Source organism: Triticum urartu, chromosome 5 (assembly GCF_003073215.2).
Source record: "Triticum urartu cultivar G1812 chromosome 5, Tu2.1, whole genome shotgun sequence".
Lineage (NCBI taxonomy): Eukaryota > Viridiplantae > Streptophyta > Magnoliopsida > Poales > Poaceae > Triticum > Triticum urartu.
In genome coordinates, this window is record NC_053026.1 from 583738843 (window position 1) to 583810931 (window position 72089).

At 44.5% G+C, this 72089-nt stretch overlaps 1 protein-coding gene across 1 annotated transcript; it reads right to left on the reverse strand.

Annotated features, from left to right (window-relative positions):
• Positions 1-15172: 15172 nt before the first annotated feature.
• Positions 15173-55486, reverse strand: LOC125507465 (disease resistance protein Pik-2-like). Its single transcript, XM_048672038.1, has 7 exons — positions 55219-55486; positions 55038-55103; positions 54798-54943; positions 54506-54702; positions 53064-53316; positions 16476-16603; positions 15173-15386 (listed from the first exon to the last, which is right to left on the reverse strand). The coding sequence occupies exons 4-7, from the start codon at positions 54682-54684 to the stop codon at positions 15173-15175; spliced, it is 774 nt and encodes a 257-aa protein (XP_048527995.1). The 5' UTR covers positions 54685-54702; positions 54798-54943; positions 55038-55103; positions 55219-55486.
• Between the last annotated feature and the right edge of the window lie 16603 nt (positions 55487-72089).

Sequence of the window (72089 nt, forward strand, 5' to 3'; positions counted from 1 at the left end):
AATCCTTTTGATGCAAAGGATAGGCCAAAATGGTCTCTTTTGATAGGCAAACCGTTCTTGAGGGTACACGAGATTTTCATCTAGTCACTTTCATCATGTTGGTTTGATTTGTGTTCGCTACTTTGATAATTTGATATGTGGGTGGACCGGTGCTTAGGTGTTGTTCTTACTTGAACAAACCTCATACTTATGATTAACCCTCACGCAAGCATCCGCAACTACGAGAAAAGTATTAAGAATAAATTTTAACCATATCATTAAACTTTTGGATCCAATCGGTCCCTTACAGAATAGCGCATAAACTGGGGTTTAAGCTTCTGTCACTCTCGCAACCCATCATCTAATTGCTACTCCACAATGCATTACCTTAGGCCCAAATATGGTGAAGTGTCATGTAGTTAGCGTTCACGTGACACCACTAGGGGAATCACAACATACATACTATCAAAATATCGAACACATATCAAGTTCACATGATTACTTGCAAAACGATTTCTCTCGTGACCTCAAGAGCAAAAGTAACTACTCACAAATGATAATCATGTTCAAGATCAGAGGGGTATTAAACAGCATATTGGATCTGAACATATAATCTTCCACCAAATAAACCATATAGTAATCAACTACAAGATGTAATCAACACTACTAGTCACCCACAAGCACCAATCTATAGTTCCGATAACAAGATTGAACACAAGAGATGAACTAGGGTTGGAGATGAGATGGCGCTGTTGAAGATGTTGATGGAGATTGCCCTCCCCAATATGGGAAGTTGTTGGTGATGATGAGGTCGATGATTTCCCCCTCCGGGAGGGAAGTTCCCCCGGCGGAATCGCTTCGCCGAAGGGCAAAAGTGCTCCTGCCCAAGTTCCGCCTCAAGACGGTGGCGCTCCATCCCGAAAGTCCTCTCCTTATTTTTTTATAGGTCAAAATGACTTATATACTAGAAGATGGGCACCGGAGGCGGGCCTGGGTGAGCACAACCCACCAGGGCACGCCTGGGCTCCCTGGCGCGCGCGGGTGGGTTGTGCCCACCTGGTGGGCCCCCTCAAGTACTTATTTGCTCCAATATTCATCATATATTCCATAAAAATTCTCTTTGAAGTTTCAGTTTGTTTGGAGTTGTGCATAATAGGTGGCCTGACGTAGCTTTTGCAGGTCCAGATTTCCAGCTGCCGGAATTCTCCCTCTTTGTGTATACCTTGCATATTATGAGAGAAAAGGCATTAGAATTACTACAAAAAGCATTATTATGGATAAAAACATCATAAATAACAGTAGGAAAACATGATGCAAAATGGACGTATCAACTCTCCCAAGCTTAGACCTCGCTTGTCCTCAAGCGAAAACCGAAATCGAAAAACATGTCCACATGCTTAGAGAGAGAGAAAGGTGTCGATAAAAACAAAATACAGACATAGAAGCATCATGTTAATTGTTATAACAGCAACGAACTTAAACATAAGACTCTTATCATAGAACTTTTATCATAGACTTCTCATGAATAAGTAACAGTTCATCATACAATCGAAGCATAAAGCAAAAAATCTATTTAAAACCAACAAACTATGTTCTCAGTCAACTTTGCAACTACAATTCACCATCTTTTCAGGAAGGGTCACGTATCGGAGCCTCTAGGAAAGTCTACATACTCAACCATCATATAGTCTTCTATGATTGCTAACACTCACCGCATACACATGAGCAAAACGTTTCAACTTGACACATAAGAAAATAGGGGCTTATAGTTTCGCCTCCCAACGTATTCACATCAAGGGTGATGTCAACAATAATAACTCATGCTACCCATATTCAACTGGACATATGTGCCTAGATCTTTCCTCACCACATGATGCTTGCCAAAGGAGAAAATAAAAAGGAATAAAGAGAAAACTTTGACTGTTTGCATAAAAGTAGATACATAAAAGTAAAAGACAGGCCCTTCGTAGAGGGAAGCAGAGGTTGCCATGCACTTATTTGTTTGTGTGCTCAACCCCTTAGTGCAAAAGAACGTCACGTTGCATTGCCCTTTGTGATGGCGACCTTTATTATGCAGTCTGTCGCTTTTATTCTTCACCATCACAAGTTTGTGCAACGCTCAATTTTCTCTTACACTAAATGATCTCACACATTTAGAAGCAATTTTTATTGCCTTTTTGCACTGATGACAACTTACTTGAGGGATCTTGATCAATCCCTAGGTAGGTATGGTGGACACTTGAAAATAAGATTTGGGTTTAAGGGTTTTTGGATGCACAAGTAGTATCTCTACTTAGTGCGGAATTTTTGGCTAGCAAAGATAGGGGGCAAGCACCACATGTTAAAGGATCTATGACAATATGAATTCTATGTGAATATGAACAAACATAAATCATTACGTTGTCTTCCTTGTCCAATGTCAACAATTTTGGCATATAATAATTTGATGGGGGCTCACAATCACAAAAGATTTGTAGGATAGTGTATTTATATGTGAATATTCTCTTCCCTTATTAATTCTTTCATGAGTCGCATCATTGAGGACGCGGCTTGCCTGCGGCTGTCGGTGTCAAAACCGGCGGATCTCGGGTAGGGGGTCCCGAACTGTGTGTCTAGGCAGATGGTAACAGGAGGCAGGGGACACGAAGTTTTACCCAGGTTCGGGCCCTCTTGATGGAGGTAAAACCCTACATCCTGCTTGATTAATATTGATGATATGGGTAGTACAAGAGTAGATCTACCACGAGATCAGAGAGGCTAAACCCTAGAAGCTACCCTATGGTATGATTGTATGTTGTCCTACGGACTAAAACCCTCCAGTTTATATAGACAATGGAGAGGGTTAGGGTTACACAAGTTCGGTTACAAAAGAGGATATATACATATCCGTATTGCCTAGCTTGCCTTCCACGCCAAGTAGAGTCCCATCTGGACACGAACGAAGTCTTCAATCTTGTATCTTCATAGTCTAACAGTCCGGCCAAAGAATATAGTCCGGCTGTCCGGAGACCCCCTAATCCAGGACTCCCTCAGTAGCCCCAGAACCAGGCTTCAATGACGATGAGTCTGGCGCGCAGTATTGTCTTCGGCATTGCAAGGCGGGTTCCTCCTCCGAATACATCACGGAAGAATTTGAATACAAGGATAGTGCCCAAACCTACAAAATAAGTTTCCACATACCATTGTAGAGAGAATAAAATTTCCACAAATCTAATCTGCTGACACATTTTGGCAACACGACATTATGCCATGGCCCGGTAATTATTCGAACCGTTTTTCTTTAACCAGCTCCACACATAATGCGAGGCAGTTTTTTGACACGTCTTGTCAAAGCAGAGATCGTGTTCACCTAATTACGGGATTCTCATCAATACGGTCATGGGTAACCCAACCGTATCTAGGACTCCTAGATTATAGGCAAGTCCCAAACGGATACGGAGAGGACGCTTGATATTCACCCTCTTTATAAAGGGACAAGGCTTTTACTCTTTCCCTTCCGTGCTCAATCGAATCCTTCCCCCGCCTCGAGTTCTAACACCCAAAGCCCAGGTCAGGTGCTTCTGTCCTTCAATCATGTCCGGATCTAGCCTTCAAGGCCGGTGGATGCCCTCCTCTGTTGCAGAAGAAGATATCAAGAAGTTGAGGGAGGCCTGATACCCGACCATCGAGGTTTCGCATCGGCTGCCTGCCAGAGGGCAGGTCGTCCCTACTCCTGAACCCAACGAAGACGTCGTGTTCATATCCCACTTCCTCCGAGGTCTAGGCCTCACTATGAATCCCTTCGTTAGGGGGCTGATGTTTTATTACGGGCTAGATTTCCACGATCTAGCCCCGGACTCCTTTCTCCACATGTCATCATTTATTGTTGTATGTGAGGCTTTCCTCTGCATTACCCCTCACTTCGGCCTATGGCTCAAGACTTTTGACGTGAAGCCGAAGATGGTCGAGGGGTAGCATGTAGCGTGCGGAGGCGAATTAATAAGCAGGATCGCCGAAGCTCCATGGCCAAAGGGTTCTATTCCAGAGGTGTCCGGATTATGGCAACGGGAGTGGTTTTACATCACAGCTCCCAGAAGTGCCAAGTGGGCGGCTGCCCCTGCTTTCCGCTCTGGCCCTCCACCACAACCGACGTCATGGATTAGTAGAGGGCTGAGCTGGGGTCCCGCCAAGGACGTGCATGTACTGCAAAGCCGCATTCAGAACCTCTTCGAAGGAGATTTCAGTTTGATTATGGTAATGCAAGTCATGCTGGTTCGACGAATACAGCCATGCAAACGCCGACCTCTTCGCATGTGGGAGTTCAACCCAGAAGGACCGCGCGCTATTCAGAATTTCCTTGGCCTGATGCACGAGAAGATGTATAGATCATTCTTCGGACCCCAGATAGAGTATCCGGATACTACCGAGGACGTGGGCCTGAGCAGCAACCGCACCACTGACCAAGTAAGTTATCCTCTAGCCGAACACACCGTCTTTCATTTATCATGACGTTATTCTGAGAAATCGCTCTTTGACCAGGACTGGATAACATAGGCAAAGATGATTCGGTGTTCGGCCCCCCTTCCTGAGGGTTTGGAAAATCCGGTACTGGAGAAGATGCTCGAGCTAGCACCTTGCCCGGAGCCCTCAAAGGAAGACAAAGGGGGGAATAATAAGGGCGAAAGCGGGCCTCCACCGCTACCTACTCCGACCGAGGGAACGAGTGCCTCCGTGAGGGAGGATAACCGAGGGGAGGAATCTGACATTCCCTCACCCCGGGGAAGGAAGAGGACTACCTCTGAAGATCCGGAAACCAAGGTTTACAAGCGGGAGAAGAAATCTCCACCAGAGGGTCCTGCCTTGGAGGGTGCTCTTTCCGCACAAAGTCCGCGCGGGGATCAGCCCTCTAACGAACTATAAGTAATTAAAAAGTACTTTAATAGTGAAGATATATTACCTTACCTCTGAGGAAAATAACCGAAGTATTTATCTTGCAGTTCGGATCTAAGCCCTTCTCAGCAGAGCTCGTCTTCGGGGGATCTTCTTCCGAAGATGATGGAGAGCGAAACGCCTCCCTCGGACTCCTCCGCTCAAGAAGCGGGCGACCTTGAAGTGTCGTCACGGAGGGCCTCTCCGGATCCGGTGAGGCCAGAAGATAATCCTATAGTCACCCAAAGTCCCCAACGTCCGGCTCTCGAAGAGAGCAAACAAAAGAGTTCGGCACCGTCTGGTATGCGGTCGGACGTACTGAGAGAGCTGTTGGAGCGAGCGGCCATCTCAGAAGAACACCGTACATTGATGGGTACGGTGATGGAAAGGATTTCACCCGTCGAAAGCGGGTTGCATGATGCCTTTATGAGTCTACTGACGGGCTTTGAGGTACGTAAAATGATGTACATTTGTGATGGTACCGCATATTTTTAGGTGTGCCCTGTGTAGATAGTAGCCCCTGAGACTCTGGTTGTCGCCGAGAATGGCGGCAAACAGAGGATCGTAGTCCCATGCAATAACCATACCGCTTTAATGTGCAGGCAGTGGGAGCTCCGGTGGCTAGCCGGACTCATGAGTTTGCCAAACTGAAGCGGCAACTGGATGTGGCGGATGCCGACATCGAGCTTGTTAACAAGAGGCTTGACGAGGCACAGGGTAAGTGGTATTTTCTGGTGAATGCCACATAGTAAGAGCAGCATGATGCCAGTATCTTTAATATGTTGTGACTGCAGATGGAGCTACCACCGTGGAAACCCTGCGGGCGGAACTTGCCTGAGCCAAAGAACAAGCAAGGATTAGTAATGCGGCTGCTTTGAAGGCAGCCGAAGAGTTGAAAGCCGAGAAGGCCGCGCATTGCGAGAGCAAAGAGAAGATGGCCAAGATGGCCGTAAAGTTAAAAGACACTGCCGACCGTTGCCAGTTCCTTGAAAAAGCAAACTGAGCGAAGGTAATGGACCTTGAAAAGGCCACGATGGCGAACAAAGACACCCGCTCTGCTACGAGAGTGAAGAAGGAGGAGTTGCGTGAAGCCGGGGATATTGCGGCTGGGAAGCCCTTTATGCTGTGGAGGAAGTTCGGAGATCCGCGGTATGCCCCTCTTGATCGGCTGTGGAGTTCGGCAGACGCATATATGGACTTGGCGGCGAGCGCTGTCGATGCGGCCAAATACTTCCGAGATCAAACAGATCATGAAGTGGACAAGCTGTTCTGGTCGCAATTTAACGTTCCAGAGCGTCCGCTTCCGTTGACTGATCAGCTAGCCGAATGGTCCGAACTCAATATGTTGTCCGGACTCGCCATGAGGTCTGTCGTGGATCAGCTGTGGCTGGAAAAGCCGAAGCCGGACAGCTATTTCAGCTTAGTGCAGCAGTTCCTTGGTGCGGTGCCGCGCATCAATGCGATGAAGAGGTCGGCGTGCATAGAAGGCTCGCGGATGGCACTTGCCTGTGTTAAAGCATACTGGGCGGAGATGGATGCTACCACTGTTGCGGCGCAGGGTTCGGCCATAGGCCGAGTGGCTGCCGAGCACTATTTCGAAGAGGTTCTCGAGGGTGCTCGTTTGATAGAGGCCCAGTGCTCGAAGAATATTATGTTTGAGTGACATGTATTCCCATTGTAAACACAATGTTTTTATGAAAATTATTGAGGTTGTGTTTATACTTTTGCCTGAAAGTAATATGATGCCTCCTGTGGGCCGTTTATGTATACATGTGTATAACCTGAAAGATTGCAGTCGTCGGCTTCAGCCCCCACGCATATAATGCGGAGGTGTTCGCAGAAGACGCATGTTCACACTTAACCCAATGTCTTGGTCCTATTAAGGAGGTGATAGCGCAGCGAACGAGGCAACCTGACTATAATGCTTTAACACTTTCACTTAGCCATAGGATTTTGACGGTGGGGCTACTATATAGCCCCTGGTGGCTCCGCACTCTCCCGAATTCGGGGTGCGTACATGCCTGGTCGGAAAACGGCCCTTCGTTAAGGCGGAGGAAATCTAACATTCCGATAGGTCATCGAGTGGTTGACCAGTCTCACGCTATATCATGACAGTCAGTTTTTGGCTTTCTCTACTGAGGTGCTCGTCCGGATGACCCGGGGCACAATCGCAGTAGTTCTCCTAGTGCTACCTTAGCTGATAGAGCGGAATGTAAGGTACCAAAACATAGGAGCCGGGCAAACCCAACATTTGACCAAAGACATGATTCGAAGCTGATGCATATAGGGCCAAACTCGCGACGCCGAACACTCCCTAAGGTATTCACTCTTTATGGTATGAACCGGGCCTAATCAGTGCCCTTTGTAAGAAGCCCCTGGTGTTCAGGTACGTGCATTATTCTGACGTGGCCACATGCCAAGACGCCAGCATCCTTCTCAATTGTACTGAGAATCCGAAGGATGTGTATCAACAAGAGACAGTAAAAAAGGTTGAAGCAGGGTCTTAATCTAAAAAGAATCCTTGGAACGGGTCCCTGCTGCACGTCTACGCCTGTGTCTCCGGTGTGCCGTATCCTGGACGGGTGTAGCACGGTGGTCATCTGTAAAAGAGAGGAACTTAGGTGAAAAGTTGTCGTGCAAAAAGGTAGGTTTTTTGAAAAAACCATGTATAATTCAAGATGACTAAAAATTGCCACTTGTCTGCGCGCATTGAACCCCTTGTATTTGTGATAGGGGTGTGGCCATCAAACCTGTACGAGTTACATACAACTGTGCCGGACTCGTCTAACCATGTCCGTGGTCTTGACGACCTATCGAATACTTTAGTTGGTGAGGCCGTCTTAGTGTGCGGCCCCAGACAGCCGCATTCTCTTCGGCGCGCAGGGATCGCTCCATATTTCTATTTACTGTAATGATGCCATGTGGACCGGGCATCTTAAGCATGAGGGAAGCGTAGTGCGGTATTGCGTTAAAGCGAGCGAAAGCTTCGCATCCAAGTAGTGCTTGATAGCCACTTTGGAACGGAGCAATGTGGAAGGTTAAATTTTCGCTACGGAAGTTATCGGGGAAGCCGAATATAACTTCTACTAGCAGGGAGCCTATGCAGTGAGCCCCTGGGCCTGGCGTTACTCCATTAAAGGTAGTATTGTTGTGGCAAATTTTCGTTGGGTCTATCCCCATTTTGCGGATTGTGTCCTGATATATCAGGTTTAGACTGCTGCCACCGTCCATCAGGACTCGTGTGAAATGGTATCCGTCAATTATTGGGTCTAATACCAAGGCAGCCCATCCTGCATGCCGGATATTTGCTGAGTAATCCCGATGGTCGAAAGTGATCGGTTGAGCGACCAGTGGCAGGACTCCGCGGTGATAGGCCCTTGGGCATATTTCTCTGGGAGTGCCGCTTTATTTCTCCCCTTGATCACGTGTAAAACGTTTACTGTTTTGACTTCTGGTGGAAATTTCTTTTGTTCCCCAGTGTCTTTCTTGAGAGGCTCATCCTCGTCTTCGCTTGGTGTATCCTCCCCCTTGTGTGCGGCGTTCAGCTTGCCGGACTGCTTGAAGACCCAACATTCTCTGTGGGTATGATTAGCAGGTTTACCAGGGGTGCTATGGATCTGACATATTTGGTCCAGAATCCGGCATTTACTGCCGTGCTCTTCGGGCTGTCTTCTTAATTTTGGCGCTTATTATTTTTGCTGCATCATGATTTCTCGTTTTCATCTCTAACTTCGGTGTACTTGGGTCGCTGGTGCTGCATCTGGCTAGCCAGCTGTCCTCACCCGCGCAAAAGCGGGTCACGAGGCTTGTTAATGCTGCCATTGTTCTCAGTTTTTCTTGGCCGAGGTGTCTGGCAAGCCATTCGTCGCAGACGCTATGCTTAAAAGCTGCCAAGGCTTTGGTGTCCGGACAGTCGACTATTTGGTTCTTTTTAGTAAGAAACCTGTTCCAAAGCTTTCGGGCTGACTCTCCGGGCTGTTGAGTTATATGACTCAAATCATCCGCATCCAGAGGTCGGACATAAGTCCCTTGAAAATTTGCCCGAAAAGCATCTTCGAGCTCTTCCCAGCTTCCAATGGAGTTTTCGGGGAGGCTTTTAAGCCAGTGCCAAGCTGGCCCTTTGAGCTTGAGGGGTAAGTACTTGATGGCGTGGAGATCATCTCCTCGAGCCATATGGATATGGAGGACATAGTCCTCAATCCAGACCCCAGGGTCTGTTGTTCCGTCGTATGCCTCTATGTTTACGGGCTTGAATCCCTCTGGAAATTCATGGTCCAACACCTCATCGGTGAAACATAGGGGGTGTGCGGCACCCCTGTATCTGGGTTTACCGTGTTGTTCGGATGTTTGTTGTGTTGCATCGTATGCTGGAGGGCGCTTGCGTGGTCCATAGATGGATCTGGTTGCGCCGTCCTTTTGATGCGAGCCCTCGCGTGGATCGCGTATTAGCTTATGCGCGACGTTGTTTGCCGCTCTATGTTGGCCGTGAGGTCGTCTATCCGGCCAGGTGACCATTTTAATTTTTGGTTGCGGGGGATCTAAGGCCTCCTCATCGAATTCAGGTAGCAACTTCCGCTTCGGGTAGCTCTTGGTGGGGCAATTACCGCCGTACTTCGCTGCTATATTGAGTACTTTACTCCATCTGATTTTAAGTGTGTCTTGCGCAGCCTTGAGCCTTTTCTTCTACTTTTTTAGACTCCTCGCGGTGGCAACGAGCCTTTGACGGGCATTCTGTTGCTCCGGGTGCCTGTCCGGTGTGATGTCATCCGGACTGTTATCTTCAACAGAATCGGGTTGTTCGGTTTGATTCTCCATGTTGCCGTGGTCCGACGATGGTTCACCCTGCTCTAACGCTGGGTCTGTATGATCGTTGTTTCCGCCGAGGCGGGATTTGGAGCGGCGCTTACGCCGCCGCTTTGACTTCTTCTCAAGGGGACAACCCTTCATTGCGTCCTTCTGTTCCTCGTGGTCGTTTTCTTTTGGTGTGTCCACCATGTATACGTCATGCGATGAAGTGGGCGTCCAGTGCCCTATGGGCAGTGGTTCCTGTTCGTCTCCTACATCGTTGTCCATACTGTCGATGTCTTCGGAGTCGAAGTCGAGCATGTCGGTTAGGTCATCGACAGTGGCTACTAAGTGGGTGGTGGGTGGGCGGTGAATTTTGACGCCATCCGCATCCCAATCCTGCCGGATATAGTTCGGCCAGGATTCTCCTGACAAGGAGAGAGACCTTAATGAGTTCAGTATGTCACCAAGGGGCGAGTGCTGAAAAATATCCGCGGAGGTAAACTCCATGATCGGCGCCCAATTGGATTTGCTAGGAACGGGCGCAGGCGGTTCGGAGTTCGTGGCCGGAGAGAGATCCGGCAGTTTGTCAACACGGCTCTCATGCAGAGTAAGGTCGATATTCGGCGCGATCGCCGATGGGGGTAAGGCCTCCGTGGCGGGGTCCATCCACCCGTCCATGGACGGCGCAACTGGCTCCGAATTGAGGGTCGGAGCGGCTGCCGGTGTGATCTCCTGAACACCGTCGGATGGTAGAGCTAAATCGTACTCATCATGACCGCGTGACGCACAAGGCAGAGGCTCGAATCCGTCGAAGATCAAGTCTCTGCGGATATCGGCCGTGTAGCTTAAGCTTCCAAACCTGACCTGATGGCCAGGGGCGTAGCTTTCAATCTGCTCCAGATGGCCAAGTGAATTGGCCTGTAGTGCAAAGCCGCCGAATACAAAAATCTTTCCAGGGAGAAAAGTCTCACCCTGGACTGCATCGCTAATGATGATAGAAGGAGCCATCAAGCCTAACGGCGACGACACAGAGGAACTCTCAATAAAAGCACCAATGTCGGTGTCAAAACCGGCGGATCTCGGGTAGGGGGTCCCGAACTGTGCGTCTAGGCGGATGGTAACAGGAGGCATGGGACACGAAGTTTTACCCAGGTTCGGGCCCTCTTGATGGAGGTAAAACCCTATGTCCTGCTTGATTAATATTGATGATATGGGTAGTACAAGAGTAGATCTACCACGAGATCAGAGAGGCTAAACCCTAGAAGCTAGCCTATGGTATGATTGTATGTTGTCCTACGGACTAAAACCCTCCAGTTTATATAGACACCGGAGAGGGTTAGGGTTACACAAGGTCGGTTACAAAAGAGGAGATATACATATCCGTATTGCCTAGCTTGCCTTCCACGCCAAGTAGACTCCCATCCGGACACGAATGAAGTCTTCAAACTTGTATCTTCATAGTCTAACAGTCCGGCGAGAGAGACCTACAACCTCAGTAGAACAATCAATGGCGGCTTGACCAGGGAAGCACAGGTAAATTCTCCTCTTAAATTGGGCAGCCAAGGAATCCCGTCCCTGATGTCTTCTTCGAGTCACACGTCCCCGGTGGCTTCTCCAAGAAGTGGTCCAAGGAACCAGGATGCTTCGGATGATACTCAGTCGCCAAAAGTAAGAAATCGCACTCTGTTCTTCACGATGAATCACCGGCAAATTCTCCTGTTGTACCGTTTTAGAACTTGTACAGGAAACCATGACTAGTGACCACAATCTGCAGATGCGAAACAACGACAAGAAGTTAGTTCTGTTGCATTTGGAAAAACAAAGTAGGAGCATGTACAGTACCCCGATTTCACATTTAATTGGATGAGAAGACATTCTTGCACATACCGTATAAAATAGAACAAGGATTGTAGAGTCCATCTTGATTTCTCCTCTAAACCTTAAGACTACTACAATATTGATCCCTCAATGCACTGCATGTTTCCCAAGACAAATATGATTGCAAGACAGATAAATATGATTCATGAATCGGTTGATCAAAACTTGGGGTAGGAAAATATGATTGCCATTTGCCATGTCTGTGGATTAACTAAATTGAATCCTAATTGATACAGGATTCGCAACAAACCACGACAGATCATAGTGATGAAAGGGTACCAAAGCTTGGCATGACATTTTTGTCTGAAGAGGAAGCTTATTTATTTTATAACAAGTATGCTGAAACTATCGGTCTCAGCATCAGAAGAAGTAGTGGCCATAAAGTGAAGAACTCTTCTGTATTCCAACAACACACATTTACATGCTCTCGTCAAGGTACATGTTACTTCTAATTTGTTTTGATTCTAACCACTTATTTATGCTCTAAGACAATTACTACAACTCATAGGCCACCGGCAAGAAGATAAAAGAGAAGACACATTCAGTTACAGTAGGCCTGAAACACGATGTGGTTGTACTGCTCGTATGAAGATAAGCCTTAAAAATGGTTTTTATTATGTGTATGAATTTGAGGAATCACATAACCACACTCTTGCTCATGGAATCATGGCCCAGTACTTGAGATCCTAGAGAAAAGTAACAGAAGCACATATAGCAAATGCTGAGGTTGCAAAGTCAGTAGGCATTTCAAATAAAGCAACATTCGATGTGATGGCCAAGGAAGCATGTGGAAGTGAAAACCTTGGCTTTATACGTGAAGATTCGAAAAATTGTTTGTACTCAGAGAGAATAATAAAAACCAAAGGATGGTGACACAGGGGGAGTATTAGAGTACATGCATGGGTAAGAAGGTCTCAGAAGATGTCAACTTCTTCTATTCAATTGAAGTTGATGAAGATGAGTTGATAACTTATATTTTTTAGACTGACTCGAAAATGGTATCAGACTATGCATTATTCGGAGATGTTATATGCTTTGACACCACATACGGGAAACTAGATGATGGACGCCCATTTGGTTTGATTGTTGGGGTGAATAATCATCAAAAGACCGTTGTCTTTGACTTGAAAAGATGGACAATTGATGCCAAAGTTCTAGATATAACAAGCAAATGCAACCCGCATGAGAACCTAAAAGCAAGAATGTCCAATCGCTACAAGGAACTGTGCAGAATGTTCTTGAAATAGCTGCTCGTGCCGCTCAGTCAGAAGACACGTACAATAAGGCTGCTAAATTTGCAGAGCAATTAGCACAAGATGTGGAGAAATGCTTGAAGATTAGAGCTGATCCAGTTTTGGGAGACTCGTGTACTAAAGAAGGTGCATATTATACTAATAATAATTTCCTAGACTATTGACAAACAAAGACTGATATTTACCATTACAGTGGCAGCAGGAGTGAACATCCCCTGTAGCAGTATTTCAAAACACAATGACAGGCTTGCAAATCCAAAAGGTATGAAAGTCAAGGAGAAGACTGCCAAAGGATCAAAAAGGCCCGTTGGTGGATTTGAGAAAGCAACTTCAAAGAAGAAAAGGAACACAGATGATATTGTACAACTAGAGCCTCATGGCACCTCAAAGGTATTATAATTTGTCGCTTTGTGTCTTATAAAACCTTCAACATTATTAACCTTTCATATCATTTTTGATAGGCCCCTTCGGAGAAACCAACTTCAAAGAAGAAAAAGAACAAAAAAGATATTGTACAACTACAACCTCATGGCCTCTCAACGGTATAACGCTGTTGCTTGTTTCTTATAAAACACTCAATTGTATTGACCTTTGTCTATCATTTTCAACAGGGTCCTTTGGAATTTTTCGGTAACCAAATAGGTGCATATCAATTACACTACAACACTATCCTAAATGCTTCAATGTAACCATCAATTAATAATACCATCCCGATGCCACCGCATACCCAACAACTGTTGGTGGGATTCCAACCATACAACACAACAGTGGTAGAAGCAGTCCACTCTTTCAAGTTTATGTTTTTTTAAACTTCATTGAAACTGAACTTTGCTACTTTGTGCACATGGTCATCCGACAGACCACATGTCCACCTATTTACAGCAGCAGAACTCTACTCAGCCAACACCTATCCTAAATGCTACAATGTAGCCATCAACTGGTCTGAGCTTCCCGATGCAACCACAAACCCAAGCACCACACAACACTCCAGTGGTACAACATTCCACCCTTTCGAGTTTTCCAGTTTTAAAACTTCACTGAAACTGATAGTTGCTACTTTGTGCACAGGGTCATCCGACAAACCACATGTCCACCTATATACAACAACATAACTCTCCTCAACCAACACCTATCCTAAATGCTACAATGCAACCATCAACTGGTCCAAGATTTCCGATGCAACCACAAACCCAAGCAACACACAATACTCCAGTGGTATAACATTCCACCCTTTCGAGTTTTACAACTTTTTAAACTTCATTTAAACTGAAAGTTCCTACGTTGTGCACAGGGTCATCCGACAAACCACAAGTACACCTGTTTACAACAGCAGAACTCTACTCTGAATCCCTGCCTGATAGAAGCCATTGGAGCCTCTAACTATAGTTTGATGACAGGAGAAAATCAAGGCTTCCTTCTTCAACCGAAGGCGACATCTTTTGTAAATGCTACAATGCAGCCATCAGTTGGTCACACCATCCTGATGCCACCACAGACCCAAGACCCACACTATACTCTAGTGGTATAACATTCCATACTTCCAAGTTTTCCAATTTCTCAACTTCAATGGAACTGAAATTGCTACCTTTCTGCCCAGGGTCATCCGACAAATCACATGTCTACCTATTTACAGTAGCAACACTCGGCGCAGAATCCCTCAGTGCAAAGGACCATTGGAACCTCTACCTCTAGTATGACGATTGGACAAAACCAAGCCTTCCTCAATCAACCGAAGCCAACATAATCTATTTTGTTGTCGCGAGTTTTATCTCATGTGTGTTTTGACTTCAAAGTTGCAAATAATTTTCCACAAGCATCGTACGCATATGAGCCTCTAAGCTAGCCTTCTCTCATTTTAAGTTACGATGACCGGGATCCCAATGATCCATTTCAATTATGCATAATATATGTACACTGAACCATCTATCTGAATGTCATGCTTAGAGGCATAGAGCGAGCAGAGAATAGATTGACAATTAGTCCGAATTTAGCATGCAAGGAATCTTAATTTAACTGAATGAAAGCAGAGTACTGGAATTGCTATTAGCTCTCCCTTCTTTGAATTTAACATGCATCTTAACTGAATGAAAGCAAAGTAATGGAATTGCTAGTAGCTCTCCTTATCTGAATTTAATACGCATGAGATGGGACTGGCACAAGAAGAAAAGGAAATTACCTATGTTAAGCGGAGGTAATACTGCATGTATGACTTGCAGTCCCTTTCTTCTTCCTCTCTGAGTACCAAATTGATGGCACTAATGCTGATTCTCGACGTCCTTCCCCTCCATACTCGGCCTCTCCTCCACAATCCCGGGCACCCGCCAAGGACACGCCAACCTCTTGCATGGCCGTCCCACTTGCTCCCGCTAGGCTCCGCATCTTAGACCAGTGAGGACGACGCCGCGGAGGATCCCGTCCCCACCGAACTGCTGTGCGACTAGGTCGAGCAGGCGGACCACAGCGGCAGCCAGCCGAGCCGGGGATGCTGATTCAGCAGGCGGACCACGACGGCGGCCAGCAAAGCCGGGATGCTGATTCAGCAGGCGCATGCGGGCGGCGGTTAGCCGGGACGCGGCTTGCCTGCGGATTCAGCAGGCACACACGTGCGATGGCTAGCTGGGAGCCGGGATGGGGTGAGATGCGTGAGTGCGCATGCCCGACTCGAAGTTGCACGGCAACGCGACTAGATTCAGTCGATGGGCAGGAAGTGCTTGGAGGCTCGAGGAGCAGGAGCAGCAGAGGACATGGAAAGCTTTAGCTGAGCTTGAGTTCCAACCAAGGAGAGGGATGTGGATAAGGGATGTATCCATACAGACGGCAATCAGTATTAGGATCTGTATTCTATTTTTTTGAGGGAAAATCCGCAGCGGGAGGGGACTCACACACAGCCGTGCGATGGCTGCGTCGCACCGATGGTCGCACGCCAAGGCCGCAGGCAAGCCGCGTCCCATCATTAACTAATGCTATGTTTGTCAATCTCTAATAAAATTTTCTACTTATACTTTTCCTTATGTGGTGTCGTCACCTACCATAGGATTAGTATATGATCTTCTTGATTTATTTCCTTTCTTTTTATTTATATCCTTCCTTTTTATTGCAACAAGAAAGTAAAGAAAGCAAAAACTCAAACTAAGCTTTATTATATATCTTGCACACGATTACAAGGATAGATCACTAATCAAACTCTTGAGAAGAAAGGACTGAACTAAACTTTTATTCGTCTAAGCAAAAGATCAAACTATGATAAGTAAAGGCAAAAAAGATAGTGGGGGTGATACAATACCGGGGCACCTCCCCCCAAGCTTGGTGAAAGCCAAGGGGAGTGCCCATACCCGATACTCAATTTTTCTTTGGCGATGAAGAAGAAGGTGGTGGTGGTGATGAAGATATCTTGTCCTCGGGTTTCCATGGCAGAGGCTCACCATTATAAGAGGAGGAGTGAGTCTCACGGGTCCTGCAATTGGCAGCCATACTCATACCTCTAAACCTTGCCTCATATTCAAAGACTTGGTTTTGAAGATCGTAGATCTGGCTTTGGAGGAAGTTGATTTGCTCGTTGAGGGTGAATACGATGTCCTTCATAGACTTGCCATCCACCTTGAGATCACGGGTGTAGTCCGCGATCATGAGGTGATTGCATTGAGTTCACGTTCCACCATCCCCTTGCACCAAAAGACCTCCTTCTCCATAGCCTCAAGTATGGCCTCCACGGTTCCTGTCCCCTTGGGACCTTGCACATCGCGGATGTGAAGCATCCCCTCATGCATCTGGATAGCCTGAGGGTGTTGCATCACCTCCTGCAGATATGGGTTGATGATGTTCTCGAAGAACTTGTCCTTGGAGGAGCGTGGAGCAGCCATGGTAGGTTGGATCTGTCAGAAAAGAGCAAGGAAAAGAAAACAGAAGATTTCTCCGTGAAACGGTGGTCAATAAGTTCGAGGGGTATATAAAGATTTTTTTTATCTTGGGAAACAAGCAAATTGTAGAAAAACGGAGTCCGGAAGGTGTCCCAGGTGGGCACAAGACACGCTGGGGTGCCCAGCGTGTCTTGTGCTCACCAGGGTACGCTTCCTGAAAATTTCTTATTTTCCTAATATTCTAAATATTCCAAAATTGAAAAAAATGTTTTTGTGGATTTTTCGGAGTCCGTTTACTTATCGTATCACGTACCTCCTTATTTTCACGATTCTGGAGTGTTCCGGAAGGACTCTTTTATGTGCTCTTCCGGTGTCAAAGTTTGGATAATATTACTTTCAACATTAATGGGCGTACCTGAGACATAATGTTTTGTTCGTTGCCCATTGACAACCTTTGGGTTAGTACCTTCGGCATTATTTATTTTGATAGCTCCAAACTGATAAACCTCCTCGATGACATAGGGGCCTTCCCATTTTGGGAGGAGTTTTCCTGCAAAGAATCTGAAACGAGAGTTGTACAAAAGAACATGTTCTCCGACTCTGAACTCACGCTTTTGAATTCTTTTATCATGCCATCTTTTAACCTTTTCTTTGAATAATTTGGCATTTTCATAAGCTTGGGTTCTCCATTCATCTAATGAGCTAATATTAACCTTTTTTCACCGGCAAGTTTGAAATGATAATTGGGTTCTTTGATTGCCCAATATGCTTTATATTCTAACTCAAGAGGTAGATGACAAGCTTTCCCATAAACCATTTTATAAGGAGACATACCCATAGGATTTTATATGATGTTCTATAAGCCCAAAGTGCATCACCTAACTTCTTAGACCAGTTCTTCCTGGACCTATTGTCAGTCTTTTGCAAAATTAATTTTATTTCTCTATTACTAAGTTTAACTTGACCACTAGACTGAGGATGATAAGGTGATGCAATTCTATGGTTAACATCATACTTGGCAAGCATTTTTTATCTTTTAGCATAATGAGTAACATTCAGTTTCTTATCAACTGTTTGTCTTAGAGCAGCACCAACAACATAATCACTAGCACCACACATAATTTCAAAAGGCAAGTTCTAATCAGGTGATTGAACAATAGGTGCAGAAATTAAGGCTTTCTTGAGTGTTTCAAAGGCTTCTAAATAATCATTATCAAAAACAGAAGGAATATCCTTTTGCAAAATATTCATAAGAGGTCTAGAAATTTTAGAGAAGTCTTTGATAAATCTCCTATAGAAACTAGTATGACCTAGGAAACTACGAATACCTTTGATATCTTTAGGACATGGCATTTCCTCAATTGCATTAACCTTAGCTTTTTCCACTTCAATACCTCTTTCAGAAATTTTATGACCCAAGACAATGTCTTCATTAACCATAAAGTGGAACTTCTCCCAATTCAAGACAAGATTTGTTTGTTCACATCTCTGCAAAACTCGATCAAGATTGCTTAAACAATCATCAAAAGACTTCCCATAAATAGAGAAGTCATCCATGAAAACCTCAACAATATTTTCACAAAAGTCAGAGAATATAGCAATCATACATCTTTGAAAGGTAGCAGGTGCATTGTATAAACCGAAAGGCATACGTCTGTAAGCATAAGTTCCAAAGGGACAAGTAAAAGTGGTATTTTCTTGATCAGGTTGAGAAACAAGTATTTGTGAAAAACCAGAATATCCATCAAGGAAGCAAAAATGTGTGTGCTTAAATAATCTTTCTAGCATTTGATCAATAGAAGGCAGAGGGTAATGATCTTTTCTAGTTGCTTTGTTTAATTTTCTAAAATCAATTACCATTCGATAGCCCGTAACAATTCTTTGTAGAATAAGTCCATTCTTATCATTAGGAACAATAGTAATACCTCCTTTATTAGGAACACAATGAACAGGACTTACCCATATACTATCAGCTATGGGATAGATTATACCTACTTCCGAAAGTTTTAATATTTCCGTTCTTACCACTTCTTTCATCTTCGGATTTAACTGACGTTGGTGACAACAACAGGTTTAGCATTAGGTTCCATATTAATTTTGTGCTAACATAGAGTGGGAGTAATGCCCTTTAAATCATCAAGAGTATATCCAATAGCAGCTCGATGCTTCCTTAGAACTTTCAATAATCTTTCTTCTTCATGTTCTGAAAGGTTAGCACTAATAATAACAGGATATATCTTCTTTTCATCAAGATAAGCATATTTCAAAGTGTCTGGCAATTGTTTCAATTCAAACACAGGATCACCTTTAGGTGGAGGAGGACCTCCTAGGGTTTCAATAGGAAAATTGTGTTTAAGCAGAGGAAGTTCTTCAAAGAAAATCTTATCTATTTCATTTCTTTCATGCATATGCAAATCATTTTCATGATCTAGCAAATATATTGTTTTAGTGGATTAGTAAGAGGCACAACAATAGAAGCAAGACCAATTATTTCATCCTTACTAGGAAAATCTTTTTCATGAAGCTTTCTACTAAACTTGGAAAAATTAAACTCATGAGACTCTCCAAAACTAGCACCGATAGTTTGTTTCTCAGAGTCTATTCTAGCATTAATGGTGTTCAAGAAAGGTCTACCAAAGATAATGGAAAAAAGTCATCTTCTGTTGAACCAAGAACAAGAAAATCAGTAGGGTATTTTATTTTCCCACACAAGACTTCAACATCTCTAACAACCCCAATTGGTGATATAGTGTCTCTATTAGCAACTTTAATAGTAACACCTATGTCTTCTATCTCCGCGGGTGCTATGCCATTCATAATTTCTTGATATAAGGAATAAGGAATAGCACTCATGCTAGCACCTATGTCACATATACCATGATAACAGTGATATCCTATTTTAACTGAGACAACGGGCATGCCAACAACAGATCTACGTTTATCCTTTTTATCAGGTTTGGCAATTCTAGCAGCTTCTTCGCAGAAGTAAATAACATTCCCATCTACATTTTCTTCCAAGAGATCCTTAACCATAGTAATACTAGGTTCTACCTTAATTTGTTCATCAGGTTTAGGTGTTCTAATATAGCTCTTGTTAACCACAGTTGAAACTTTAGGATGTTCCTTTATCCTAACAGGCAAAGGTGGTTTCTCAATATAAGCAGAATGAACAACTGGATCAACATTATAAAGTAGAGTTTCTTCTTTAGCAGGTACCGGTTATTTAATTTCTTCTTTAATAGGTGGGTGATATTTAAACCACTTATCTTTAGGGAGATCAACATGAGTAGAAAATGATTCATAAAAGGAGGCTACTATCTCAGAGTCAAGTCCATATTTAGTGCTAAATTTTAGAAAAGCATCGGTATTCATAAAATATTTAACACAATCATACTTAAGTTTAATACCTGACTCTTTACCTTCATAGAGTTCCCAATCTTCAGAGTTGCGTTTAATTCTTTCCAAAAGATCCCACCGGAATTCAATAGTCTTCTTCATAAAAGAACCAACACAAGAAGTATCAATCATGGTTTGATCATTATGAGAAAGCCGAGCATAAAAATTCTGGATAATAATTTCTCTTGATAGCTCATGATTGGGGCATGAATATAACATTGACTTAAGCCTCCCCCAAGCTAGAGTGATACTTTCTCCTTCACGTGGCCAAAAATTATATATATAATTCCGATCATGATGAACTAGATGCATAGGATAATTTTTTGGTGGAACTCCAATTTCAATCGATTCCAATTCCAAGATCCAATATCGTCGCATAGCCTATACCATGCCAATGCTTTTCCCTTCAAAGATAAAGGGAAAACCTTCTTCATAACTTCATCTCTTGGTAAACCTCCAAGCTTGAACAATCGAAAAATTTGTTCTACATATATCAAGTGCATATCAGGATGTTCGGTTCCGTCTCCTGCATAAGGATTAGCAAGCAGTTGTTCTATCATACCCGAAGGAATTTCATATTCAATATTTTCAGTAGGTGCAGTAGGTTGAGGGGTAGCTAATTGTGGTTCTGGTCGAGGTGAAGATACCCCGAACAGACCCCTCAAAGGATTGTTTTCCATAGTAACAAGTGACAATAAATTTCAGCACACTATATAAATGTTTCCTTACCAAATTCCACTTACCAAAGGCGCTTCACTCCCCAGCAACGGCGCTAGAAAATAGCCTTGATGACCCACAAGTATAGGGGATTAATTGTAGCTCTTTTCGATAAGTAAGAGTGTCGAACCCAACGAGGAGCATAAGGAAATGACAAGTGGTTTTCAGCAAGGAAATGCCTGCAAGTGCTGAAATTGTAAGTAGCAGAGTAGTTTGATAGCAAGATAATTTTTAACGAGAAAGTAACGATAATAGTAGCAAAAGTGCAGCAATGTAGTGATACGTCTCCGTCGTATCTACTTTTCCAAACACTTTTGCCCTTGTTTTGGACTCTAACTTGTATGATTTGAATGGAACTAACCCGGACTGACGCTATTTTCAGCAGAATTGCCATGATGTTGTTTTATGTGCAGAAAACAAATATTCTCGGAATGACCTGAAACTCCACCGAACATCTTAGAAAAAACAATAAAAAATCCTTGCCAAAGATGAAGACGAGGGGGCCCGCACCCTTCTCACGAGGGTGGGGGGCGCGCCCCCCTAGGGCGCGCCCTACCTCGTGGGCCCCCTGTTGCGTCTCTGACTCCAACTCCAACTCTATATATTGAGTTTCGATGAGAAAAAAATCAGAGAGAAGAAATCATAATGTTTTACGATACGGAGCCACCGCCAAGCCCTAAAACCTCTCGGGAGGGCTGATCTGGAGTCCGTTCAGGGCTCCGGAGAGGGGGATTCGTCGCTGTCGTCATCATCAACCATCCTCCATCACCAATTTCATGATGCTCACCGCCGTGCGTGAGTAATTCCATCATAGGCTTGCTGGACGGTGATGGGTTGGATGAGATTTATCATGTAATCGAGTTAGTTTTGTTAGTGTTTGATCCCTAGTATCTATTATGTTCTGAGATTGATGTTGCTATGACTTTGCTATGCTTAATGCTTGTCACTAGGGCCCGAGTGCCATGATTTCAGATCTGAACCTATTATGTTTTCATGAATATATGTGATTTCTTGATCCTATCTTGCAAGTCTATAGTCACCTACTATGTGTTATGATCCGGCAACCCCGAAGTGACAATAATCAGGGCCACTCCCGGTTATGACCATAGTTTGAGGAGTTCATGTATTCACTATGTGCTAATGCTTTGTTCCGGTTCTCTATTAAAAGGATGCGTTAATATCCCTTAGTTTCCTATAGGACCCCGCTGCCACGGGAGGGTAGGACAAAAGATGTCATGCAAGTTCTTTTCCATAAGAACGTATGACTATATACGGAATACATGCCTACATTACATTGATGAATTAGAGCTAGTTCTGTGTCACCCTATGTTATGACTGTTACATGATGAACCGCATCCGGCATAATTATCCATCACTGATCCGGTGCCTACGAGTTTTCCATATACTGGTTTACGCTTATTTACTTTCCCGCTGCTACTGTTACAATCACTACAAAATACCAAAAACTTCTACTTTTGCTGTCTTTACTTTTGTTGCCGCTACCCCCACTATCATATTACTTTGCTACTAAACACTTTGCTGCAGATACTAAGGTTCCAGGTGTGGTTGAATTGACAACTCAGCTGCTAATACTTGAGAATATTCTTTGGCTCCCCTTATGTCGAATCAACAAATTTGGGTTGAATACTCTACCCTCGAAAGCTGTTGCGATCCCCTATACTTGTGGGTTATCAAGACTAATTTCTGGCGCCGTTTCCAGGGAGCATAGCTCTATTCTTTGAGTCACTTGGGATTTATATCTGCTGGACACTATGAAGAACTTGATAGATCCAAAAACCAAGATTTATCCCTCAACTACGAGCGGAGGTAAGGAACTGCCATCTAGATCTGCACTTGATTCACCTTCTATTACGAGTAAGTTTGCGACACCTACACCTGCTTCTGCTATTCGTTCTGATATGTCGCATGTTATTGATGATGCCACTTCTGGTATGCATGATACTTATGATGAAACTTCTTCTATGCCTGATACTATCGTGCCCCTTAGTGAATTTCTTGATGAACAAATTGCTAGGGCTAGAGAAAGAGAAATTATTGAATATGAATACGATGATGATAGTGATGATGAAAACATGCCTGTTATTCCCGAGGGTTATCTTTTTGATACGGAATCTTCTGCCGCTATTTTTGCTTGCAAAGATAGATATGAGCTTAAGAGGTTATTAATTAAATGGAACAAAGAATCACTTAGAGATAAAATGAGGCCCGGCCCTGCTTTTGCTACTTCACCTATATGTGTTCCTGATAAGGATTATGAATTCTTTGTTGATCCTGATATAATTACTTTGGTTGAATCTGATCCGTTTTATGGCTATGAATCTAAAACTGTTGTGGCACATCTTACTAAGTTAAATGATATAGCTGCCCTGTTCACTAATGATGAAAGATCGCGTTACTTTTATATACTCAAAATATTTCCGTTCTCATTAAAGGGTGATGCTAAGATATGGTTTAATTCTCTTGATCCTGGTTGTGTGCGTAGTCCCCAGGATATGATTTATTACTTCTCTGCTAAATATTTCTCTGCTCATAAGAAACAAGCTACTTTGAGGGAAATATACAACTTCGTGCAAATTAAAGAGAGTCTCCCACAAGCTTGGGGGAGGCTTCTCAAGTTACTTAATGCTTTGCCTGATCATCCTCTTAAGAAACCTGAAATACTTGATATCTTTTATAATGGACTAACCGATGCTTCCAGAGATTACCTGGATAGTTGTGCTGGTTCTATTTTTAGGGAAAGAACACCGGATGAAGCTGAGATTCTATTGAATAATATGTTGACAAATAAAAATAATTGGGCACCTCCCGAGCCAGCTCCTGAGCTAGCTCCTGCTCCAATTACTGAGCCTATTCTTAAACCAACTCCGAGGAAGAGAGGTGTTCTATTTCTCAGTCCCGAAGATATGCAAGAGGCAAAGAAATCTATGAAAGAAAAAGGTATTAAAGCTGAAGACGTTAAGAATTTACCTCCTATTGAAGAAATACATGGTCTTAATTCACCGTCTGTTGAAGAAACATATGATCTTAATTCTTTATTTACTGAAGAACCTCCTGATCCCGATATCCCGACACAGGTAGTAAAGGTAAATTCTCCGTATATATATTTGATGAAGGTGATATCCCTCACTATAAGCCTGCTAGGCAATGCTTTGATGAGTTTGATAATTTTATTGTCAAACAAGAAAATTTCAATGCTTATTTTGGTAGACAATTGAAATATGATTCCGATATGCTTAAATACTTGGGTGATTATATGGCTAATATTAAAGGTGAACTTAAACTTGTTAGCAAACATGCTTCTATGGTTACCACTCAAGTAGAACAAGTACTTAAGGCTCAAAAAGAGGTGCTTGATGAAATGAGTAGTAAGAAAAATGATTAAGCTGTTAGAGTGGTTACTAGAACTGGTAGAATGACTCAGGAACCTTTGTATCATGAAGGCCACCCTAAGAGAATCGAGCAAGATTCTCAAAGAAATAATATTGATGTTCCTAGTTCTTCTAAAAATAAGAAGAAAAATGATAGAACTGTGCAAACTTCTAGTGAACCTATTGCTGAACCACCTGATAATCCAAATGATATATCTATGTCTGATGCTGAAACAAAATCTGGTAATGAACATGAACCTAGTAAATATATTAATGATGATGCTCAACCTAGTAATGACAATGATGTAGAAATTGAACCTGCTGTTGATCTTGATAACCCACAATGAAAGAATCAATGTTATGATAAAAGATACTTTGTTGCTAGGAAACATGGTAAAGAAAGGGAACCTTGGGTTGACAAACCCTTGCCTTTCCCTACGAAACCATCCAAAAAAAAGATGATGAGGATTTTGAGCGCTTTGCTGAAATGATTAGGCCTATCTTTTTGCGTATGAGATTAACTGATGTGCTCAAAACAAATCCTTATGCAAAATATATGAAGGATATCATTACTAATAAAAGAAAGATACCGGAAGCTGAAATTTCCACCATGCTTGCTAATTATACTTTTAAGGGTGGAATATCAAAGAAACTTGGAGACCCCGGAGTACCTACTATACCATGCTCCATTAAAAGAAATTATATTAAAACTGCTTTATGTGATCTTGGAGCTGGTGTTAGTGTTATGCCTCTCTCTTTATATCGTAGACTTGACTTGAATAAGTTGACACCTACTGAAATATCTTTGCAAATGGCTGATAAATCAACTGCTATACCTGTCGATATTTGTGAGGATGTGCCTGTTGTGGTTGCAAATGTTACTATTTTAACGGACTTTGTTATTCTTGATATTCCCGAGGATGATAGTATGTCTATTATTCTTGGAAGACCTTTTCTTAATACTGCAGGGGGTGTTATTGATTGCAACAAAGGCAATGTCACTTTTCATGTTAATGGTAATGAGCATACGGTACACTTTCTGAGGAAACAACCTCAAGTTCATAGTATCAACTCTATTGGAAAAATTCCATCCATTATATTTGGAGGTTTTGAATTTCCTCTACCAACTGTCAAGAAGAAATATGATATACTTATTATAGGGGATGTGCATATCCCCGTTGAGGTAACTTAGTGTTATTCGAAATTTCTCCGGTTTCATGATTATCGGAACGAGTTTGTTAACAAGACTTGATCAACCTTGTTAGTGGATTCTTTTTGATGAGCATGAGATGGATGAAACTAGAAGCACAACCTTCTATACCCAACTTTTACTTTCTGTTAATTAGTAGAAATAAAGTAAAAATAGTATTTTTCTGTCTGTTTCCTGACTTATCCGTGCAATATAAAAATATCCCGAAAATAAAAGTCCTCAGAATGCCATGCCAATTTAATATGATTTTTCGGGAATATTTGAGGATTTACTATGCAAAAATTACCGCGGGAGGAGCTGCCACCTAGCCACGAGGGTGGTGGGCGCCCCCCTATAGGGCGCGCCCCCTGCCTCGTGGGCCCACGGTGGCCCTCCTCCGCTTATCCCAGCACCCATCTTCTTCCTCTATCTCACACAAACCCGAAAAACCAACTCAAGCACGAGTTCCAGCCACTTTTGCTGTGATTTTCGATCTCCTTGCTCAAAGCACCTCTCGCAAAACTGCTTGGGGAGATTGTTCCTTGGTATGTGACTCCTCCATTGGTCCAATTAGTTTTTGTTCTAGTGCTTTATTCTTTGCAAATTTGTGCTGCATAGGTGACCATGTTCTTGAGCTTGCATGTCAAATTTATATGGTTCCAAGTAGTTCTAATGCTTGATTTAGGCTCTAGGCACTTGTAGGAGTAGTTGCTATCAATATTATTGAGTTTGGTTTACTTTTATTTTGAAATTACTAAAAAATTTAGAATTTTTCAGAATATAATGAGGAGATTTTTAAGGGGCTCATCGAGCCAAAGCTCGAAGGAAAAGGCACCGAAGCCTAAGTATAATTTACCGCGCACCGCGAAGATTCGGGCGTGTGAATGGCCTTCTGAAGATTCCTTGAGAGCAGCCGGTATCTATGAAGATTTTCATGAATTGGCTCACAATGCAGGCCTCGCCGCTTTCCTCCACGACCAATGCGATCAGTATCTCTTACTCACAAATACTTTTGTGCAAAACTTTCATTTTCATTCTAGGAACTCACTACCTACGGTAGAGTTTCATTTATATGATGAGCATAAGGAGATGTCACTTTATGATTTCTTTCGGATTTGTTTAGTCCCTTTTGAGGGCAAGACAGAAGAACCACATCATGATGATGTGGCTGGGTTTATTGATAATATCACTGTAGGAGAAACCAGGAAGGTTTCCGATGCACGAATCACTAGCATACATTTTCCTATTTTGTGTTACTTTGCATTATTTGCTAGTCGTTGTTTAATTGGACACGGAAATTCTGGAAACCTGAGTATCCCTGATTTAATTATTCTGCTCCAAGGTTTATACAGTGATAACACTTTTAGTTTGGGCTGTATTATTGCTAGACGGTTAAATATGAACCGTACTAAGGGCCCCATCTTTGGAGGCATCTATGCCACACGCCTAGCCGCACATTTTAACATACCTATTAGGCATGCTGAGAAGGAAGAAAAGGTGCTGCCCCGTGTTTATCTAGATCATAAAAGTTTGGTGGCACTTGATTTTATTGTTAAAAATAGGGCAAGGGAGCTTAAATATCAATTGTTCTTTAATAAACATCATCCTGAGACTATTACCTTGCCTGCTCCTTCTTTGTTTGATTTGACTGTAGGCACGTACCTTGTTCCTTTGACGGCTATTCACGCCTACCGAAACCCTACACCAGTCGAGGAGCCAGAACCGGAACCACAATTTGATCCTTCACGGCATTCCGGAGATGATTGCCAACCAGTGGCAATCGGAGCCTTCTTCTTCCTCATCACAGTACGACCCCAACAACTATTATTATGGATATCCGCCAGGCCAACCGTGGCCATAGACCAACTTAGGCCAATAGCCTAAGCTTGGGGGAGTACGTATTTCTCACCGACATTACATTTATGTTCACACACACTCATTGCTAGATGTCGGTGCTCATACTTTTTCACTGTAATATCCATGATAGTTTATTTTCTTTTTCCTACTTTCTTCTTGTGTGTTTGTTAAACCTTAAGAAAAAAAATTAGTAGTAGTTTATTTTTCTGCTGTAGTAGTAATAATTAAAAAGAAAACCCAAAAATATTTCCCGTTCTTCTTTTGCTTGTTGGGAGCTTTCCTGTGTAAATAGTTTTATTTCTTTTCTTTTCTTTGGGGGTCAGTAGGAGAAGACCATAATTAAATTGTTGAAGTGGCTCTTATATGCATTATTGTTGAATTAACCAAGAGCCCATATTGCCTTGTCTTCTCCTGTTTATTGAATGCTCGCAGATTCCAGCTTAGTCCAATGCACGTGCACTCTTATTATTATTCACACCGTTCGGTCGTGCAAGTGAAAGGCAATTATGATGATATATGATGGACTAACTGAGATGAGAAAAGCCGGTATGAACTCGACCTCTTTTGTTTTTGTAAATATGATGAGTCCCTCGTTCTTGATTCAGCTTATTATGAATAAACATGTTTGCAATGACAATTAGAGATCATAGTTGCTTGTGCCATGCTTGATTAGCTATGAGTTATAATGATTCACCTTGTATGCCAACATGCTATTGAGATGATTATGATGTGGTATGATGGGGTGGTATCCTCTTTTGAATGATTTAAGTGACTTGACTTTGCACATGTTCACGCATGTAGTTGAAACAAAATCAACATAGCCTTCACGATATTTATGTTCATGGTGGACTATATCCTACTCATGCTTGCATCCAATGTTTATTAATTTTAATGCATGTACATGGCTGTTGTCGCTCTCTAGTTGGTCGCTTCCCACTCTTTTGCTAGCCTTCACTTGTACTAAGCGGGAATACTGCTTGTGCATCCAATCCCTTAAACCCCAAAGTTATTCCAGATGAGTCCACTATACCTTCCTATATGCGGTATCTACCTGCCGTTCCAAGTAAATTTGTGTGTGCCAAACTCTAAACCTTCAAATAAACATTTGGTTTTGTATGCTCGAATAGCTCATGTATCAACAAAGGTTGTCCTTATCTTCCGTGTTAGGCGGGTTATTCTCAAGAGGAGTGGACTCCGCTTCTCACTCACGAGAAAATGGCTGGTCACCGGGATGCCCAGTCCCATGCTTTATGCAAACTAAATCAAAATTAATTGCAAACAAAACTCCCCCTGGGACCTGATGTATGTTGGAGGCACTCGTTGTTTCGAGCAAGCCATGGATTGATGCTTGTTGGTGGAGGGGGAGTATAAACTTTACCATTCTATTTGGGAACCGCCTATAATGTGTTTAGCATGGAAGATATCGCCATCTCTTAGTTGTTACGTTGACAATGAAAGTATACCGCTCAAAATACAATTTATCTCTATTGCAAAACCGAGCTCTGGCACCTCTACAAATCCCTGCTTCCCTCTGTGAAGGGCCTATCCATTTACTTTTATGTTGAGTCATCACCCTCTTATTAAAAAGCACTAGCTGGAGAGCAAAGCTGTCATTTGCATTCATTACTGTTAATTTATATTGGGTATGACCATGACTGGATCTCTTTTACCATGAATTACAATGTCTAGTCAGTCCTTGATCTTTAAAGGTGCTCTGCATTTATGTTTTGCGGTCTCAGAAAGGGCTAGCGAGATACCATCTTGTTATATCAAATTATGATTGTTTTGAGAAAGTGTTGTCATCCGAGATTTATTATTATGACTTGCTAGTTGATTATGCTATTGATATGAGTAATTGTGATACCTGAGAATTATTGCAAATGTGGTTAGTTATGATCTATGCTGAAAACTTGAATGCTGACTTGACATAGTTACAACAACAAGAGCAAACAGAGTTTGTAAAAGTTTTTCTTTCTTTCTTTCAGTTTGTCAACTGAATTGCTTGAGGACAAGCAAGGGTTTAAGCTTGGGGGAGTTGATACGTCTCCATGGTATCTACTTTTCCAAACACTTTTGCCCTTGTTTTGGACTCTAACTTGTATGATTTGAATGGAACTAACCCGGACTGACGCTGTTTTCAGCAGAATTGCCATGATGTTGTTTTATGTGCAGAAAACAAATATTCTCGGAATGACCTGAAACTGAAGGAAATATGCCCTAGAGGCAATAATAAAGTTATTATTTATTTTCTTATATCATGATAAATGTTTATTATTCATGCTAGAATTGTATTAACCGGAAACATAATACACGTGTGAATACATAGACAAACAGAGTGTCACTAGTATGGCTCTACTTGACTAGCTCGTTAATCAAAGATGGTTATGTTTCCTAACCATGAACAAGGAGTTGTTATTTGATTAACGAGATCACATCATTAGGTGAATGATCTGATTGACATGACCCATTCCATTAGCTTAGCACCCGATCGTTTAGTATGTTGCTATTGCTTTCTTCATAACTTATACATGTTCCTATGACTATGAGATTATGCAACTCCCGTTTGCCGGAGGAACACTTTGTGTGCTACCAAACGTCACAACGTAAATGGGTGATTATAAAGGTGCTCTACAGGTGTCTCCAAAGGTACATGTTGGGTTGGCGTATTTCGAGATTAGGATTTGTCACTCCGATTGTCGGAGAGGTATCTCTGGGCCCTCTCGGTAATGCACATCACATAAGCCTTGCAAGCATTGCAACTAATGAGTTAGTCGCGAGATGATGTATTACGAAACGAGTAAAGAGACTTGTCGGTAACGAGATTGAACTAGGTATTAAGATACCGACGATCGAATCTCGGGCAAGTAACATACCGATGACAAAGGGAACAACGTATGTTGTTATGCGGTCTGACCGATAAAGATCTTCGTAGAATATGTAGGAGCCAATATGAGCATCCAGGTTCCGCTATTGGTTATTGACCGGAGACGTGTCTCGGTCATGTCTACATTGTTCTCGAACCCGTAGGGTCCGCACGCTTAAGGTTTCAATGAAAGTTATATTATGAGTTTATGAGTTTTGATGTACCGAAGTTAGTTCGGAGTGCCGGATGTGATCACGAACATGACGAGGAGTCTCGAAATGGTCGAGACATAAATATTGATATATTGGACGGCTATATTCGGACACCGGAAGTGTTCCGGGTGATTTCGGAGAAAACCGGAGAGCCGGAGGGTAACCGGAACCCCCCCGGGAGAAGTAATGGGCCATATGGGCCTTGGTGGAGAGAGAGAGGGGCTTCCAGAGGTAGGCCGCGCGCCTCCTCCCCCCGGTCCGAATTGGACTAGGAGAGGGGGGCGGCGCCCCCCTTTCCCTCTCCCTCCCCACTTCTTTCCCCCTCCTAGTAGGAGTCCTACTCCTACTAGGAGGAGGACTCCTCCTGGCGCGCCTATACGGGCCGGCCGGCCTCCTCCCCTTGCTCATTTATATACGGGGGCAGGGGGGCACCCCGAGAAAAATAAGTTGATCTTCGTGATCGTTCCTTAGCCGTGTGCGGTGCCCCCCTCCACCATATTCCACCTCGGTCATATTGTAGCGGTGCTTAGGCGAAGCCCTGCGATGGTAGAACATCAAGATCGTCACCACGCCGTCGTGCTGACAGAACTCCTCCCCGACGCTTTGCTGGATCGGAGCCCGGGGATCATCATCGAGCTGAACGTGTGCTAGAACTCGGAGGTGCCATAGTTTCGGTGCTTGATCGGTCAGGCCATGGAGACGTACGACTACATCAACCAAACGCTTCCGTTGTTTATCTACAAGGGTACGTAGATCACACTCTCCCCTCTCGTTGCTATGCATCACCATGATCTTGCGTGTGCGTAGGAATTTTTTTGAAATTACTACGTTCCCCAACAGTGGCATCTGAGCCTAGGTTTTATATGTTGATGTTATATGCACGAGTAGAACACAAGTGAGTTGTGGGTGATATAAGTCATACTGCTTACCAGCATGTCATACTTTGGTTCGGCGGTATTGTTGGACGAAGCGGCCCGGACCGACATTACGCGTACGCTTAGGCGAGACCGGTTCTCCCGACGTGCTTTGCACATAGGTGGCTTGCGGGTGACAGTTTCTCCAACTTTAGTTGAACCAAGTGTGGCTACGCCCGGTCCTTGCGAAGGTTAAAACAACACCAACTTGACAAACTATCGTTGTGGTTTTGATGCGTAGGTAAGATTGGTTCTTGCTTAAGCCCGTAGCAGCCACGTAAAACTTGCAACAACAAAGTAGAGGACGTCTAACTTGTTTTTGCAGGGCATGTTGTGATGTGATATGGTCAAGACATGATGCTAAATTTTATTCTATGAGATGATCATGTTTTGTAACCGAGTTATTGGCAACTGGCAGGAGCCATATGGTTGTCGCTTTATTGTATGCAATGCAATCGCGCTGTAATGCTTTACTTTATCACTAAGCGGTAGCGATAGTCGTGGAAGCATAAGATTGGCGTGACGACAACGACGCTACGATGGAGATCAAGGTGTCGCGCCAGTGACGATGGTGATCACGACGGTGCTTCGATGGAGATCACAAGCACAAGATGATGATGGCCATATCATATCACTTATATTGATTGCATGTGATGTTTATCTTTTATGCATCTTATCTTGCTTTGATTGACGGTAGCATTATAAGATGATCTCTCACTAATTATCAAGAAGTGTTCTCCCTGAGTATGCACCGTTGCGAAAGTTCTTCGTGCTGAGACACCACGTGATGATCGGGTGTGATAGGCTCTACGTTCAAATACAACGGGTGCAAAACAGTTGCACACGCGGAATACTCAGGTTATACTTGACGAGCCAAGCATATACAGATATGGCCTCGGAACACGGAGACCGAAAGGTCGAGCGTGAATCATATAGTAGATATGATCAACATAGTGATGTTCACCAATGAAACTACTCCATCTCACGTGATGATCGGACATGGTTTAGTTGATTTGGATCACGTAATCACTTAGAGGATTAGAGGGATGTCTATCTAAGTGGGAGTTCTTTAAGTAAATTAATTGAACCTAAATTTATCATGAAACTTAGTACATGATAGTATCTTGCTTGTTTATGCTTGATTGTAGATAGATGGCTCGTGCTGTTGTTCCGTTGAATTTTAATGCGTTCCTTGAGAAAGCAAAGTTGAAAGATGATGGTAGCAATTACACGGACTGGGTCCGTAACTTGAGGATTATCCTCATTGCTGCATAGAAGAATTACGTCTTGGAAGCACTGCTGGGTGCCAGGCCTGCTGCTGGAGCAACAGCGGATGTTATGAACGTCTGGCAGAGCAAAGCTGATGACTACTCGATAGTTCAGTGTGCCATGCTTTACGGCCTAGAATCGGGACTTCAACGATGTTTTGAACGTCATGGAGCATATGAGATGTTCCAGGAGTTGAAGTTAATATTTCAAGCAAATGCCCGAATTGAGAGATATGAAGTCTCCAATAAGTTCTATAGCTGCAAGATGGAGGAGAACAGTTTTGTCAGTGAGCATATACTCAAAATGTCTGGGTATAATAATCACTTGATTCAATTGGGAGTTAATCTTCTAGATGATTGCGTCATCGACAGAATTCTCCAATCACTGCCACCAAGCTACAAGAGCTTCGTGATGAACTATAATATGCAAGGGATGAATAAGACTATTCCCGAGCTCTTCGCAATGCTGAAAGCTGCGGAGGTAGAAATCAAGAAGGAGCATCAAGTGTTGATGATCAACAAGACCACTAGTTTCAAGAAAAAGGGCAAAGGGAAGAAGAAGGGGAACTTCAAAAAGAACGGCAAGCAAGTTGCTACTCAAGAGAAGAAACCCAAACCTGGACCTAATCCTGAAACTGAGTGCTTCTACTGCAAGCAGACTGGTCACTGGAAGCAGAACTGCCCCAAGTATTTGGCGGATAAGAAGGATGGCAAGGTGAACAAAGGTATATGTGATATACATGTTATTGATGTGTACCTTACTAATGCTCGCAGTAGCACCTGGGTATTTGACACTGGTTCTGTTGCTAATATTTGCAACTCGAAACAGGGACTATGGATTAAGCGAAGATTGGCTAAGGACGAGGTGACGATGCGCGTAGGAAACGGTTCCAAAGTCGATGTGATCGCAGTCGGCACGCTACCTCTACATCTACCTTCGGGATTAATATTAGACCTAAATAATTGTTATTTGGTGCCAGCGTTAAGCATGAACATTATATCTGGATCTTGTTTGATGCGAGACGGTTATTCATTTAAATCTGAGAATAATGGTTGTTCTATTTATAAGAGTAATATCTTTTATGGTCATGCACCTTAAAAGAGTGGTCTATTTTTATTGAATCTCGATAGTAGTGACACACATATTCATAGTGTTGAAGCCAAAAGATGCAGAGTTGATAATGATAGTGTAACTTATTTGTGAAACTGCCGTTTAGGTCATATCGATGTAAAGCGCATGAAGAAACTCCATACTGATGGACTTTTGGAACCACTTGATTATGAATCACTTGGTACTTGCGAACCGTGCCTCATGGGCAAGATGACTAAAACACCGTTCTCCGGTACTATGGAGAGAGCAACAGATTTATTGGAAATCATACATACAGATGTATGTGGTCCGATGAATATTGAGGCTCGTGGCGGATATCGTTATTTTCTCACCTTCACAGATGACTTAAGAAGATATGGGTATATCTACTTAATGAAACACAAGTCTGAAACATTTGAAAAGTTCAAAGAATTTCAGAGTGAAGTAGAAAATCATCGTAACAAGAAAATAAAATTCCTACGATCTAATCGTGGAGGAGAATATTTGAGTTACGAGTTTGGTGTACATTTGAAAAATTGTGGAATAGTTTCGCAACTCACGCCACCCGGAACACCACAGCGTAATGGTGTGTCCGAACGTTGTAATCGTACTTTACTAGATATGGTGCGATCTATGATGTCTCTTACTGATTTACCGCTATCGTTTTGGGGATTCGCTCTAGAGACGGCCGCATTCACGTTAAATAGGGCACCATCAAAATCCATTGAGACGACGCCTTATGAACTGTGGTTTGGCAAGAAACCAAAGTTGTCATTTCTGAAAGTTTGGGGCTGCGATGCTTATGTGAAAAAGCTTCAACCTGATAAGCTCTAACCCAAATCGGAGAAATGTGTCTTCATAGGATATCCAAAGGAAACTATTGGATACACCTTCTATCACAGATCCGAAGGCAAGACTTTTGTTGCTAAGTTCGGAAACTTTCTAGAGAAGGAGTTTGTCTCGAAAGAAGTGAGTGGGAGGAAAGTAGAACTTGACGAGGTAACTGTACCTGCTCCCTTATTGGAAAGTAGTGCATCACAGAAAACTGTTTTTGTGACACCTACGCCAGTTAGTGAGGAAGCTAATGATGATGATCATGAAACTTCAGAACAAGATACTACTGAACCTCGTAGATCAACCAGAGTGAGATCCGCGCCAGAGTGGTACGGTAATCCTGTTCTGGAAGTCATGCTACTAGATCATGATGAACCTACGAACTATGAAGAAGCGATGGTGAGCCCAGATTCCGCAAAATGGCTTGAAGCCATGAAATCTGAGATGGGATCCATGTATGAGAACAAAGTATGGACTTTGGTTGACTTGCCCGATGATCGGCAAGCAATTGAGAATAAATGGATCTTCAAGAAGAAGACTGACGCTGACGGTAATATTACTGTCTACAAAGCTCGACTTGTCGCAAAACGTTTTCGGCAAGTTCAAGGGATTGACTACGATGAGACCTTCTCACCCGTAGCGATGCTTAAGTCTGTCCGAATCATGTTAGCAATTGCCGCATTTTATGATTATGAAATTTGGCAGATGGATGTCAAAACTGCATTCTTGAATGGATTTCTGGAAGAAGAGTTGTATATGATGCAACCAGAAGGTTTTGTCCATCGAAAGGGAGCTAACAAAGTGTGCAAGCTCCAGCGATCCATTTATGGACTGGTGCAAGCCTCTCGGAGTTGGAATAAACGCTTTGATAGTGTGGTCAAAGCATTTGGTTTTACACAGACTTTTGGAGAAGCCTGTATTTACAAGAAAGTGAGTGGGAGCTTTGTAGCATTTCTGATATTATATGTGGATGACATATTACTAATTGGAAATGATATAGAATTTCTGGATAGCATAAAGGGATACTTGAATAAGAGTTTTTCAATGAAAGACCTCGGTGAAGCTGCTTACATATTAGGCATTAAGATCTATAGAGATAGATCAAGACGCTTAATTGGACTTTCACAAAGCACATACCTTGACAAAGTTTTGAAGAAGTTCAAAATGGATCAAGCAAAGAAAGGGTTCTTGCCTGTGTTACAAGGTGTGAAGTTGAGTAAGACTCAATGCCCGACCACTGCAGAAGATAGAGAGAATATGAAAGATGTTCCCTATGCTTCAGCCATAGGCTCTATCATGTATGCAATGCTATGTACCAGACCTGATGTGTGCCTTGCTATAAGTCTAGCAGGGAGGTACCAAAGTAATCCAGGAGTGGATCACTGGACAGCGGTCAAGAACATCCTGAAATACCTGAAAAGGACTAAGGATATGTTTCTCATATATGGAGGTAACAAAGAGCTCATCGTAAAAGGTTACATTGATGCAAGCTTTGACACTGATCCGGACGATTTTAAATCACAAACCGGATACGTGTTTACATTAAACGGTGGAGCTGTCAGTTGGTGCAGTTCTAAACAAAGCGTTGTAGCGGGATCTGCATGTGAAGCAGAGTACATAGCTGCTTCAGAAGCAGCAAATGAAGGAGTCTGGATGAAGGAGTTCATATCCGATCTAGGTGTCATACCTAGTGCATCGGGTCCAATGAAAATCTTTTATGACAATACTGGTGCAATTGCCTTGGCAAAGAAATCCAGATTTCACAAGAGAACCAAGCACATCAAAAGACGCTTCAATTCCATCCGGGATCTAGTCCAGGTGGCAAACATAGAGATTTGCAAGATACATACGGATCTGAATGTTGCAGACCCGTTGACTAAGCCTCTTCCACGAGAAAAACATGATCAGCACCAAGGCTCCATGGGTGTTAGAATCATTACTGTGTAATCTAGATTATTGACTCTAGTGCAAGTGGGAGACTGAAGGAAATATGCCCTAGAGGCAATAATAAAGTTATTATTTATTTTCTTATATCATGATAAATGTTTATTATTCATGCTAGAATTGTATTAACCGGAAACATAATACATGTGTGAATACATAGACAAACAGAGTGTCACTAGTATGCCTCTACTTGACTAGCTCGTTAATCAAAGATGGTTATGTTTCCTAACCATGAACAAGGAGTTGTTATTTGATTAACGAGATCACATCATTAGGTGAATGATCTGATTGACATGACCCATTCCATTAGCTTAGCACCCGATCGTTTAGTATGTTGCTATTGCTTTCTTCATAACTTATACATGTTCCTATGACTGTGAGATTATGCAACTCCCGTTTGCCAGAGGAACACTTTGTGTGCTACCAAACGTCACAACGTAAATGGGTGATTATAAAGGTGCTCTACAGGTGTCTACAAAGGTAAATGTTGGGTTGGCGTATTTCGAGATTAGGATTTGTCACTCCGATTGTCGGAGAGGTATCTCTGGGCCCTCTCGGTAATGCACATCACATAAGCCTTGCAAGCATTGCAACTAATGAGTTAGTTGCGAGATGATGTATTACGAAACGAGTAAAGAGACTTGCCGGTAACGAGATTGAACTAGGTATTAAGATACCGACGATCGAATCTCGGGCAAGTAACATACCGATGACAAAGGGAACAACGTATGTTGTTATGCGGTCTGACCGATAAAGATCTTCGTAGAATATGTAGCAAACAATATGAGCATCTAGGTTCCGCTATTGGTTATTGACCGGAGACGTGTCTCGGTCATGTCTACATTGTTCTCAAACCCGTAGGGTCCGCACGCTTAAGGTTTCGATGACAGTTATATTATGAGTTTATGAGTTTTGATGTACCGAAGTTAGTTCGGAGTCCCGGATGTGATCACGGACATGACGAGGAGTCTCGAAATGGTCGATACATAAAGATTGATATATTGGACGGCTATATTCGGACACCTGAAGTGTTTCGGGTGATTTCGGAGAAAACCGGAGAGCCGGAGGGTAACCGGAACCCCCCCGGGAGAAGTAATGGGCCATATGGGCCTTAGTGGAGAGAGAGGGGCTGCCAGAGGTAGGCCGCGTGCCTCCTCCCCCTTGGTCCGAATTGGACTAGGAGAGGGGGGCGGCGCCCCCCTTTCCCTCTCCCTCCCCACTTCTTTCCCCCTCCTAGTAGGAGTCCTACTCCTACTCCTACTAGGAGGAGGACTCCTCCTGGCGCGCCTATAGGGGCCGGCCGGCCTCCTCCCCTTGCTCCTTTATATACGGGGGCAAGGGGGCACCCCTAGAAAAATAAGTTGATCTTCGTGATCGTTCCTTAGCCGTGTGCGGTGCCCCCCTCCACCATATTCCACCTCGGTCATATTGTAGCAGTGCTTAGGCGAAGCCCTGCGACGGTAGAACATCAAGATCGTCACCATGCCGTCGTGCTGATGGAACTCCTCCCTGACGCTTTGCTGGATCGGAGCCCGGGGATCGTCATCGAGCTGAACGTGTGCTAGAACTCGGAGGTGCCATAGTTTCGGTGCTTGATCGGTCGGGCCGTGGAGACGTACGACTACATCAACCAAACGCTTCCGTTGTTGATCTACAAGGGTACGTAGATCACACTCTCCCCTCTCATTGCTATGCATCACCATGATCTTGCGTGTGCGTAGGATTTTTTTTGAAATTGCTACGTTCCCCAACAGAAACTCCACGGAACATCTTAGAAAAAACAATAAAAAATCCTCGCCAAAGATGAAGAACAGGGGGCCCGCACCCTTCTCACAAGGGTGGGCGTGCCCCCTACCTCGTGGGCCCCCTGTTGTGTCTCCGACTCCAACTCCAACTCTATATATTGAGTTTTGATGAGAGAAAAATCAGAGAGAAGAAATCATCACGTTTTACGATACGGAGCCACTGCCAAGCCCTAAAACCTCTCAGGAGGGCTGATCTGGAGTCCGTTCGGGGCTCCAGAGAGGGGAATTCGTCGCCGTCGTCATCATCAACCATCCTCCATCACCAATTTCATGATGATCACCGCCGTGCGTGAGTAATTCCATCGTAGCTTGCTGGACGGTGATGGGTTGGATGAGATTTATCATGTAATCGAGTTAGTTTTGTTAGTGTTTGATCCCTAGTATCTATTATGTTCTGAGATTGATGTTGCTATGACTTTGCTATGCTTAATGCTTGTCACTAGGGCCCGAGTGCCATGATTTCAGATCTGAACCTATTATGTTTTCATGAATATATGTGATTTCTTGATCCTATCTTGCAAGTCTATAGTCACCTACTATGTGTTATGATCCGGCAACCCCGAAGTGACAATAATCAGGGCCACTCCCGGTTATGACCATAGTTTGAGGAGTTCATGTATTCACTATGTGCTAATGCTTTGTTCCGGTTCTCTATTAAAAGGATGCGTTAATATCCCTTAGTTTCCTATAGGACCCCGCTGCCACGGGAGGGTAGGACAAAAGATGTCATGCAAGTTCTTTTCCATAAGAACGTATGACTATATACGGAATACATGCCTACATTACATTGATGAATTAGAGCTAGTTCTGTGTCACCCTATGTTATGACTGTTACATGATGAACCGCATCCAGCATAATTATCCATCACTGATCCGGTGCCTACGAGTTTTCCATATACTGGTTTACGCTTATTTACTTTCCCGCTGCTACTGTTACAATCACTACAAAATACTAAAAAAATTACTTTTGTTGTCTTTACTTTTGTTGCCGCTACCCCCACTATCATATTACTTTGCTACTAAACACATTGCTGCAGATACTAAGTTTCCAGGTGTGGTTGAATTGACAACTCAGCTTCTGATACTTGAGAATATTCTTTGGCTCCCCTTTTGTCGAATCAATAAATTTGGGTTGAATACTCTACCCTCAAAAGCTGTTGCGATCCCCTATACTTGTGGGTTAATTCAGGTAGCCCAATCCTTTTGAGGCAAAGGACAGGCCAAAACGGTCTCTTTTGATAGGCAAACCGTTCTTGAGGGTACACTGTAACGCCCAGATAATTAGGCTACAGTAAAACTCTCCTAATGATGCCATGTCATCTATGATTACTATTGCTAATCTCTTGCTAGTTCAAAACTCGTTCAAAAGTCAAATGCAAAATATGTCAAACAACAAAAGTTTTCAAAAGTTGAAACAAAAATGTTCGGTAGGTGCCAAATATTGCACTGGTCAGTAGTGTGGAGAAAACATTTTTTAGAAAGTGCCTAAATGTTTTAAAATGTAAATAAATAAAGAAAAGAAAATGCAAAAAATAGAAAAACCAAAACTAAAAAAGGGAAAACAGAAACCCCCCTGGGCCGAGTGGCCCAGCTAGCAGGCCGACCCAACTGGGGCACAACCAACCAGCCGGCCCACCCCGCTGCCATAACCTCCCCCACTCCCCCAAACCCTAACCGACACTCTCACTTTCCCCCACTCGCTCACTCCCTCTCCCCCACCACTCTCGATCCCATCTGGATCGGGGGGGGGGGGACAGACCACGCTGCCGCCGCCGATTCCTGTCGCTGGAGCTCAACCCCGACGCCGTGCCGCCTCCCCGTGACCGTCGCTGAGGGAGTCCTGGATTAGGGGGTCTTCGGACAGCCGAACTATATCCTTTGGCTGGACTGTTGGACTATGAAGATACGAGATTGAAGACTTCGTCCCGTGTCCGGATGGGACTCTACTTGGCATGGAAGGCAAGCTAGGCAATACGGATATGTATATCTCCTCCTTTGTAACCGACCTTGTGTAACCCTAGCCCCCTTCGGTGTCTATATAAACCGGAGGGTTTTAGTCCGTAGGACAACATACAATCATACCATAGGCTAGCTTCTAGGGTTTAGCCTCTCTGATCTCGTGGTAGACCAACTCTTGTAATACTCATATCATCAAGAACAATCAAGCAGGACGTAGGGTATTACCTCCATCAAGAGGGCCCGAACCTGGGTAAACATCGTGTCCCCTGCCTCCTGTTACCATCAGCCTTAGACGCACAGTTCAGGTCCCCCTTCCCGAGATCCACCGGTTTTGACACCGACATTGGTGCTTTCATTGAGAGTTCCACTGTGTCGTCATCATAAGGAAGATGGCTCGCCTTGTTGTCAAGGACACCATCACCTCTAGGGGAGCCCTGGCTGTAGGCCAAACTCTCTGACTAGGCGGCTTCGTCATGACCGCCCGCTCGGCCGCTGCGCCGACGATGACCTCTCGTGTCATCGAAAATAGCCTCCACATCGGCTCAAAATTTGCCGAGCAGATGGATCCAATGGAGCTCTCCTCTTTGAACGGGCTCTTGGATCGCATTGCCACTTTGGGAGTCACTACGGACTACGATAGGATCAGGCTTAAACCCGACCAAAGGGAGATTAACTCTCCGCCGGTCACCCATCAAATAGCGGTGGTGGAGGAGCAATGCGGCGATTCTCCCTCTATCCTGAGGACGAACTATGTCCGGATTCCTGAGCTCTCTGAACAGGACACGCGCTCGCGGGAGGACGCCGCCCTAAGCCTCAATCCAGAATTAGGCCGCATACCAAACCCGCAGGGCAATATCCTGGAGCCCGAACTTCCAAGATTGGAAACTCCCCTGCCCCGGGATCACAGATTGGGTCTGGACTTAAATCCACCCACCCACCCAGATACAAACTATCTTTCCCATATCAGGCAAGCGTCCCAAGAGACAGTACATCACTATTGGGCCAGATTCCTCCTTGTAATGAACAAGGTCAAGGACAGTAACGAGGAAGATGCAATTTTGTTATTTTGCAACAATTGCACGGACAAGGGAGTCCTCAACGCCATACGTCGTCGTGACGTAGCACACTTCGCTGACTTGGCGGACATAGTACGGAAATACTGTGCGATGGAAAGTGCCTGGAAAACCCACACGCAATTTTGGGATAATCCGGCTCTGACAAAACCCCTAGTCCGAACTAAAAGGGTGCACTCTTATAAGTCGCCCGACTCAATTACAAAGAAGCAAAAGCCCACTACAGGGCGTGGAACCGTATTGGCGGGATGGCTCAATGGACCCTGCAAAATCCATTGTACAACGGATACCATATCAACACACAGCCTTAGAGAATGTTGGGTACTCCGGCAGGTGGCCAAAAGCGGTGAGGATCTTCTCACCCAAAATACCTCAGAGCACCTCCCCACGGATAACAACACAGTATTAACGGTCTTCGAGACCTTCGCCTCAAATAATAGGCGTAAGCGAGCACCCCGTGGCCTTGCCGAAGTCTGCCACGTGGCAGCAATAAATCCATGGAGCGACACGGCTATCACCTTTAACGCCAGTGACGAACCTAAATTCCAAACAGACCGAGCACCAGCCGCTTTTGTCCTCAGTCCAATTGTGGATGGCTTTCGGCTCACTAAGGTGCTCATGGATGGCGGCAGCGGATTAAACCTCATCTATGAGGAAACTCTCCAGAAAATGGACATAGATAGCAACCGTATTGAACAAAGCAGTACGACCTTCCGAGGAATCATCCCTAGTCGGGGGGCAAGTTGCGCTGGGAAAATCACACGTGATGTGGTATTCGGCACTCCGGAGAATTACAGGTCCAAAGAAATTACATTCCAAGTGGCCCCGTTCAGTAGCGGATACCACGCCCTTCTAGGGCGGGAGGCATTCACGATTTTTCAAGCCATACCCCATTACGGGTACATGAAGCTCAAAATGCCCGGACCCAAGGGAATTATCACTCTAGCTAGTGATCCGGACATAGCACTCCGCGCCGAGAACAAGACAGCCGCACTAGCCCTCGAGGCATTATCCGAAGCCCTTGTGGCGGAGGAGTTAACCACGCTGCGCTCCACGTTGGACAGGGACGACGTGATACTAGAGAAAAGATCCAAGTCCACCTCCTTTAAACCAGCGGACGAAATAGTTAAATTCCATGTCCATCCAACGGACCCTGCAAAAACAGCATCCATTGGGGCACAGTTAGACCCCGCTGTAGACGCCGCACTACGGGAGTTTCTGCGCGAGAATTGGGACATATTCGCCTGGCATCCTTCAGACATGCCAGGAATCCCACGTAGATTGGCCGATCATAGCCTTAATATTCTAAAAGGATTCAAGCCGGTCAAGCAGACTCTTCGGTGTTTCTCTGAACCCAAGCGACAAGCCATGGGAGAGGAGCTGGCCAAACTACTGGAAGACAGATTCATTAAAGAAATAAAACACCCGGATTGGCTAGCAAACCTGGTGATGGTACCAAAGAAGGACAAATCCTGGCGCCTATGTGTCGACTTCAAAGACCTTAACAAGGCTTGACCAAAGGATCCCTTCCCACTCCCTCGCATCGATCAAATCATCGACGCTACCGCAGGACACGAATCATTGTGCTTCCTCGACGCATACTCCGGTTACCACCAGATTAAAATGGCGGAGTCTGATCAAGCCGCAACAGCATTTATAACACCATACGGCCCCTTCTGCTTTAACACAATGCCCTTTGGGCTCAAAAATGCCGGCGCAACATATCAGCGCACGATCCAGACATGTCTGGAAAAGCAGACCGGTAAGACTGTGGAGGCATAGGTAGACAATGTGGTCATTAAAACCAGACACATCGACTCTTTAATAGACGACTTGAGGCTCACGTTCACCAATCTCCGAACATTCGACTTTAAGCTCAATCCGGAAAAATGCGTCTTCGGCGTTCCCGCCGGAACCTGGGCTTCATCGTCTCCAGTAGAGGAATTGAAGCAAAGCTGACTAAAATCTGAGCTCTGTCATAGTTAGCTATCCCAACTGACCTCAAGCAAATCCAGAAATTGACTGGATGCGTGGCGGCTTTAAGCCGCTTTATCTCCCAATTAGGAGAAAAGACACTTCCCCTTTATCGCCTTCTTAGGCGCGCCGAACACTTCGAGTGGACGCAGCCACGGCCGGACTGGAAGAAATTAAAGCCATCCTGGCCGCCAACCCAATCCTGGCCGCGCCAACTGTTGGTGAACCAATGCTATTATATATAGCGTCAACTCACCAAGTTGTAAGTGTAGTGCTCGTCGTCGAACGAGAGACGGACGGACATAAATTTCCGCTTCAAAAGCTGGTGTATTATGTATCCACCGTCCTCACTCCATGCAAATCACGGTACCAACATTACCAAAAGATAGCATACGCGGTATTTATGGCATCCCAGAAATTACGACACTACTTTCAAGAGTGTTCGATCACGGTGGCATCCGAAGTACCAATCAATGACATAATAAACAACCGTGATGCCACATGCCGGATTGCCCAATGGGCCATTGAGCTCCTCCCATCCGACATAACATATAAGCCACGACGAGCCATTAAGTCGCAAGTACTGGCCGATTTCGTAGCCAAATGGACAGAATCCAAACTCCCTAAAGAGTACGGCGCATACTCCAATTGGATCATGCACTTCGATGGCTCTAAAATGCTGGCTGGTCTAGGGGCTGGCGTCGTCCTGACGTCCCCCACCGGAGACACGGTGCAATACGTGCTCCAAATACTATATACGGACTCCAATAACGCAGCCGAATACGAGGCCCTACTACATGGCCTCCGGATGGCAGTCTCCATGGGCATCCAACGCCTAGAGGTGCGTGGGGACTCGAACCTCGCAATATCCCAAATAAATGGAGACTTCGATGCCAAGGATCCGAAAATGGCGATATCGCAACGCCGTCCTCAAAATGTCAGCCCAGTTCGAGGGGCTGGAATTCCACCACGTGGGTCGGGAAAACAACAAGGCAGCGGACATCCTAGCTCATATCGGCGCTAAATGCGACCCTGTCCCACCAAACATCTTCCTGGAAAGACTGTTTAGACTATCCGTGGTATGGGAAGGGGACACCGGCAAAATTAATCCGGACCCGACGACAACCCCAGATACCGAATACTCTGACACAATCGGAGGCTCTGCCACCAAAATAACACCTTCATCCCATGTGATAATGGCCGTCATTGCCCCGTGGACAGTACCATTCCTGGCCTACCTAACTAGACAGGAATTACCCGAGGACCAAAATGAGGCTAGCTGCATAGTGCGGCGATCTAAAGCCTACAACGTGTTGGGGAACGTAGCATAAATTCAAAATTTTCCTACGTGTCACCAAGATCTATCTATGGAGTCATCTAGCAATGAGGGAGGAGTGAATCTACATACCCTTGTAGATCGCGCGCGGAAGCGTTCAAGAGAACGGGGTTGATGGAGTCGTACTCGTCGTGATCCAAATCACCGATGATCCTAGCGCCGAACGGACGGCACCTCCGCGTTCAACACACGTACGGAGCAGCGACGTCTCCTCCTTCTTGATCCAGCAAGGGGGGAGGAGAGGTTGATGGAGATCCAGCAGCACGACGGCGTGGTGGTGGAAGCAGCGGGATGCCAACAGGGCTTCGCCAAGCGCTGCGGGAGGAGGAAGATGTGTCATGGGAGGGAGAGGGAGGCGCCAGGCCTTAGATCTGGTTGCCCTCCCTTCCCCCCACTATATATAGGGCCAAGGGAGAGGGGGAGGGCACAGCCTTGCCCCTTCCTCCAAGGAAGGGTGCGGCCAAGGGGGGGGAGGAGTCCATCCTCCCCAAGGCACCTCGGAGGTGCCTTCCCCCTTTAGGACTCTCCCCTTTTCCTCTTCTCTTGGTGCATGGGCCTCTTGGGGCTGGTGCCCTTGGCCCATATAGGCCAAGGCGCACCCCCTACAGCCCATGTGGCCCCAACCCGGTGGACCCCCGGGACCCTTCCGGTGGTCCCGGTACAATACCGGTGACCCCGAAACTTGTCCCGATGGCCGAAATAGCACTTCCTATATATAATTCTTTACCTCCGGACCATTCCGGAACTCCTCATGACGTCCGGGATCTCATCCGGGACTCCGAACAACTTTCGGGTTACCGCATACAAATATCTCTATAACCCTAGCGTCACCGAACCTTAAGTGTGTAGACCCTACGGGTTCGGGAGACATGCAGACATGACCCAGATGACTCTCCGATCAATAACCAACAACGGGATCTGGATACCCATGTTGGCTCCCACATGTTCCACGATGATCTCATCGGATGAACCACGATGTCAAGGACTTAATCAATCCCGTATATAATTCCCTTTGTCTAGCGGTACGATACTTGCCCGAGATTCGATCGTCGGTATCCCGATACCTTGTTCAATCTCGTTACCGGCAAGTCTCTTTACTCGTTCCGTAACACATCATCCCGTGATCAACTCCTCGATCACATTGTGCACATTATGATGATGTCCTACCGAGTGGGCCTAGAGATACCTCTCCGTTTACACGGAGTGACAAATCCCAGTCTCGATTCGTGCCAACCCAACAGACACTTTCGGAGATACCTGTAGTGTACCTTTATAGCCACCCAGTTACGTTGTGACGTTTGGCACACCCAAAGCACTCCTACGGTATCCGGGAGTTGCACAATCTCATGGTCTAAGGAAATGATACTTGACATTAGAAAAGCTTTAGCATACGAACTACATGATCTTGTGCTAGGCTTAGGATTGGGTCTTGTCCATCACATCATTCTCCTAATGATGTGATCCCGTTATCAATGACATCCAATGTCCATGGTCAGGAAACCGTAACCATCTATTGATCAACGAGCTAGTCAGCTAGAGGCTTACTAGGGACATGGTGTTGTCTATGTATCCACACATGTATCTGAGTTTCCTATCAATACAATTATAGCATGGATAATAAATGATTATCATGAACAAGGAAATATAATAACAATCAATTTATTATTGCCTCTAGGGCATATTTCCAACAGTCTCCCACTTGCACTAGAGTCAATAATCTAGTTCACATCGCCATGTGATTAACACTCAAGGTCACATCCCCATGTGACTAACACCCAAAGAGTTTACTAGAGTCAATAATCTAGTTCACATTACCATGTGATTAACACTCGATGAGTTCTGGGTTTGATCATGTTATGCTTGTGAGAGATGTTATAGTCAACGGGTCTGAATCTTTCAGATCCGTATGTACTTCGCAAATCTCTATGTCATCTTGTAGATGCAGCTACTACGCTATATTTGGAGCTATTTCAAATAACTATTCTACATGGAGCTATTCTAAATTGTTGCTCCATTATACGTATCCGGTATCTCTACTCAGAGCTATCCGGATAGGTGTTAAGCTTGCATCGACGTAACCCTTTACGACGAACTCTTTTACCACCTCCATAATCGAGAAAATTCCTTAGTCCACTAGTTACTAAGGATAACTTTGACCGCTGTCCTGTGATCCATTCTTGGATCACTCTTGTACCCCTTGACTGACTCAAGGCAAGGCACACTTCAGGTGCGGTACACAGCATAGCATACTGTAGAGAGCCTATGATAAAAGCATAGGGGACGACCTTCGTCCTTACTCTTTCTTCTGCCATGGTCGAGCTTTAAGTCTTAACTTCATACCTTACAACTCAGGCAAGAACTCCTTCTTTGACTGATCCATCTTGAACACCTTCAAGATCATGTCAAGGTATGTGCTCATTTGAAAGTACCATTAAGCGTTTTGATCTATTCTTATAGATCTTGATGCTCAATGTTCAAGTAGCTTAATCCAGGCTTTCCATTGAAAAACACTTTCCAAATAACCCTATATGCTTTCCAGAAATTCTACGTCATTTCTGATCAACAATATGTCAACAACATATATTCATCAGAAATTCTATAGTGCTCCCACTCACTTCTTTGGAAATACAAGTTTCTCATAAACTTTGTATACACCAAAATCTTTGATCATCATTAAAGCGTATATTCCAACTCCGAGATGCTTACTCCAGTCCTTAGAAGGATTGCTAGAGCTTTGCATACTTATTAGCATCTTTCAGGATTGACAAAACCTTCCGGTTTGTATCACATACGACCTTTCCTCAAAAAATGTCGAGGAAACAATGTTTTGACATCCTATCTGCAAGATTTCATAAATAATGCAGTAATCGCTAATATAATTCCAACAGACTCTTAGCATCGCTACGAGTGAGAAAGTCTCATCGCAGTCAACTCCTTGAACTTGTCAGAAAACATCTTAACGACAAGTCGAGCTTTCTTAATGGTGACATTTACCATCATTGTCCGTCTTCCTTTTAAAATCCATCTGTACTCAATAGCCCTACGACCATCGAGCTGTTCTACCAAAGTCTACACTTTGTTTTCATACATGGATCCTCTCTCGGATTTTATGGCCTCGAGCCATTTATCGGAATCCAGGCCCACCATCGCTTCTCCATAGCTCGTAGGTTCATTGTTGTCTAGCAACATGACTTCCAAGACAGGATTACGTACCACTCTGAAGTAGTACACATCCTTGTCATCCCACGAGGTTTGGTAGTGACTTGATCTGAAGTTTCATGATCACTATCATAAGCTTCCACTTCAATCGGTGTAGGTGCCACAGGAACAACTTCCTGTGCCCTGCCACATACTAGTTGAAGAGACGGTTCAATAACCTCATCAATACTCCACCATCCTCCCACTCAATTCTTTTGAGAGAAACTTTTCCTCGAGAAAGGACCCGATTCTAGAAACAATCCCTTATTGTTTTAGGATCTGAGACAGGAGGTATACCCAACTGTTTTGGGTGTCCTATGAGGATGCATTTAGCCGCTTTGGGTTCGAGCTTATCAGCCTGAAACTTTTTCACATAAGCGTCGCAGCCCCAAACCTTTAAGAAATGACAGCTTAGGTTTCTCTAAACCATAGTTCATACGGTGTCATCTCATTGGAATTACGTGACGCCCTTTTTAAAGTGAATGTGGTTGTCTCTAATGCCTAACCCATAAACTATCGTGGTAATTCGATAAGAGACATCATGGTATGCATCATATCCAATAGGGTGCAGTTATGATGTTCGGACACACCATCACACTATGGTGTTCCAGGCTGTATTAGTTGTGAAACAATTTCCACAATGTCTTAATTCTGTGCCAAACTCGTAATTCAGATATTCATCTCTATGATCATATCATAGATATTCTTGTCACGACGATCTTTCAACTTCACCCTGAAATTACTTGAACCTTTCAATAATTCAGACTCGTGATTCATCAAGTAAATATACTCAACATCTACTCAAATCATCTGTGAAGTAAGAACATAACGATATCCACTACATGCCTCAGCACTCATTGGACTGCACACATCAAAATGTATTACTTCCAACAAGTTGCTTTCTAGTTCCGTTTTACTGAAAACGAGGCTTTCAGTCATCTTTCCCATGTGGTATGATTTGCATGTCTCAAGTGATTCAAAATCAAGTGAGTCCAAACGATCCATCTGTATAGAGTTTCTTCATGCATATCTACCAACAAACATGGTTCGCATGTCTCAAACTTTTCAAAAATGAGTGAGTCCAAAGATCCATCAACATGGAGCCTCTTCATGCGTTTTATACCGATATGACTTAAGTGGCAGTGCCACAAGTAGGTGGTACTATCATTACTATCTTATATCTTTTGGCATGAACATGTGTATGACTATGATCGAGATTCAATGAACCATTCATTTTAGGTGCAAGACCATTGAAGGTATTATTCAAATAAACAGAGTAACCATTATTCTCCTTAAATGAATAACCGTGTTGCGATAGACGTAATCCAATCATGTCTATGCTCAACGCAAACACCAATCTCGATGGTAGAGGGAGCGTACGATGCTTGATCATATCAACATTGGAAACACTTCCAACACATATCGTCAGCTAACCTTTAGCTAGTCTCCGTTTATTCCGTAGCTTTTATTTCGAGTTACTAACACTTAGCAACCGAACCGGTATCTAATACCCTGGTGCTACTAGGAGTACTAGTAAAGTACACATTAACATAATGTATATCAAATATACTTCTATCGACCTTGCCAGCCTTCTTATCTACCAAGTATCTAGGGTAATTCTGCTCCCGTGGCTGTTCCCTTTATTACAGAAGCACTTAGTCTCGGGTTTGGGTTCAACCTTGGGTTTCTTCACTAGAGCAGCAGCTGATTTGCCGTTTCATGAAGTATCCCTTCTTGCCCTTGCCCTTCTTAAAACTAGTGGTTTCACTAACCATCAACAATTGATGCTCCTTCTTGATTTCTACTTTCGTGGTGTCAAACATCGCGAATATCTCAAGGATCATCATATATGTCCCCGATACATTATAGTTCATCACGAAGCTCTAGCAGCTTGGTGGTAATGACTTCGGAGAAACATCACTATCTCATCTGGAAGATCAACTCCCACTCGATTCAAATGATTGTTGTACTCAGACAATCTGAGCACAAGCTCAACAATTGAGCTTTTCTCCTTAGTTTCTAGGCTAAGAAAATTGTCGGAGGTCTTATACCTCTTGACGTGGGCACGAGCCTGAAATCCCAATTTCAGCCCTCGAAACATCTCATATGTTTCGCGACGTTTCAAAACCGTCTTCGGTGCCTCAACTCTAAACCGTTTAACTGAACTATCACGTAGTTATCAAAATGTGTATGTCAGATGTTCGCAACATCCACAGACGATGTTCGAGGTTCAGCAAACTGAGCGTTGCATTAAGGACATAAGCCTTCTATGAAGCAATGAGGACAATCCTTAGTTTACGGACCTAGTCCGCATAATTCTACTATCAACTTTCAACGAAATTTTCTCTAGGAACATATCTAAACAGTAGAACTAAAGCGCGAGCTACGACATAATTTGCAAAATCCTTTTGACTATGTTCAGGATAAACAAGTTCATCTTATGAACTCCCACTCAGATAGACATCCCTCTAGTCATCTAAGTGATTACATGATCCGAGTCAACTAGGCCGTGTCCGATCATCACGTGAGACGGACTAGTCAACCTCAGTGAACATCTTCATGTTGATCGTATCTTCTATACGACTCATGCTCGACCTTTCGGTCTTCTGTGTTCCGAGGCCATGTCTGTACATGCTAGGCTCGTCAAGTCAACCTAAGTGTTTGCATGTGTAAATCTGTCTTACACCTGTTGTATGTGAACGTTGGAATCTATCACACCCGATCATCACGTGGTGCTTAGAAACGAACGAACTGTCGCAACGGTGCACAGTTAGGGGGGACACTTTCTTGAAATTATTATGTGGGATCATCTTATTTACTACCGTCTTTCTAAGCAAATAAGATGTATAAACATGATAAACATCACATGCAATCAAATAGTGACATGATATGGCCAATATCATATTGCTCCTTTTGATCTCCATCTTCGGGGCTCCATGATCATCATCGTCACCAGCATGACACCGTGATCTCCATCATCATGATCTCCATCATTGTGTCTCCATGAAGTTGTCTCGCCAACTATTACTTCTACTACTACAACTAACGGTTAGCAATAAAGTAAAGTAATTACATGACGTTTATGTTGACACGCAGGTCATAAATAAATTAAGACAACTCCTATGGCTCCTGCCGGTTGTCATACTCATCGACATGCAAGTCGTGATTCCTATTACAAGAACATGATCATCTCATACATCACATATATCATTCATCACATCCTTTGGCCATTTCACATCACATAGCATACCCTGCAAAAACAAGTTAGACGTCCTCTAATTGTTGTTTGCATGTTTTACGTGGCTGCTATGGGTTTCTAGCAAGAACGTTTCTTACCTACGCAAAGACCAGAACATGATATGCCAATTGCTATTTACCCTTCATAAGGACCCTTTTCGTCGAATCCGATCCGACTAAAGTAGGAGAGACAGACACCCGCTAGCCACCTTATGCAACTAGTGCATGTCAGTCGGTGGAACCAGTCTCACGTAAGAGTACGTGTAAGGTCGGTTCGGGCCACTTCATCCCACGATGCCGCCGAATCAGGATAAGACTAGTAACGGCAAGCATATTGAACAAAATCAACGCCCACAACTACTTTGTGTTCTACTCGTGCATAGAAATTACGCATAGACCTAGCTCATGATGCCACTGTTGGGGAACGTAGCATAAATTCAAAATTTTCCTACGTGTCACCAAGATCTATCTATGGAGTCATCTACCAACGAGGGAGGAGTGAATCTACATACCCTTGTAGATCGCGTGCGGAAGCGTTCAAGAGAACGGGGTTGATGGAGTCGTACTCGTCGTGATCCAAATCACCGATGATCCTAGCGCCGAACGGACGGCACCTCCGCGTTCAACACACGTACGGAGCAGCGACGTCTCCTCCTTCTTGATACAGCAAGGGGGGAGGAGAGTTTGATGGGGATCCAGTAGCACGACAGCGTGGTGGTGGAAGCAGCGGGATTCCAACAGGGCTTCGCCAAGCGCTGCGGGAGGAGGAAGATGTGTCGTGGGAGGGAGAGGGAGGCGCCAGGCCTTAGATCTGGTTGCCCTCCCTTCCCCCCACTATATATAGGGCCAAGGGAGAGGGGGAGGGCGCAGCCTTGCCCCTTCCTCCAAGGAAGGGTGCGGCCAAGGGGGGGGAGGAGTCCATCCTCCCCAAGGCACCTCGGAGGTGCCTTCCCCCTTTAGGACTCTCCCCTTTTCCTCTTCTCTTGGCGCATGGGCCTCTTGGGGCTGGTGCCCTTGGCCCATATAGGCCAAGGCGCACCCCCTACAGCCCATGTGGCCCCCGGGGCAGGTGGCCCCACCCGGTGGACTCCCGGGACCCTTCCGGTGGTCCCGGTACAATACCGGTGACCCCGAAACTTGTCCCGATGGCCGAAATAGCACTTCCTATATATAATTCTTTACCTCCGGACCATTCCGGAACTCCTCGTGATGTCCGGGATCTCATCCGGGACTCCGAACAACTTTCGGGTTACCGCATACAAATATCTCTATAACCCTAGCGTCACCGAACCTTAAGTGTGTAGACCCTACGGGTTCGGGAGACATGCAGACATGACCGAGATGACTCTCCGGTCAATAACCAACAACGGGATCTGGATACCCATGTTGGCTCCCACATGTTCCACGATGATCTCATCGGATGAACCATGATGTCAAGGACTTAATCAATCCCGTATACAATTCCCTTTGTCTAGCGGTACGATACTTGCCCGAGATTCGGTCGTCGGTATCCCGATACCTTGTTCAATCTCGTTACCGGCAAGTCTCTTTACTCGTTCCGTAACACATCATCCCGTGATCAACTCCTTGATCACATTGTGCACATTATGATGATGTCCTACCGAGTGGGCCCAGAGATACCTCTCCGTTTACACGGAGTGACAAATCCCAGTCTCAATTCGTGCCAACCCAACAGACACTTTCGGAGATACCTGTAGTGTACCTTTATAGCCACCCAGTTACGTTGTGACATTTGGCACACCCAAAGCACTCCTACGGTATCCGGGAGTTGCACAATCTCATGGTCTAAGGAAATGATACTTGACATTAGAAAAGCTTTAGCATACGAACTACATGATCTTGTGCTAGGCTTAGGATTGGGTCTTGTCCATCACATCATTCTCCTAATGATGTGATCCCGTTATCAATGACATCCAATGTCCATGGTCAGGAAACCGTAACCATCTATTGATCAACGAGCTAGTCAGCTAGAGGCTTACTAGGGACATGGTGTTGTCTATGTATCCACACATGTATCTGAGTTTCCTATCAATACAATTATAGCATGGATAATAAATGATTATCATGAACAAGGAAATATAATAACAATCAATTTATTATTGCCTCTAGGGCATATTTCCAAACATCGAGCTTGTTCCTGCCACGCCTAGCAGCCACCTCCTGGAGTTGCTCCTTGATTTCCTTGATGGCGCCAGCTATTCGATGGTGATTCTTGCCCTTCTTGAACAAGTAGATCATCTTGTTCTTGAGCTCCTTGAATCTGCTGGTGTTGTCGTGAGGCTGCTGTATACCTTCGACACGTACGAGGAACTTGTCGACGACATCCTCCATGTTATAGGAGAGCTCTCTGACCTCGTCGGCCCAAAGCTTGACTTGCCTGGACATGAGCTGCTCTCCTCCCCCCGCGTCGCCTCCTCGAGCGGGGCGACCGGGGGCTCTCGTCGCCCCTCCCCGCCCCCCCCCCCCCCCCCCCCCCCCCCCCGCCGTCGGCCTGGGCCACCGGGCCTTTCCCGCGTGGTGCCGGCGGCGGCGGCCCCGGCCTTTCCCCCTCGCATGGCGCCTCGGCTCGGGCGGACAGCGGCCGTCGGGGGTGCTCCTCGGCGACAATGGATCCGGTGGCGGCGTGGCTCCCTGGGCAGCGCCGTGCTGGGTGGCGTGCGGGCGATGGCGCGGCCGCTTGGCGGCGGGGCGACGCGGTGGCTAGCGGCGGGCCTTCCCGGCCCAGATCTGGGCCCTTTTGGGCTCGAACTGGGTCTGCGCGGGCCTGGCCTGGTCTGCTTGGGGCGTCTCCGGCGGGTCGGGGGCGTGACTCGTACGGGGGGTGGTAGCGACGGTGGCTCGCGTTCTGCAGCGCGGCGACGGGGGCTTCGCGAGCCCGTTTCGGGCTCGGCTGGGCCGGGGGTGGCCCGGTTTGCCCCTGTGCTGCTTCCGGCCGGATCCTGCCGGGGGCGGTGGAGGATGTCCCCTCCCGCGAGGCCTGTTGATGTTGCCGCTCCTGGTTCCCGTTGCGTCGTCTTGTTTCCGTTCGTCCCGTTTCGTTTGCCATGGTGAGACGGCGATGGCAGACTGCTCGACCGTTGGTGGCGCAAGTTGGTGGGCGGTGTGTGTGGTGGCGCGTGATGGATCGTCTGGGGTCGTGGGTTGGTTGGTGTCGGGAGAAAATCCTTGTCGGCAGGGCCGGCACCGACGCGGTGACGCTCGTGGGCGCCGCCGTGCCTTCTCCTGAAGGGCGTCGGGCTTACCCTTCCACCTCACCCCTCGCGTACGGGGAAACCCTAGGACATGTCCCCGCAACAGCGTCGTCATCGTCGCGATCCTTCTTGAGGTGTTGTTTGGTATGCGGCGGTCTGAGTGCTTGAGCGTGGTGGTTATCCGGTGGGCGCGGCGGTTGCGGGTCCTTCATCTTTTTTGTATCCGTCGTTGTTGGCATTTCTTTTCTCTTCATTTATTTTTCTGTTTCTTTTGGGCTTGTTGTTGTTCGCCCCAGCGTTCCTGTATCGGTGTTGGGCTTTGGATATATAAAGCGGGGGGAAACCCTTTTTTGGAAAAAAAAAAGCTTGACTTGCCTGTCGAGCTGGTCCCGCGGCACCTCGCCAACCTTGATGAGGGCAGCGTGCATGCTCTCAAGCTCCTTCCAGAGGAACTCGACATCTTTTTTGACGCGCTTGTGCAAGTTGTACTCATCCATGAGCAGCTGGCCTAGCTTGGGGAGTAGGCTGCCCATGGCACCTGTGACGACCTCCATGACCGATCAGCTGGAAACCTGCAAATCGATGAATGTGGGGAGCTGTAATGCAATCCAAGCTCTAGAACCGAGTTGCCAAGCCAAAACTTTAGCTAGATTTGGACCAAGCTCACCTTTGGTGCTTCACGGCAGAGCAGAACACAGCGGGGGCGCCCTCGTCGGAGGTGACAAGGAAGCGGAAGCGGCGGCAGCGGCACACCAGAGGCCAGATGCGTCACTGGCTCACTGCTCCCGGGTTGGAAGAAGACGAATTTATAATCTAGCAAAGCAGCAGATTAACAAGAAGGTGCAGATTAACAAGAAGGTGTGGATGTGAGTAGAGCAGAACAGCAAGAAAGGTGAGACGAAGTTACCAGGTCGATCAGTGGATTCGATGCATCCTGCTCTGATTGACAGGGAACTTCATGATTCTTGCTACCCTGGATTCAAGATTCAACCAGCACAAATGGATGAGACTCTGAAGCAGGAGAATTGATCAGTTTTTAGATCCAAGCATTGCTACCTTAGCAGGGAACAAATCGACAGGAAACATACCTCCGCGGTAAACAAGGTCTCCCGGCAGGGGCGGAGCACTCACTGGAGGTTGGATGCATGCGGATGTATACCAGGCGACGCGACACAATGGACGAGATGAGGAGATGAGAATGAGGGGAAGGGGAGACGGAGGAGCAGAGGAAGAGCAACAACAGCAGTCAAGATAGATACGAATCCATCGGAATAGTACGTAATGCTTTTGGCTCATGTGTTTGTTCATCAGTGGACGATGCGTTGGATGTGGGACAAGGTAAAGAAGAAGGAAAGGGAGTGCTTTGGGTGGGTGGGTGGGCGTGGAAAGAAATGCAACGCTTGGTGGCCAGCATCATCGTCAATCACAAAGCACTACTGTACTAGAAGATGCACCGCTTGTGTTCTTTGGAATGCATTGCACGGATTTGGTTCATTTTTTGTTTGTTTGGGTCGACAAGATGTCGAAAATGTCAGGTTCTGTTCGGTTTGCCGTAGATGCGCCTAATGCAGGAACATTACATGAATACCATTTTGTTGGTAGCGGAAATATGTAGTTCAAACATAAAATTCATTTTACACGCACTATTTAAACATTAGCTCTTTTATTATCATTGTGGGTCCATGTATGGTCCACAAGATTAGTGGGTAGCTACGTGTTCACCTAATGATCTCGAAGATTCTGATGTCTCTGAAAAAAATCATAAATTGATCTGCATCTTTATGTTCTGGGATGTGGACTTGTTCTCCTGGCTTGCCAAAATCATAGCTCTCGCGTACCCCATCATATTTGTTCTCGATAATCATATTGTGCAAAATGACACAACATGTCATAAGGTGCCACAAAGTCTCTGATTCCCACATTATTTAGGGGTTGAATCGCCACATTGTTGCCGTTTGGATGATGCAAAGTAATCGGCATGTAGCGAATCAATCGCTAAGGGTAACTCCAATAGACCGATACATTTTGTCCGCCCGCATTTGTTTGTGTTCCTGCGGACAAAAAACATAGACGGGTGGGTGTCCGTTTTTTTGTCCATTTCGATCCATTTTGGGCCCAAATTTAGGCCGGGTTTGGGTCTGTCCGTACATGTTGTGGATGCCCGCAAAGTCCTTCCCTTGTCCTTCCCTGCCTGCCAGTCGCTCGCACACCATCGCCACTCCCATCATTCCTATCCCCAAAACCCTCCCTCCTAGAGTCATGGCTGACGGCCTGACGCGCCCAACCCCGCCGCCGCCGCCTCCTACCCGCCGTGGCCCCGAAGGAGCCGCAGACAAAAGAAGACCCCTCCACCACCACCGCTGCCACTGCCACTGAGGACACCAACGCCATCGCCGTTAAGGCCGCACAAACCGCCCTCCTCCTGCTGGGGTTCCTTGAGCCAGCCCTTCTCGGCACCGCCATGACGGGAGCTGGCACGTCAACATCACTGTCGATGTATGCTAACCTTCCCAGACACGACCCGACGACGCTTCTCCATCTCACCTCGGCACGGCTTGCCGGAAATGGGTAATGATGTGTTGGTCATCCCCGTGGTGTCCCCCATTGATATCAACGCCACACTTGTGACCAGGCGGTCTACCGGGACACTTGGGAAGCGCTCACGGGTTGTCTCCCCAGCCAACTTAACCGATGCCCGCAACTTGTATGGTGAATGCCGACCCCGATGCCGGACAACCCAAACTACTACTATGATCTCATGGAGGAGATGATCAATGTGGGCGGCCAGGGGATTGAGCTAAAGAAACTCAAGGACAATAGACCAAAGTCCAAGACAATGTTGACATCGAGGAAGAACCATTGTTTGGGGAGGAGTTATCTCATCAAGCCTGGTCACAAAGACAAAATATGAAATGACTTTTCACTAGTCCCGCCTCATTGGATAGATTTTTACATGGATGCCAAGATAACTTCATAGAGCAAAATAATAAAAATATACAAATATTCCACTACAGTAAGAGCATATCCAACATCAGACTAAAAAATGAGTTCAATACCTAAAAATTGAATCTCTTGGATTCTTTTTGCCACAAAAGGCTCCAATACCAGACCGGAAACTCCATGGCGACCAAAAATTTAAGTCACCTAAATTTGGTTATCCGATCTCTACCTAATGATAAAGATCTATTGACTGTCGCGGTACGTCATGAAAATTGCACCAGAAATTGCAAAATATTAGCGCCGCAGCGTGCCCGTTTTGTCTGGCCCATGTCCGGGCAGCCTGTTTTTTAAATTTCATTTTCTATTTCTATTTTTATTTTCCATTTTTCTTTCTTTCTAATTTAAATAATTTGGGACTTCAAAAAGGTTCCAATTTTTTTAAAATAAGGATCTTAAAATATTTTTTAAATAAATCATAAACTGTTTGTGAATTCAAAAAATGTTCGTGATTTTGTAAAAAAAATTGTTTGCTTATTCAAAAAATGTTTGAAATTTTGAAAACAAATGTTCGGGAAATAAAAAATGTTCATGATTTTTTTCAAAAGTTCGTGTATTAGAAACTGTTAATGGAATTTACGAAATTTCGCGAATTCAACAGGAATGGAAAATATCCTAAAAACTAAAAAAATTGATTTATAAAATATTCGCTGATTCAAAAAATGATCATGCATTTCAAAAATTACTTCTTAAATCTAATAAATATTCGTGAATTTCAAGAATTGTTCCACCAATTTCCAAAAAAATGTTTGTCAAATCTAGAAATGTTTGCCAATTCAAGAAACAGGTTCAGAATTTTCAAAAAATGTTTGCAAATAGTATAAAATGTTCATGAATTGTAAAAATTATTCTTGATTTTAGAAAATGTAAAAAAACATGTAAAAAGTGTTCATGAATTTGATTTTTTTTCATGATTTCAAATATGTGCATGAGTTTTAAAAAATATTCATGATTTCAAAAACTGTTTATGATTTAATGAAATGGAGAGTGAAAGTAAAGGGTAGAGGATAGAGGGTAGTAGTGGGCGGTATTACCGCGCTGCTCTACTTTACTACCGCTGTTTCACCTATGCATGCAATACCTAGCGGTAGTACCGCTGGTGGGAGTGATAGTACTGCCCCAGCTGGAGAACCATGGGCGAGAGGTCACAAGTGCCCAGACAAAGTGCCCATACATGTCATGGAAGAACTCCTGGAGGTCTTGCAGCTGGATGATCCGCCTGATCCGCAACACTTGTCGGATTCTAGCTCGGACGATGAAGCCATGCTACTCGCAAGTGACAGCCCCAACAAAACAGCAGTGAGACGTCGGCATATGCGGGTCGATGGACTAATTGGCAAGCGTAGCATTCTTGTGTTGATTGACTCCGGAGCAAATTGTTCCTTGTGGATGCAGCCCTGGTCCAAGAATTGCAGATTCCAACTCAGCCAATGCCCAATGCATCGTATGTGATTGCAGGTGGTGATACCCTGACCAGCTCGACAATGGCACCGAAATTGACCTAGTGGGCACAAGGGCATACTTTTGTGCAAGATATGAAGGTACTTCCCCTAGGCTGCTACGACCTAATTGTTGGTGTTGATTGGTTGGAAGAGCACAACCCCATGTGGGTGCATTGGCACAAGAAATGGATGAAATTCACACCTGATTGGTGCCGGATCACTTTGCGTGGAGTGCGAGATAAACCAGTGAAGTGTAAGCAAGTGTCACCACGGAAACTCCAAGGACTGTTGCCAAGAGGAGCTATTCAACACGGTGTGCAGATTCAGCAAATTCACCAGGAGCAAGACTTCATGTCACTTCAGCTCCAAAAGGCAGAGGGTACCCCTTTGCCACCAGAAATTAAGTCTCTGTTGCACGAATTTGATGATCGTTTTCAACCTCCAATGAAGTTACCACCACGCCGTCCGGAGGACCATACCATCCCTCTCATACCAGGGGCCCAACCTGTCAGTGCTCGGCCGTATCGCTATACACCTCAACAAAAAGACGAGATCCAACGACTGATTAGAGAGATGCTATGCATGGGGATCATTCGTCCCAGTACCAGTCCATTTGCGTCTCCCGTGATGTTGGTGTGCAAGAAAGACGGGTCTTGACAATTTTGTGTTGATTATCGACAGCTCAATGCCGTCACTATTAAGTACAAGCACCCGATGCCCATTGTGGATGAGTTGTTAGATGAACTTTCTGGGGCCAAGTGGTTCACAAAGCTTGATTTATTATCCGGGTACCATCAAATCAAAGTGGCATATGGTGAGGAGTTCAAGACATCATTTCACACCCACCAAGGGCTCTACGAGTTTCTGGTTATGCCCTGTGGACTCTCACGGGCACCAGGGACAAATGGGGTGATGAACTTTTTTTTGACCCTTTGTTGAGACATGGAGTGCTGGTCTTTATGGATGACATCTTGGTGCACAGTGCTACCCTATCTGAGCATGTCCGCCTCCTGCGCGCCGTTCTGCAAACGCTCCGAGAAAATTCCCTAGTGGTCAAGCGCTCCAAGTGTGCTTTTGCCTAGCCGTCAATTGAATACCTGGGTCATGTGATCAGCGCAGATGGAGTGGCTACAGATCCTACGAAAGTGGAAGCAGTCCCGACATGGCCTACTCCTACATCTGTTCATGCGCTCCGTGGATTTCTTGGGCTCACTGGATATTACCGCTAGTTCATCCAGAACTACAGTATTATTAGTCGACCTCTGACAGAATTACTGAAGAAAGGGGTCATCTTCTAGTGGACCCCAACAGCAGACATGGCCTTCCGGCTGTTGAAGCAAGCAATGATTGAAGCGCCAGTTTTGGCTGTCCCTAACTTTCATCAGCAGTTTGTACTAGAGACAAACGCTTGTAAAGATGGGATCGGGGCTGTTCTTATGCAGCAAGGTCACCCGGTGGCTTATCTGAGTAAAGGTCTCTGTCCTAAGAACCAAGCCCTCGGCACGTATAAAAAAGAGTGTTTAGCCATTCTCATGGCCATGGACAAATGGAGGCCTTACTTGCAGCACCAGCCTTTCATCATTCGCACTGACCAGCAGTGAAGGAAATGTTGCCCTAGAGGCAATAATAAAGTTATTATTTATTTTCTTATATCATGATAAATGTTTATTATTCATGCTAGAATTGTATTAACCGGAAACATAATACACGTGTGAATACATAGACAAACAGAGTGTCACTAGTATGGCTCTACTTGACTAGCTCGTTAATCAAAGATGGTTATGTTTCCTAACCATGAACAAGGAGTTGTTATTTGATTAACGAGATCACATCATTAGGTGAATGATCTGATTGACATGACCCATTCCATTAGCTTAGCACCCGATCGTTTAGTATGTTGCTATTGCTTTCTTCATAACTTATACATGTTCCTATGACTATGAGATTATGCAACTCCCGTTTGCCGGAGGAACACTTTGTGTGCTACCAAACGTCACAACGTAAATGGGTGATTATAAAGGTGCTCTACAGGTGTCTCCAAAGGTACATGTTGGGTTGGCGTATTTCGAGATTAGGATTTGTCACTCCGATTGTCGGAGAGGTATCTCTGGGCCCTCTCGGTAATGCACATCACATAAGCCTTGCAAGCATTGCAACTAATGAGTTAGTCGCGAGATGATGTATTACGAAACGAGTAAAGAGACTTGCCGGTAACGAGATTGAACTAGGTATTAAGATACCGACGATCGAATCTCGGGCAAGTAACATACCGATGACAAAGGGAACAACGTATGTTGTTATGCGGTCTGACCGATAAAGATCTTCGTAGAATATGTGGGAGCCAATATGAGCATCCAGGTTCCGCTATTGGTTATTGACCGGAGACGTGTCTCGGTCATGTCTACATTGTTCTCGAACCCGTAGGGTCCGCACGCTTAAGGTTTCAATGAAAGTTATATTATGAGTTTATGAGTTTTGATGTACCGAAGTTAGTTCGGAGTGCCGGATGTGATCACGAACATGACGAGGAGTCTCGAAATGGTCGAGACATAAATATTGATATATTGGACGGCTATATTCGGACACCGGAAGTGTTCCGGGTGATTTCGGAGAAAACCGGAGAGCCGGAGGGTAACCGGAACCCCCCCGGGAGAAGTAATGGGCCATATGGGCCTTGGTGGAGAGAGAGAGGGGCTTCCAGAGGTAGGCCGCGCGCCTCCTCCCCCCGGTCCGAATTGGACTAGGAGAGGGGGGCGGCGCCCCCCTTTCCCTCTCCCTCCCCACTTCTTTCCCCCTCCTAGTAGGAGTCCTACTCCTACTAGGAGGAGGACTCCTCCTGGCGCGCCTATACGGGCCGGCCGGCCTCCTCCCCTTGCTCATTTATATACGGGGGCAGGGGGGCACCCCGAGAAAAATAAGTTGATCTTCGTGATCGTTCCTTAGCCGTGTGCGGTGCCCCCCTCCACCATATTCCACCTCGGTCATATTGTAGCGGTGCTTAGGCGAAGCCCTGCGATGGTAGAACATCAAGATCGTCACCACGCCGTCGTGCTGACAGAACTCCTCCCCGACGCTTTGCTGGATCGGAGCCCGGGGATCATCATCGAGCTGAACGTGTGCTAGAACTCGGAGGTGCCATAGTTTCGGTGCTTGATCGGTCAGGCCATGGAGACGTACGACTACATCAACCAAACGCTTCCGTTGTTTATCTACAAGGGTACGTAGATCACACTCTCCCCTCTCGTTGCTATGCATCACCATGATCTTGCGTGTGCGTAGGAATTTTTTTGAAATTACTACGTTCCCCAACAGTGGCATCTGAGCCTAGGTTTTATATGTTGATGTTATATGCACGAGTAGAACACAAGTGAGTTGTGGGTGATATAAGTCATACTGCTTACCAGCATGTCATACTTTGGTTCGGCGGTATTGTTGGACGAAGCGGCCCGGACCGACATTACGCGTACGCTTAGGCGAGACCGGTTCTCCCGACGTGCTTTGCACATAGGTGGCTTGCGGGTGACAGTTTCTCCAACTTTAGTTGAACCAAGTGTGGCTACGCCCGGTCCTTGCGAAGGTTAAAACAACACCAACTTGACAAACTATCGTTGTGGTTTTGATGCGTAGGTAAGATTGGTTCTTGCTTAAGCCCGTAGCAGCCACGTAAAACTTGCAACAACAAAGTAGAGGACGTCTAACTTGTTTTTGCAGGGCATGTTGTGATGTGATATGGTCAAGACATGATGCTAAATTTTATTCTATGAGATGATCATGTTTTGTAACCGAGTTATTGGCAACTGGCAGGAGCCATATGGTTGTCGCTTTATTGTATGCAATGCAATCGCGCTGTAATGCTTTACTTTATCACTAAGCGGTAGCGATAGTCGTGGAAGCATAAGATTGGCGTGACGACAACGACGCTACGATGGAGATCAAGGTGTCGCGCCAGTGACGATGGTGATCACGACGGTGCTTCGATGGAGATCACAAGCACAAGATGATGATGGCCATATCATATCACTTATATTGATTGCATGTGATGTTTATCTTTTATGCATCTTATCTTGCTTTGATTGACGGTAGCATTATAAGATGATCTCTCACTAATTATCAAGAAGTGTTCTCCCTGAGTATGCACCGTTGCGAAAGTTCTTCGTGCTGAGACACCACGTGATGATCGGGTGTGATAGGCTCTACGTTCAAATACAACGGGTGCAAAACAGTTGCACACGCGGAATACTCAGGTTATACTTGACGAGCCAAGCATATACAGATATGGCCTCGGAACACGGAGACCGAAAGGTCGAGCGTGAATCATATAGTAGATATGATCAACATAGTGATGTTCACCAATGAAACTACTCCATCTCACGTGATGATCGGACATGGTTTAGTTGATTTGGATCACGTAATCACTTAGAGGATTAGAGGGATGTCTATCTAAGTGGGAGTTCTTTAAGTAAATTAATTGAACCTAAATTTATCATGAAACTTAGTACATGATAGTATCTTGCTTGTTTATGCTTGATTGTAGATAGATGGCTCGTGCTGTTGTTCCGTTGAATTTTAATGCGTTCCTTGAGAAAGCAAAGTTGAAAGATGATGGTAGCAATTACACGGACTGGGTCCGTAACTTGAGGATTATCCTCATTGCTGCATAGAAGAATTACGTCTTGGAAGCACTGCTGGGTGCCAGGCCTGCTGCTGGAGCAACAGCGGATGTTATGAACGTCTGGCAGAGCAAAGCTGATGACTACTCGATAGTTCAGTGTGCCATGCTTTACGGCCTAGAATCGGGACTTCAACGATGTTTTGAACGTCATGGAGCATATGAGATGTTCCAGGAGTTGAAGTTAATATTTCAAGCAAATGCCCGAATTGAGAGATATGAAGTCTCCAATAAGTTCTATAGCTGCAAGATGGAGGAGAACAGTTTTGTCAGTGAGCATATACTCAAAATGTCTGGGTATAATAATCACTTGATTCAATTGGGAGTTAATCTTCTAGATGATTGCGTCATCGACAGAATTCTCCAATCACTGCCACCAAGCTACAAGAGCTTCGTGATGAACTATAATATGCAAGGGATGAATAAGACTATTCCCGAGCTCTTCGCAATGCTGAAAGCTGCGGAGGTAGAAATCAAGAAGGAGCATCAAGTGTTGATGATCAACAAGACCACTAGTTTCAAGAAAAAGGGCAAAGGGAAGAAGAAGGGGAACTTCAAAAAGAACGGCAAGCAAGTTGCTACTCAAGAGAAGAAACCCAAACCTGGACCTAATCCTGAAACTGAGTGCTTCTACTGCAAGCAGACTGGTCACTGGAAGCAGAACTGCCCCAAGTATTTGGCGGATAAGAAGGATGGCAAGGTGAACAAAGGTATATGTGATATACATGTTATTGATGTGTACCTTACTAATGCTCGCAGTAGCACCTGGGTATTTGACACTGGTTCTGTTGCTAATATTTGCAACTCGAAACAGGGACTATGGATTAAGCGAAGATTGGCTAAGGACGAGGTGACGATGCGCGTAGGAAACGGTTCCAAAGTCGATGTGATCGCAGTCGGCACGCTACCTCTACATCTACCTTCGGGATTAATATTAGACCTAAATAATTGTTATTTGGTGCCAGCGTTAAGCATGAACATTATATCTGGATCTTGTTTGATGCGAGACGGTTATTCATTTAAATCAGAGAATAATGGTTGTTCTATTTATAAGAGTAATATCTTTTATGGTCATGCACCTTAAAAGAGTGGTCTATTTTTATTGAATCTCGATAGTAGTGACACACATATTCATAGTGTTGAAGCCAAAAGATGCAGAGTTGATAATGATAGTGTAACTTATTTGTGAAACTGCCGTTTAGGTCATATCGATGTAAAGCGCATGAAGAAACTCCATACTGATGGACTTTTGGAACCACTTGATTATGAATCACTTGGTACTTGCGAACCGTGCCTCATGGGCAAGATGACTAAAACACCGTTCTCCGGTACTATGGAGAGAGCAACAGATTTATTGGAAATCATACATACAGATGTATGTGGTCCGATGAATATTGAGGCTCGTGGCGGATATCGTTATTTTCTCACCTTCACAGATGACTTAAGAAGATATGGGTATATCTACTTAATGAAACACAAGTCTGAAACATTTGAAAAGTTCAAAGAATTTCAGAGTGAAGTAGAAAATCATCGTAACAAGAAAATAAAATTCCTACGATCTAATCGTGGAGGAGAATATTTGAGTTACGAGTTTGGTGTACATTTGAAAAATTGTGGAATAGTTTCGCAACTCACGCCACCCGGAACACCACAGCGTAATGGTGTGTCCGAACGTTGTAATCGTACTTTACTAGATATGGTGCGATCTATGATGTCTCTTACTGATTTACCGCTATCGTTTTGGGGATTCGCTCTAGAGACGGCCGCATTCACGTTAAATAGGGCACCATCAAAATCCATTGAGACGACGCCTTATGAACTGTGGTTTGGCAAGAAACCAAAGTTGTCATTTCTGAAAGTTTGGGGCTGCGATGCTTATGTGAAAAAGCTTCAACCTGATAAGCTCTAACCCAAATCGGAGAAATGTGTCTTCATAGGATATCCAAAGGAAACTATTGGATACACCTTCTATCACAGATCCGAAGGCAAGACTTTTGTTGCTAAGTTCGGAAACTTTCTAGAGAAGGAGTTTGTCTCGAAAGAAGTGAGTGGGAGGAAAGTAGAACTTGACGAGGTAACTGTACCTGCTCCCTTATTGGAAAGTAGTGCATCACAGAAAACTGTTTTTGTGACACCTACGCCAGTTAGTGAGGAAGCTAATGATGATGATCATGAAACTTCAGAACAAGATACTACTGAACCTCGTAGATCAACCAGAGTGAGATCCGCGCCAGAGTGGTACGGTAATCCTGTTCTGGAAGTCATGCTACTAGATCATGATGAACCTACGAACTATGAAGAAGCGATGGTGAGCCCAGATTCCGCAAAATGGCTTGAAGCCATGAAATCTGAGATGGGATCCATGTATGAGAACAAAGTATGGACTTTGGTTGACTTGCCCGATGATCGGCAAGCAATTGAGAATAAATGGATCTTCAAGAAGAAGACTGACGCTGACGGTAATATTACTGTCTACAAAGCTCGACTTGTCGCAAAACGTTTTCGGCAAGTTCAAGGGATTGACTACGATGAGACCTTCTCACCCGTAGCGATGCTTAAGTCTGTCCGAATCATGTTAGCAATTGCCGCATTTTATGATTATGAAATTTGGCAGATGGATGTCAAAACTGCATTCTTGAATGGATTTCTGGAAGAAGAGTTGTATATGATGCAACCAGAAGGTTTTGTCCATCGAAAGGGAGCTAACAAAGTGTGCAAGCTCCAGCGATCCATTTATGGACTGGTGCAAGCCTCTCGGAGTTGGAATAAACGCTTTGATAGTGTGGTCAAAGCATTTGGTTTTACACAGACTTTTGGAGAAGCCTGTATTTACAAGAAAGTGAGTGGGAGCTTTGTAGCATTTCTGATATTATATGTGGATGACATATTACTAATTGGAAATGATATAGAATTTCTGGATAGCATAAAGGGATACTTGAATAAGAGTTTTTCAATGAAAGACCTCGGTGAAGCTGCTTACATATTAGGCATTAAGATCTATAGAGATAGATCAAGACGCTTAATTGGACTTTCACAAAGCACATACCTTGACAAAGTTTTGAAGAAGTTCAAAATGGATCAAGCAAAGAAAGGGTTCTTGCCTGTGTTACAAGGTGTGAAGTTGAGTAAGACTCAATGCCCGACCACTGCAGAAGATAGAGAGAATATGAAAGATGTTCCCTATGCTTCAGCCATAGGCTCTATCATGTATGCAATGCTATGTACCAGACCTGATGTGTGCCTTGCTATAAGTCTAGCAGGGAGGTACCAAAGTAATCCAGGAGTGGATCACTGGACAGCGGTCAAGAACATCCTGAAATACCTGAAAAGGACTAAGGATATGTTTCTCATATATGGAGGTAACAAAGAGCTCATCGTAAAAGGTTACATTGATGCAAGCTTTGACACTGATCCGGACGATTTTAAATCACAAACCGGATACGTGTTTACATTAAACGGTGGAGCTGTCAGTTGGTGCAGTTCTAAACAAAGCGTTGTAGCGGGATCTGCATGTGAAGCAGAGTACATAGCTGCTTCAGAAGCAGCAAATGAAGGAGTCTGGATGAAGGAGTTCATATCCGATCTAGGTGTCATACCTAGTGCATCGGGTCCAATGAAAATCTTTTATGACAATACTGGTGCAATTGCCTTGGCAAAGAAATCCAGATTTCACAAGAGAACCAAGCACATCAAAAGACGCTTCAATTCCATCCGGGATCTAGTCCAGGTGGCAAACATAGAGATTTGCAAGATACATACGGATCTGAATGTTGCAGACCCGTTGACTAAGCCTCTTCCACGAGAAAAACATGATCAGCACCAAGGCTCCATGGGTGTTAGAATCATTACTGTGTAATCTAGATTATTGACTCTAGTGCAAGTGGGAGACTGAAGGAAATATGCCCTAGAGGCAATAATAAAGTTATTATTTATTTTCTTATATCATGATAAATGTTTATTATTCATGCTAGAATTGTATTAACCGGAAACATAATACATGTGTGAATACATAGACAAACAGAGTGTCACTAGTATGCCTCTACTTGACTAGCTCGTTAATCAAAGATGGTTATGTTTCCTAACCATGAACAAGGAGTTGTTATTTGATTAACGAGATCACATCATTAGGTGAATGATCTGATTGACATGACCCATTCCATTAGCTTAGCACCCGATCGTTTAGTATGTTGCTATTGCTTTCTTCATAACTTATACATGTTCCTATGACTGTGAGATTATGCAACTCCCGTTTGCCAGAGGAACACTTTGTGTGCTACCAAACGTCACAACGTAAATGGGTGATTATAAAGGTGCTCTACAGGTGTCTACAAAGGTAAATGTTGGGTTGGCGTATTTCGAGATTAGGATTTGTCACTCCGATTGTCGGAGAGGTATCTCTGGGCCCTCTCGGTAATGCACATCACATAAGCCTTGCAAGCATTGCAACTAATGAGTTAGTTGCGAGATGATGTATTACGAAACGAGTAAAGAGACTTGCCGGTAACGAGATTGAACTAGGTATTAAGATACCGACGATCGAATCTCGGGCAAGTAACATACCGATGACAAAGGGAACAACGTATGTTGTTATGCGGTCTGACCGATAAAGATCTTCGTAGAATATGTAGCAAACAATATGAGCATCTAGGTTCCGCTATTGGTTATTGACCGGAGACGTGTCTCGGTCATGTCTACATTGTTCTCAAACCCGTAGGGTCCGCACGCTTAAGGTTTCGATGACAGTTATATTATGAGTTTATGAGTTTTGATGTACCGAAGTTAGTTCGGAGTCCCGGATGTGATCACGGACATGACGAGGAGTCTCGAAATGGTCGATACATAAAGATTGATATATTGGACGGCTATATTCGGACACCTGAAGTGTTTCGGGTGATTTCGGAGAAAACCGGAGAGCCGGAGGGTAACCGGAACCCCCCCGGGAGAAGTAATGGGCCATATGGGCCTTAGTGGAGAGAGAGGGGCTGCCAGAGGTAGGCCGCGTGCCTCCTCCCCCTTGGTCCGAATTGGACTAGGAGAGGGGGGCGGCGCCCCCCTTTCCCTCTCCCTCCCCACTTCTTTCCCCCTCCTAGTAGGAGTCCTACTCCTACTCCTACTAGGAGGAGGACTCCTCCTGGCGCGCCTATAGGGGCCGGCCGGCCTCCTCCCCTTGCTCCTTTATATACGGGGGCAAGGGGGCACCCCTAGAAAAATAAGTTGATCTTCGTGATCGTTCCTTAGCCGTGTGCGGTGCCCCCCTCCACCATATTCCACCTCGGTCATATTGTAGCAGTGCTTAGGCGAAGCCCTGCGACGGTAGAACATCAAGATCGTCACCATGCCGTCGTGCTGATGGAACTCCTCCCTGACGCTTTGCTGGATCGGAGCCCGGGGATCGTCATCGAGCTGAACGTGTGCTAGAACTCGGAGGTGCCATAGTTTCGGTGCTTGATCGGTCGGGCCGTGGAGACGTACGACTACATCAACCAAACGCTTCCGTTGTTGATCTACAAGGGTACGTAGATCACACTCTCCCCTCTCATTGCTATGCATCACCATGATCTTGCGTGTGCGTAGGATTTTTTTTGAAATTGCTACGTTCCCCAACAGAAACTCCACGGAACATCTTAGAAAAAACAATAAAAAATCCTCGCCAAAGATGAAGAACAGGGGGCCCGCACCCTTCTCACAAGGGTGGGCGTGCCCCCTACCTCGTGGGCCCCCTGTTGTGTCTCCGACTCCAACTCCAACTCTATATATTGAGTTTTGATGAGAGAAAAATCAGAGAGAAGAAATCATCACGTTTTACGATACGGAGCCACTGCCAAGCCCTAAAACCTCTCAGGAGGGCTGATCTGGAGTCCGTTCGGGGCTCCAGAGAGGGGAATTCGTCGCCGTCGTCATCATCAACCATCCTCCATCACCAATTTCATGATGATCACCGCCGTGCGTGAGTAATTCCATCGTAGCTTGCTGGACGGTGATGGGTTGGATGAGATTTATCATGTAATCGAGTTAGTTTTGTTAGTGTTTGATCCCTAGTATCTATTATGTTCTGAGATTGATGTTGCTATGACTTTGCTATGCTTAATGCTTGTCACTAGGGCCCGAGTGCCATGATTTCAGATCTGAACCTATTATGTTTTCATGAATATATGTGATTTCTTGATCCTATCTTGCAAGTCTATAGTCACCTACTATGTGTTATGATCCGGCAACCCCGAAGTGACAATAATCAGGGCCACTCCCGGTTATGACCATAGTTTGAGGAGTTCATGTATTCACTATGTGCTAATGCTTTGTTCCGGTTCTCTATTAAAAGGATGCGTTAATATCCCTTAGTTTCCTATAGGACCCCGCTGCCACGGGAGGGTAGGACAAAAGATGTCATGCAAGTTCTTTTCCATAAGAACGTATGACTATATACGGAATACATGCCTACATTACATTGATGAATTAGAGCTAGTTCTGTGTCACCCTATGTTATGACTGTTACATGATGAACCGCATCCAGCATAATTATCCATCACTGATCCGGTGCCTACGAGTTTTCCATATACTGGTTTACGCTTATTTACTTTCCCGCTGCTACTGTTACAATCACTACAAAATACCAAAAACTTCTACTTTTGCTGTCTTTACTTTTGTTGCCGCTACCCCCACTATCATATTACTTTGCTACTAAACACTTTGCTGCAGATACTAAGGTTCCAGGTGTGGTTGAATTGACAACTCAGCTGCTAATACTTGAGAATATTCTTTGGCTCCCCTTATGTCGAATCAACAAATTTGGGTTGAATACTCTACCCTCGAAAGCTGTTGCGATCCCCTATACTTGTGGGTTATCAAGACTAATTTCTGGCGCCGTTTCCAGGGAGCATAGCTCTATTCTTTGAGTCACTTGGGATTTATATCTGCTGGACACTATGAAGAACTTGATAGATCCAAAAACCAAGATTTATCCCTCAACTACGAGCGGAGGTAAGGAACTGCCATCTAGATCTGCACTTGATTCACCTTCTATTACGAGTAAGTTTGCGACACCTACACCTGCTTCTGCTATTCGTTCTGATATGTCGCATGTTATTGATGATGCCACTTCTGGTATGCATGATACTTATGATGAAACTTCTTCTATGCCTGATACTATCGTGCCCCTTAGTGAATTTCTTGATGAACAAATTGCTAGGGCTAGAGAAAGAGAAATTATTGAATATGAATACGATGATGATAGTGATGATGAAAACATGCCTGTTATTCCCGAGGGTTATCTTTTTGATACGGAATCTTCTGCCGCTATTTTTGCTTGCAAAGATAGATATGAGCTTAAGAGGTTATTAATTAAATGGAACAAAGAATCACTTAGAGATAAAATGAGGCCCGGCCCTGCTTTTGCTACTTCACCTATATGTGTTCCTGATAAGGATTATGAATTCTTTGTTGATCCTGATATAATTACTTTGGTTGAATCTGATCCGTTTTATGGCTATGAATCTAAAACTGTTGTGGCACATCTTACTAAGTTAAATGATATAGCTGCCCTGTTCACTAATGATGAAAGATCGCGTTACTTTTATATACTCAAAATATTTCCGTTCTCATTAAAGGGTGATGCTAAGATATGGTTTAATTCTCTTGATCCTGGTTGTGTGCGTAGTCCCCAGGATATGATTTATTACTTCTCTGCTAAATATTTCTCTGCTCATAAGAAACAAGCTACTTTGAGGGAAATATACAACTTCGTGCAAATTAAAGAGAGTCTCCCACAAGCTTGGGGGAGGCTTCTCAAGTTACTTAATGCTTTGCCTGATCATCCTCTTAAGAAACCTGAAATACTTGATATCTTTTATAATGGACTAACCGATGCTTCCAGAGATTACCTGGATAGTTGTGCTGGTTCTATTTTTAGGGAAAGAACACCGGATGAAGCTGAGATTCTATTGAATAATATGTTGACAAATAAAAATAATTGGGCACCTCCCGAGCCAGCTCCTGAGCTAGCTCCTGCTCCAATTACTGAGCCTATTCTTAAACCAACTCCGAGGAAGAGAGGTGTTCTATTTCTCAGTCCCGAAGATATGCAAGAGGCAAAGAAATCTATGAAAGAAAAAGGTATTAAAGCTGAAGACGTTAAGAATTTACCTCCTATTGAAGAAATACATGGTCTTAATTCACCGTCTGTTGAAGAAACATATGATCTTAATTCTTTATTTACTGAAGAACCTCCTGATCCCGATATCCCGACACAGGTAGTAAAGGTAAATTCTCCGTATATATATTTGATGAAGGTGATATCCCTCACTATAAGCCTGCTAGGCAATGCTTTGATGAGTTTGATAATTTTATTGTCAAACAAGAAAATTTCAATGCTTATTTTGGTAGACAATTGAAATATGATTCCGATATGCTTAAATACTTGGGTGATTATATGGCTAATATTAAAGGTGAACTTAAACTTGTTAGCAAACATGCTTCTATGGTTACCACTCAAGTAGAACAAGTACTTAAGGCTCAAAAAGAGGTGCTTGATGAAATGAGTAGTAAGAAAAATGATTAAGCTGTTAGAGTGGTTACTAGAACTGGTAGAATGACTCAGGAACCTTTGTATCATGAAGGCCACCCTAAGAGAATCGAGCAAGATTCTCAAAGAAATAATATTGATGTTCCTAGTTCTTCTAAAAATAAGAAGAAAAATGATAGAACTGTGCAAACTTCTAGTGAACCTATTGCTGAACCACCTGATAATCCAAATGATATATCTATGTCTGATGCTGAAACAAAATCTGGTAATGAACATGAACCTAGTAAATATATTAATGATGATGCTCAACCTAGTAATGACAATGATGTAGAA

Excerpts from the sequence above, each read along its gene's own strand:
- LOC125507465 (XM_048672038.1), bottom strand. The coding sequence starts at position 54,684 with ATGGAGGTCGTCACAGGTGCCATGGGCAGCCTACTCCCCAAGCTAGGC. Across the intron at positions 16,604-53,063 it reads GTGGCAGGAACAAGCTCGAT|GAGGTGATGCAACACCCTCA; the intron begins GTTTGGAAATAT and ends CCATATCTGCAG. Across the intron at positions 15,387-16,475 it reads ATGGAGAAGGAGGTCTTTTG|GCAAGCCGCGTCCCGGCTAA; the intron begins GTGCAAGGGGAT and ends CTGAATCCGCAG.